At 41.2% G+C, this 72,089-nt stretch overlaps 1 protein-coding gene and 1 long non-coding RNA gene across 3 annotated transcripts; one reads left to right on the top strand and one right to left on the bottom strand.

The window, feature by feature from the left end:
* Positions 1–38,397: 38,397 nt before the first annotated feature.
* On the bottom strand, positions 38,398–42,697 carry LOC310761413 (uncharacterized protein). 2 transcript variants are annotated; one of them, XM_083611208.1, is made up of 2 exons: positions 42,578–42,697; positions 38,398–39,345 (listed from the first exon to the last, which is right to left on the bottom strand). In XM_083611208.1, the coding sequence occupies exon 2, from the start codon at positions 39,287–39,289 to the stop codon at positions 38,591–38,593; it is 699 nt and encodes a 232-aa protein (XP_083467334.1). In that variant the 5' UTR covers positions 39,290–39,345; positions 42,578–42,697; the 3' UTR covers positions 38,398–38,590. The 2 variants fall into 2 exon arrangements, with proteins under 2 accessions (XP_083467334.1, XP_083467333.1); XM_083611207.1 differs by having other exon boundaries at positions 38,398–39,377; positions 42,578–42,667.
* Positions 42,698–44,404: 1,707 nt separating this feature from the next.
* On the top strand, positions 44,405–60,839 carry LOC310761264. The gene is made up of 3 exons (XR_014547280.1): positions 44,405–44,529; positions 47,666–47,740; positions 60,618–60,839. It is a non-coding gene; the product is annotated as an uncharacterized lncRNA (long non-coding RNA).
* The last annotated feature ends 11,250 nt before the right edge of the window (positions 60,840–72,089 follow it).

Here is a 72,089-nt window from a genome sequence, read left to right as displayed (position 1 = left end):
ATATATAAAAACATAATAAAACATTAAAAAAACACCAATACCTATATAGGATTGACTTCAGACGGCTTGGGGGTTGGATAACTCCATACCCTTCAACATTTCTCCAATGAAAATAGAGACATCCTAAGGAAAAGTGGGACATTCTGGGATCAAATCAGAAACTGGGATGGCTTCTCTAAATCAGGAATGTCCCTGGAGAATAGGGACACTTGGAGGGTCTGCCCCCTCCAGAGGTGCGCTTGAGAAAAGGCCTTCTCAGCAGCAATAGCCATGCTGTGGAACCTCCTGAAACAAGTTTGGTTTGCAGTGGGGAATTCTCCCTGCCCCCCTAAAAGCAAATGCTACCTTCAGAAGGGGGATTTCTGGTCCTCAACCACCCTTCCCTCCCTCAAGCCATTCTCGTTGGGAATATTTTCCATGGAAGATGCAAGTGGGCTTGTGGCTGAAATTCCCAGCTATGTGTTAAAAAGAAAACTCAGAGCTCGAATGTGACCCCTAACAAGTCCTATAAAGCATCTGAAGAACAGCTGGGAACTGAAAGGGAGATAATATAGCAAAGTGACAAGAGTACTTTGATGGAGCCAACAAGGAATAGCAGAGATATAAGGGAGAACCAGAGAAACATAATGTAAGCCATGTTTGAAAGGAAGTGTCTGACATAATACCACTTGAGACAATTGAAGGAATTTGAGAAGAGCAATCCCATTTAAGTTCTTCTCCTTTAGTGCCTGTACAGTGAGACAAAAATAGATGAGTCTGTGTGACATTTGGGTTTCTTTAGTTCAAAGTCCTATGTGCAGCTAATCTAAATAGAATGAAACAAAAGGCAATTAGTGCAAGAGCCTCTTAGAAGAAGATGAAACAAATGAGATTAAAAGAGATGTTCTCTCTTCCTTCCTCCCACCCATCCTCTCCCCCACAAATCCCACCATGTGGGTGTTTTTTAAAAATATTTCTGTTGCAGAAGTATTTGTTCTCTGTACTACCAAAATCCTTTTTAGACTGTATTCCTACAGAGCTGAAAAAGTTGTCATGTCAGTTCGTCTACGGAGGTGGCACTGGCTGCAGCAGAACTGAAAGGACACTTTCAGGCTGCATGGAACGTTCCTTCTGAAGCAAGCATGTCACTCTTGTAATAAAACACCCAAAGACAAGGCCGGTTCACACATCCATTTTGGAGATGGCAAGGGAAATCACCGTAAGTTTGTTGCCTCACGGTGAAGGCAGTTTTGTGAAAGTGTCCCTGCGTAGTGTGAATTTCATACTTCAATTGGTGCAGGCAGAAATATTTTAAAGGCCAGAGACAAGATTTTCAGCAAGGTGTAAAGACCTGCTGCATAAGGAACACAGGAGGCTGCCTTTCCTGGTGTCCCAGGTATGCTTTAACCACTATACCACACTGCCTCTCAATTACATATAACTGTACTATACTGCTCACACTAGCCCTTCCTACAAGAGACGTAAAAGTGACAAGCTTATTCCCTGTAAACGTGCAGCTGTAGGAAAGCTAGGGTTGTGTTCTGACTGGTGACTCCCAGGGCCAAATTATATGTTGCATCAATTGGTGCAAAGGGATGCATTGCTTGAAATGCAAAATAGAAGCTTCAGAAAGGGGATTTTTGTTGTTGTTGGAACTGGAGTGGGTTTGGGGTGGGCAAGGGAGAAAGGATTACAGTTCTTCCTCCCACATGGCATCATTTTGAACCTGTTCAGGCTTTCCTTTGGTTGCTGTTTAGGTAGCAAACACCATGCATGTCAAATGCATCCACACAATTAATGCTGCATCCGGTTTGGACTTCAGTTCAAACAGGGTAATGGTGAAACCTAGTCTTCTTGCATCAGTGCTTCACGTGGACTGGATGTGCAGCTTAGAACATGCCTCAGAATCCTAAATGGAGCCTCTAGTAACAATGCGCTGAAAATTAGCAGAACCAAGTGAAAATATGGTACATCTGAAACACCCTACTCATTTTTAGCTGTGTCTATATATGGAGTGTATTGTGGAAGGACCGTCTCACTTCATAGGCTCTTCACACTACCAAATGATTCAAATTACGGGGCCTTTCATGCTTGAAGAATATTTCTGTCAGAGTGATTCACAGAAAGCATTTTTGAGTATTTGATTTGAAGATAGCTTTAGAAAACGTGCAGGTGGTCTATCATTTCTAGGTGAATTGCCACACTCTGGATTTTTGCTTTGTGCCTAGACTTACTTCCCCAGCTTTTGTGACTCCAATATTCTCCTTTCCAGGGATTCTTACAAGGGGTGTTGGCGAAGATAATAAAAGCAGATCTTTAACAAAGCCTAACATATTATCAACAAGCAGAAATATACTCCTTTGATGGAACCACCGCAAGCTAAATCACAAAAAGAAAATGAGCATGCCCTTATTTTGCTAAAATGTTTGCTAAAAACCTAGATGAATAAAATACCTTCTGTTGGCATGGTTCTGTGAAAAACCACTGATAAGCAGGAAAGCCTTCATGTAGCAGCCATAACATGACAGACATCCATTTTGTGTATCCTTCTACCTCCATAAGTGATCTTTAGAATGACCCATCTTTGACCCTCTTTCTCCAACTCCAACTTTACTGGTTACATCCAAGAAGAAAGTAGCTTTTCTATTCTTTCTCTGCTCAACTTGCATATTCATAAATATTACAGAGACAGTATAGGAAGTTGTTACAAGGTGTCTGCTCTTAGGTTCTGCACAAGGGAACTAATCTGATTACTGCAATGGTATCTATCAAACTTATATCTCTCTCATCTAATTCTATACTCAGAGTTATCAAGGGAACATTCTCATGGGTGATAGTTAAAGTGTTACTCAAAAGACACCAGCTGAAATTAATGAACACGACTAAGGGGGCAATCCTATGGCAAGATCCACCAGGTTGAGCAGCTTAGGATGCAATGGCTCCCCAAGCTCAGCTGGTGTTAAGTCCACAACTCTGGCTCAGGTGAAGACATGCTCATGTAACTTGCTCATTCTCGTTCAGATGGCTGAGCCAAGGCCAGTGTAAGTCCCCCACAAGGAGTATTCCATGAGTGTGGCAGGGACATGACCAGGGCCAGGATGTGGGTGTGGGTGCAGATCCTATGTCCATTCAGCTTTGTCCTGACAACCTGGCATAGAACACTATTTTAATGGCTTGTTTTCTCTCTGTATGCTTTAGGCAGATCAGCAACAGTTGCCCCACTTCCCAATGGGGTTTCGATCTGGTGTAACTTTATGCTGGCTTAGTTTACACCAATGTGCTTTATATCAGCTTCTTGTGCATAGGACTGCTCCCTAAGTTATATCCACAAATTTCTATAGGTCTGCTCTCAGTAAAACATACTTGAATACCCCGCCCTCCCCATGTCTTGGCTTACTGCCAGACATTTCCTGATGTGTTAAGGAATACATATCAACTAATTATCTTATTCATTTATTTATTATTAAAATATTTGTACCTCATCTTTCTGTATCAAAATTTGGTCATGATGATGATTTCATGTGCTTAACTTAGGAAGTGCAGTTAATGTTTAAATAATATAACATGGGATGTCACCCTCAGTTTCCGGTGTGTAAAAGTGCTATGCATAGAACTAATATCACACTGCTAGAAGCCACCATCTTGTCTAATAACAACAAAACAGCCCACCGCTGTTATCAGTACTTAAACCCATGTCAGTATTTAATTATGTTATTTATTTATTGAATTTATATACCGTCCTATACCCGAAGTTCTCAGCAAAGATTATTAGGCAGAGATGGCTCTTCATCATCATCATCATCATCATCATCATCATCATCATCAGGCTTTTAAAAGTGCAACATTCTTGCTTTGGGGATTCATATGCAACCATCTCACAGGTGTTTCAGTTTTCTGCATGGTAATGAAGGACAAGGCTTTAACATGGAATTTGACTTACCCTTTTTGCCAGTGTCATTTCTGCTAGGTTGCTACAGTAGGTCACATGGCAGAGCTGAACTGAGACTGCAGTGGGGTGAATTTCCCCCTGCCCCATCCGACACTGCTCCCCATCACTCCCTTAGAATGTCTCTCTGAGCTGAGGCCTGGCTAGGTTGGGATGGATGACTCATGCCTATGTATCTCCCACTGAGCCAGGGTGAGGGCCTTCAGTCAGTGTAGCCCCCACTGAGCCAAGTCTCAGCTGGAGATCTGCCTGTCCAAACTTGACTCATCCTAGTGGGTTGGGTCTGGCTTGCTTCTGCAATCCACTTGTCCAAGTTGCTATTCAGACAAGATTGATGATTATAAACTGTGTGTTCAAGTGTAGAAAGGGCTGTAAGATCTTTATACCACTGGTAAATATTGCATCCTATGTGTTTTTAATCAAGCTAATAATGTTTCAATCAATTTTATCCATGTTTTAATGCACAAATGCATTAGAATGCTTATCCTAAAATGTCTTCAATGGTTGTCTCTGTTAAAGACTCTATTCCAGGATAGCTTCTATTGTATTTGCATAAATCTCACCTAGAACAGTCATTTTGGAGACATATTCTCTAAATGTGTTCAGGTTTCTCCTTTGAGACACTCACACAGCTTATTATACCATTTCACCTTTATACTCTGCATAGTTAAGTGAACAGAAAATCTTGGTTCCTCTATTTCTCTCTTTCCCCCCACCTCACCCCCCAATACTGCCAATGCCATACAGGATGAAAGGAAAGTTTTTAAAGAACAATTTTAAAAATCTATAACAAAAAGTAAAAATCAATGGCTCCCTCCATAAAAGCCATGAAGAGAAACAGAATGCTAAAATACTTGGCTTGAGCAGATCATATAAATCAATGACTCTTCATAGAAGGTGTATCCTTAGGGATAGAACGATATGAGGCAGGAATAGAATATTAGCTTCAGAAACTGGCAGCTCCAGAGTTGATAATATAGGTTCGAATTCCTGTCCCAGCACAGTAAACAGCTGAGTTTCTGACAATTTTAATGGTACAGGATGAATATATTATACTCTTTCTCCTGCTGAGCTGTTAGAGACTTTCCATATATGAGGGATAGGTTGAAAGTGTGATCAACTACATCTCATATTATGCTGTGCGATTTATAGCACAATCCTTTGCATGTCTACTCAGTCCAACAGAATTTAACAAGGATGCACAAGAACATAGAAAGCAGCCTGGTAAGACCAATGGGACACATGATTTGGGTGGGATTGGAACCCAGAAGATGGTGTCCAGAATTTGGGCTACGTCATGTTGGAAGGTTTGCTTGCCTTCTCATTTTTAAGAGGTACCAACTCTTCAGTATTGTGTGACTGCCCTAGGTTTCCCAAATGGAATTGGCAGACTGAAGCTCTAGAGCAGTGATGGCCACACTTGGCCTTCCAGCTGTTTTGGGACTCCAACTCCCATCATCCCTAGCTAACAGGACCAGTGGCCATGGATGATGGGAATTGTAGTCCCAAAACAGCTGGAGGGCCAAGTTTGGTCATCACTGCTCTAGAACAACACTGTTTCCGATGTTGCTATTCTTATTGGGAAATAATAGGGAATAATAGAGGATGTGTGCATGTGTGTGATTTGCACACTTTGCTTGAACAAGCAAACTGAAACAATCACATTTAATGCACTTATGGATCTTAGCCAAAAGGCTGAGAAGCAGCTTAATATACACAGAGAAAACAATAAACTGGAGATGAATAGAAGTACAGTTCTACTCCAAAGAAGAACTTCCTCACTGATTGTTTAAATCTCCACATATTTGTGGAGCATAAGTACAAGTATACTTTTGCTTTTAAATGAAGCATGCACACATTAAGGCAGTACCTAACTTAGAAGAGGTATTCTCTCCTGTATGAGAATGAAGGGGACATGCATCTTCTATAATGCTGTACACCAACCATGGTTTCGCCCCCTTAAAAATAAAATAAAAATTATTGTAGTTAAAATAGTAGTTTTTCAAAAAAAAAGAATCTGCTGCTCATGGGCACCATTTTTTATCAATCAAAAGATGTTTAACTACTTAAAATAAAGAAACTAATTGATTAAATGCTGTAGTCTTGCTGAAATGAATATGCTTTGTGCAGCAGAGATGGGTAAATTGTAATAGTAAAATAGACAGGGAGGGGAGTGAGAATCATCCCACAGCTGGATTTCATAGGCAGAACACAAGTCATTGGAACATTAGTGGCATGTCTTGGTGTCTGATTTTATTGCCAGACGTTGCCATTGAAAAGCTAAATTTTATACCCTAATACTGCTTGCATATTCAGTGTTCACACCTGTGCTGGTTCTCTGATCAGTAGCAATTCACACTTCACAGTGTTCTTTGTTCCTTATTTCAAAGGCATTGTGGATGAGCTGTCTCATTTGGTCCCACCAGGAAACCAACTCAGTGCAACAAAGGAACAGAGTTGTGTCTGGTAATGCAGGCCAAATATCCTTCTGGATAGTCATCTGACATTATTTCACCTGCAATCTCTGAAAAAGTCAGCAAGGAATTAAATTTGCAAAAATAAAGGTGAAACACTGGTGCTCGATGCCAAAAGCAATGAGATTCCGCTCTATGAGCTATATAGCCTTAACAGCAGTCCTGCCACTTTTCTGCCATAAACACACTTTTTCCAGAAACATGCATATACAGTGCTTAGGTACACCAGTGGTGTCACGTGTTGAATGTCACTTCACAATGCTATGTATGTATTTATTAAAAATGGTTGCCTTTTCATCTATACAAACTGTAATCAACCCTAGATTTTTATTCATTTTTTAAAGTAAAAAGGGGGGAAACCCCAAACATTGTGTGGAGTGCATAATCACCTTAAATTAAACAACAATATGGAATATGGAGCCAATTTCCCCTCCCACTTTTTATTGCTAATTATTCAGATAAGTGTTAAAGGCCCCTCCCAAAAGAAATCCACCAAAATGATCCCACTTTCCCCCAATTTTTTTTGGGGTGTGTGTGGATTCTTTTCACCCCTTCTACACAAATGGGGGGGGGAATAAGCTGGAAAAAGCAGTCCAGCTTTTTTAATGCCGATTTTAATGCAAATAGCATCAGGTGGTGTGTGAGAGTGTGAAAATGATCACAAGCATAGGGTAATTTAACCCTTTCCTCCCCTGCTGTGGTTCTGAGGAAAATTCCTCCTCTGCATATAATACTTATTTTGGGTTGAAATCCCCAATTGGTTCAAAGTTTGTCCCTGATTCCTAATGAAAGGGAGGAACTAGAGATGACTGAAAATTCAGGGAAGGCTGGTGGCGAGAAGTTCATAGGACATGGACAAAATTTATGATGATTGGAAAGCAGAAGCTGATATATTGGTTGTACCTCATTGATCTTCAGTGCTGAGGAAGGCAACCCAGAGACTGAAAGAGAATAACTGAATAGCTGTCTCCCTCCCTGCCACTCCCATTTCTTAGAGAGGAAACCTCTTTTTTACACACTGAGGTGAAAACAAGCTGAGGCAAGCTGTATCTATCATAGTTTTCTTACAGTCCAGTCCTATGCCATTCTGGGAATCACTCCCTAGTTAAGTTGTGCTTTAGAATGTAAGCATTGATCACTTCCCTGACCTACTGAAGGCAATGTGTCTCTGCTGGGATCTCTGCATTAATGAATATGCTCTCACTTGTACCCCATAGTCTTTTGATTGCATTGGTAATCCGGGGGGGGGGGAGGGATGGCTTATCTAAATATGCTTCCAGGATGGTTTAGCTAATGTGCCAAAACCAAACCAACAAACAAAAACTGGTGTTTTCTGACCAGTCTCCATCATTTAATGTGAAAACAAATAGTTCTTTCAAAATTATTGAGCGTGTTTGTGAAAATCTCATAGGGTGAAATATCAGAGTCAAACTTTTAGAGTGGAATTCAACACCACTCTCTTCCAGTCTCCCCTCACATGTTTGTGGCCGAGCTAGGTGTTAAGTACATTAATGCTTGAGAAACGTGAATATCAGCACAAAAGTAGATTATGCTAACCACAAGTTAGAAGAACCAACAAAGTTAGGGAAGGCTTAGCAAGCACAAATAGGTTTAGCGGAAAGTCCCAGCAATGGTTGCTTATAACTACTACATCAAGGTGGGACAACTGGGGATGCTTGGAACTGGGTGACACATGGGGGCTGTTAGAATCAATGATGCATGTATCAAGCTGTTTGTGGAAAACTATAAAAAAAGTGTGTAAGCTGTAGGTGGGGGTCTTTTGTCTGCACCGTGAGGTGGATGAGACACCATTCTTGTTATTTTTATGTTATTTTTGAGTTTTTCTGTTGTGAACCACCCTGAGATCTATGGGTGAAGCATTGCATACTAAATACATACATACATACATAAATTTTGTACACGAAAATGCTTCAATCTTTTCCCCTTAGGAAGGTGCTTGATTTTGTCTTGATCAGTTGCAGTTGGTGTGTTTTTCCTTTTTTTAAAAAATGGTACAATAATTCATATACTCTTTCCCAGGGAGGAGTACTTATACACTGATCTGAGAATAAAAAGTATACAGAGCAGTTTGGCTTGTTTGATCTCAGGCGCGTACATGTAAAAGAGTTACCGGTAGATTGGTTTGGCTCACTATTGTCTGTATTGGATTTGCTGATCCATACTATGGATCAGTTTGTGACTACAAGTTTGCAAAGTCTTATAAGTAATTTGGAATGCAATTATTTGCAAGTAAAACTTTTGCTGTAGTTAAGAAGGTCCAAAGAGACCGCGATGCTCCTTTTTCTTCCTTTTGCTGAAGTGTTGAGATCTAAGAGTTATGTTGAACAAAGCTTGTTTTAATGGAGAAAGGTCAAGATGGGGAGGGGTGTGGTTAAGGGAGGAAGGGACCAGGCCCTATTCCGTATCACCAGCTCAGAAAAACTTAAGAGTCAGTCAGAGCCAATTAAAGAAAAGATAGTAAAGATTCAGTCAAATGACAGAGAACCTGTGTTATAGATATGCATCTAGACACCTAAAAGTAAAGTGCATTATCTTTAGATCTGTCAATTTAAAGCGCAGTAATCTTTTTATCTTAAGAGAACAGAAAAACAAACAAGGCATGTTCAAATCAACCTTCACTGTTTCGTGTCTGTCTAGAATCCTTATTCAAAATTCACCCGGTATTGTTGCAATCGCTGCAGCTGTTTGAGCAACTGCAGGGTGTGTTGAGTGCTTGTTATCCGTGAGGAAGAAGCTTTCATACATTTTCCTTCCTCACCCCCTACTGGTGAAAATAATGATGGTATTTTGCCAAATGACAGTAACAAGGGTGAATGTTTCTTTGAACTTCTTTATGGCTGTTGTCTAAGCAAATTGGGGAGCAAAGCAAGATGTGATTATTCCAATAAATGGTACAATACAGTTTATAGTGGACTCAGTGGCCTAAATGTGACAGACATACTCATAGCATACGAGGCAAAAAGATCATAACCATGAGATTCCAGACATGGACTTGCCGTCAAAAGAAGCCCCCCTTTCTCATGTTCTCCCTGCACTACTTGTGACACTTGTGTACTCAGAGGTCCAGATTATTGCCTTTGTTGCCTTTTTTACAATGCTACTGCTTATATCCTGAATTCTAACATTCTTTTTATGATGTGTTACCTGTTGAGTGGACATTATCAGGTAAAGAAACGTCATGGAATGAAATGCTGTCTGAATGCAGCCTAAGTCAAACTTACACATGCTGTTTCTACTCCATGTCATCCCATAGGGCAATGTCATGTTTAATCTGGACAAAACATTACAGAACAAAGAGGTGAAAGTGGAAAATGGAAGTCCCATATCAAAAGACATGCATATGTCCAACATATGCATATGTTCATGCATATGTCCAATACCTTTAAAGCCCTATACGGCCTAGGACCCTCGTACCTACGGGACCGCCTCTCCTGGTATGTCCCACAGAGGAACTTATGGTCTTCAAACAAAAACATCCTGAAGGTCCCAGGCCATAGAGAGGTTAGGCTGGCCTCAACCAGAGCCAGGGCTTTTTCGGCTGTGGCTCCGATCTGGTGGAATGCTCTGTCACAAGAGACTAGGGCCCTGCGGGACTTGAGATCTTTCTGCAGGGCCTGCAAGACAGAGCTGTTCCACCAGGCCTTTGGTCAGGGCACAGCCTGACTCCCTCCTTTGGGAGGACTCCCTCCCTCTTCACAGAACTTTAGCCTAATGGTTGCCATCAATTTGAGTTGAATTAATTTTAATGAAATGATTTTAGAATGTTGTATTATTTTATTGTTGTTAGCCGCCCTGAGCCTGGCTTCGGCTGGGGAGGGCGGGATATAAATAAAGTTGTTGTTGTTGTTGTTGTTGTTGTTGTTGTTGTTGTTGTTGTTGTTGTTGTTATTATTATTATTGGCTTCCAGGTGGAAAAATCTAAATTAGAAACAGAAGTGCTAGAACCTAAAACTAAGATTATGTCAAAAATGTATAACTTGCTGCTGAAATGGAATACACAGGATGAAACGGTTAAGTCAGCTATGATTAAATGGGCACAAGATGTTGGACATAACATTATGTTTGCTGACTGGGAACAGTTATGGACCACCGGTATGAAATTTACGGCATGTAATGCCTTAAGAGAGAATATTATGAAAATGATATACAGGTGGTACATGACCCCAGTCAAGCTTGCAAAAATATATCATTTGCCTGATAATAAATGTTGGAAATGTAAGGAGGTTGAAGGTACATTCTTTCACCTTTGGTGGACGTGCCCAAAGATTAAGGCTTTCTGGGAAATGATTTATAATGAAATGAAAAAGGTATTTAAGTATACCTTCCTGAAGAAACCAGAGGCTTTTCTCTTGGGCATAGTCGGCCATTTGGTGCCAAAGAAGGACAGAACCATTTTTATGTATGCTACAACGGCAGCAAGAATACTTATAGCAAAGCACTGGAAGACGCAAGATCTATCCACTCTGGAAGAATGGCAGATGAAGTTGATTGACTGTATGGGACTGGCAGAAATGACCGGCAGAATCCGTGACCAGGGAGAAGAGTCGGCAGAAGAAGATTGGAAGAAATTTAAGGACTATTTACAGAAATATTACAAAATTAATGAACTCTGAAAGATACTGGATTGAACTTTTGTGGTCTCTAGCTGTTATGATAAAGATAACTGGGATTAAAATTGTTTAAGTCATAAAATTTAAAAAGATGATTGGAAAATAAGGTGTTAGTTAAAAGGAATGTTAAGAGATTAGGATTTGCTGGATTAACAATTTGAACTAGAAAACAAGAAGGGGAGGTATGAGGAAGTCAAAGAAACATGTTATTGAAAAATTGTTATTTGAAATTGATTTGATTTTTAATATTTTTCTTTTTCTTTTTCTTTTTGTGTTTGCATAAAATTGGAAAACTTAATAAATATTTATATAAAAAATATTATTATTATTATTATTATTATTATTATTATTATTATTATTATATAGGTAGCTCATGGATGAAAATTATGGTTAGAAAAGCCACTTCAGTTGGCATGCCACCTTCTCTCCTGTACCATCTGGGCTATGATACGCCCTTGAATCTCTGAGGCAAAGGCTCTGGGACATATCACATAGTGATCTCCGATCTCAATCTCATGTTATCTGTGCCCCATTAGCAGTAGGAATTCACTATGGGTTCAATTTTCAGACATCCGCATATCTTAGAAATTTGTCTGTACCAACATATCGGCGTCTTTTCACCAAAACCAGATTAAATGTATTCCCATCAGAAGTGTTAAATGGCAGACTGAGAGGTATCCCTTATCAAAATAGGATCTGTGTATGCTCTCAGGACATCGACTGCATGAGGCATATTTTATTGCATTGCAGACAATATGATCAAGCTAGGGAACTATTGATTAAACCAATATTGGCAAATCGGCCAGGTCAATCTGAAGCCTACTATACCAAATATCTTCTGGACGACAAGTCCAATGATATCACAGTGGCCGTGGCAAAGTTTCTTTCAGTAGTCATACGAATCAAAGATCAACATACCCATGACTAAACAAATAACGCTTCCGTCTCCCTTCCCTGGGGGGTTGTCTGTATGAATCTGTATTTTATTCTGAATCCATGTTATGGGTTGCTGGACCACAATAAAGATTATTATTATTATATAGGTAGACTATGGGGAAAATATTATGGGAGTTTCTGCAAAATATGTAACCCCTTTTCATCTCTGGAAGCAGTTATCAGAATGCTGAAAAAAGGTGGGCTGCTAAAATCGCACTGGCTTCAACGGGATGTGAAAGCTTTTCAGTTTTGTGGTTTGCTTGAAAGCAGGCACTCCAATATCTTGACATTAAACGTGAAGCATTCTGGCAAGGAGAGGATCCATGAAGATTGGAACAGCATGGTCCACTGGAGAACTATGTTTAAGGGCTTTGTTTCCTAAAGGAAGGGGCTACTGGGTAACAGGGTGAGACAGAGAGACCACGAAAGCTCAAGAAAGTCAGAGATGTTTATGTTTCTCACCCCAGGGCACTTACCAAGCTGGCTGGACACATGTCTCCAGTGATTGCTGCTGGGTGAATGGCAAATGTGGACAATATGTGCAAAACTGAATAGAAAAAAACTAGATTCAGAGGAGTGCTTTGTGCAAAAGGGGTTCAGTGCGTATATGTGGGCATCTGTAACTTTGCTTGGCCTGCTGTAAATGATTGCTGGTAAATTTGCAGGTAGAGAGTGTGTGGGGGTTTTTTTTTGGGGGGGTGGGCTTTTGTTCTTGTCTAGGCCAAACTGAAGTGTATATTTGTGGTGGCAGTGGGCAAAAGGAACTGGGTGTAGATCAAAGCATCTGCACAAATCCGGAGTCCTTATACTTTTTGAGCAGTGGGGATAAGCTCATTTCCAAAAGGAGAGGGCAGTTTGGGTATATCCCACTGCTCACATCCCCCAATGAGCTCACACAAACCTCTTGCTGTCCATGCCCATCTATAGAGGGAAGCTGTATGAGTCAAAGTATCCTCAAAATGGGCACAAAGTTAAACTCTTTAGTAACCATGTTTGCAGCATTTCAAATTTTGCTTCTCTTTGTTTCTAACCCCCATCCCAAATGTAAGGAAAGGTGACAGATTAACATTTGAGTACTGGCTTGCTTAAAATATTTATAGGCTGCCTTTCATGGTCAAACCCACTATTAAAAATGCAAGCAGTGTTTTGAGAAATAGTTCTAGAAATGATGGACAGTCTGCCAAAAGATAATGAGAGGAGAAAGCCTAGAAGCTCTATCAGTGGTGGAAATATCTGTAGTGGAAATGCTAGCATGTGTGTGTGTGTCAGGGTCTTTGCATTAGCTCTTGAAGCCAGGCTTGAGGAAAACTGTCTGCAACACCTCCCCCCCCCCACCCGTGTATATTTGCATGCATCCTACATTAATCATAAATTGCCTGTGGGGAAACTTTGCAAAATTAATAGGTGTGAAACTAAAAAGGTGCTAGAGGAATGTAATCCAGCTCTCTAGAGAATGCTCCAGAACTCTGGTATCGAAGGAAACTGAATAACCTTTTAAGAGTGGTATGATTTTCTAAACAATCCCATATGGCCCTTAATGAAGTGCAGAAGAATTTTAGTTTCCCATTACAGTTTTTTTTAATAAAAACTTTTCTAGAAGGAAATGTTTCAGTGGCATCTCTCTCCAAACATAGTTGGAGCCAGAGTAGACCCATTGAAATTAATGGGTGTGACCAATTTAGGGTGGGGCTGGGTGGGGAGGAGTTCGTTTTTGTGCAGGCAGGAGTTGCAAGGACCTGGTCCAGAGAGTTTTTGCACGGGCAGGGAGGCAGAAGTGGGTCAAACTCGGAGAGTGAGTGATAGGGGAAGAGAATTTTTGTGAGGACGGTATTATTTACTCCTGTCATAGAACAATTTCAAATTAAATAAGATTCAGTGTCACTATTTACCTTAGGATGGAGCCCTTAATTGCCACCCCAACCTTTTCGTCTTTTTGAAAACATCCCTCTCTTACATACATCATTTCAGTGGAATATACAGTGGTACTTCGGGTTACAGAAGAAGAAGAAGAGTTTGGATTTGATATCCCGCTTTATCACTACCCGAAGGAGTCTCAAAGCGGCTAACATTCTCCTTTCCCTTCCTCCCCCACAACAAACACTCTGTGAGGTGAGTGAGGCTGAGAGACTTCAGAGAAGTGTGACTGGCCCAAGGTCACCCAGCAGCTGCATGTGGAGGAGCGGAGACGCGAACCCGGTTCCCCAGATTACGAGACTACCACTCTTAACCACTACACCACATTGGCTCTCAGGTTACATACACCACAGACGCTTCAGGTTACATACGCTTCAGGTTACAGACTCCGCTAACCCAAAAATATTACCTCGGGTTAAGAACTTTGCTTCAGGATGAGAACAGAAATCGTGCAGCGGTGGCGCAGCGGCAGCAGGAACCCCCTTAGATAAAGTGGTGCTTCAGGTTAAGAACAGTTTCAGGTTAAGAACAGACCTCCAGAACGAATTAAATTCTTAATCTGAGGTACCACTGTATTCTAAGCCGAGGTGGCATGTCCCATTTTGCCACTCTGTCCTGCCCTGCCCCTACCAGCACTAGCACACCTTGCCACCACATGCTCTGCCCACTCTACCACTACTGCCTGCACCGCAGGCCCTCCTGCAATTACCACTTGTGGAGAAACACCATCAGCACCAATTTCAGGTGAGATCTCACCCAAAATGGATGCAATCTAACCTGAAATTGGCTCCAATGCCAGCACTACTTCTCTGCTGCTGGTGGAGGCGGTAGGGCAGGCCGGGTGCCCATGGGGACAATGGACTGGCAGTTTCTGTTGCCTGAGGCAGCAGCGTCACCCAGCCTAATAGCTGGGCCAGCCCTGAATCTGAGTATTTCCCACTTATTTCAGTTGTGTGTTGATATCGTAAAGAAAGTTATTCCTAAGTAAATCCTACCGAACTCACAGGACTTGCCTCCAAGTAAGTAAGTTTAGGATTAGACTATATTTCCCAAAGGCAAACCAGTATTTCAAGGGATGTTTCTGCAGTTCTGTCTTGTCTTACACAGTAAGAGGAATTTGTCTTACATAGTACAGCCTCAGGAGAATAGAAAAAAAAAGATTATTAAGCTGTCAAAACCATGATTCATTTCTTCAGGAATGAACAAATATAGGTCTTTTGGATGTTAATAGCCCTTTGTGTATGTACTATTAGCATCAAAGGTATAGGAGATCTTTGACATAAAAACCCACTAATGTATACAATTTAAGGAAATGATTTCAATCATTTTTAATGAATTGCACGTATCACATATATATATTTGGTTCAAGGTATTAATCCCCATTTAGGCCTACATACATTTCAGAATTGTTTCTGACAAAAAGGAGTGTTATGTGTCTTAAAGAAAGGTAGAAGTGTTTTAGAGATCTTTGATGTTTTTACATTTCTGTAAGTTCATAGGGGTTTTTAAATGCATTCTAGAGAGCTATCCTTTTACCCTACTACTATCTATAATGCATTCGCTCGGGTAAACACTTCCAGTCTTGGATGCTGGCTTGTGTGAGAAGCCCGTTAATCTTGCTACATTAATACTAGTCTCGAAGGTTCCATCTTCATCTCAGACTCTGAGAGGACACATGCAGCCCACTCCTTAAGGTCTCAAGTGAATAGTATTTAGGGGTGGGTGGCTCTGTCAATTTCCAGCCTCTACCACTTTAAATGCGGGAGGCAGTGGAAGACAGGAGTGCCTGGCGTGCTCTGGTCCATGGGGTCACGAAAGTCGGACACGACTAAACGACTAAACAACAACAACAACCACTTTAAAATATTTCCCCATAATTCTGTTCATTATTCTGTTGTTTAAAAACACCTCTCAAAATTCAGATTTTATAACTAAATGCAAGCTGTATGTGTGTATACAGTGGTACCTCGGGTTACATACGCTTCAGGTTACATACGCTTCAGGTTACACACTCCGCTATCCCAGAAATAGTGCTTCAGGTTAAGAACTTTGCTTCAGGATGAGAACAGAAATTGTGCTCCGGCGGCGTGGCAGCAGCAGGAGGCCCCATTAGCTAAAGTGGTGCTTCAGGTTAAGAACAGTTTCAGGTTAAGAACGGACCTCCGGAACAAATTAAGTACTTAACCTGAGGTACCACTGTATATGTATATATCAACATTTGGAACTGTATTACTAAGGCCTTATCTTCTGCAACAGCAAACTATTTTGACCTGAAGCTACCTCTGGGCAGCAACTTCCTGAGATTCCCAACAGTTTTTTGTCCACATCTATTTCATATGGATATATTAAATATGATTAACTGGGGGAAAATCTGCTAGAACTGAGGAATGAATCTTAAAAGTGATAGTATGAGGCAGAGTTCGGTTTCAGTTCCTTGACTACTGTTGGGATAATATATTGGATCTTTGGGCTGAACCAGCCATGTGGGGAAATTTTATATATTCCTTGTTCACATATAAAACAAGAGTGAGGGAGTTTTACTTCTCACACAAAAATGAGACGGAGAGTTCATTCTGGTAGTTGAGCCGGGCAGGGGGGAAACTGCTAAAAGAAGTTGGGAGAGGGCTTGAGTTTTGCTCCCCTCTGATGCATGTCCTTTCATGTGAGAATCATAGAATTCTGGAGTTGGAAGGGATCCTGAGGATCATCTAGCCCAACCGCCTGTAATGCAGGAATATGTAGTTATCCCATATGGGACTCGAACCTGCAACTTTGGGGTTATCAGAACCAAGTTATAACCAACCGAGAAGTACACCCTTGCTTTATATGCAGACATGTACTTATACACTTTGCTTTATTACAAAACAAAACAAAAACAAACATAACTTCAGTGTATAGATTTTATGAAATAAATAACATAAACAAACATACATAAGGTAAGCTCATTACACTCAGCGCAGGCACCATAACACAATGACAAGAGTGCATTCTTTGCACGCAAAAGGTCTCAAGTTCAGTCCTTCACACCTCCAGTTAGAAGAAGCATGTGACTGTAGCCTCTCCCTGAGGTTTTGGAGAGAGAGACACTGCCAGTCAGAATAGACATTCAACATGCATGCTCCTCCCTTCATGCATAAGTTTGCTCAGTGCTATTTTTCTACTAAAAAGAGGTGCCGGAACTCACAATGAATGCCTCCCTTGTTCTCTTATAATGGCAATAGCACCTACCTGAGAGGTGCTGGAACTGAGTTCTTGGTGAGTTCCGACTGAAAAAAAGCCCCAAGTTTGCTAAATATAGTTAAATAAGCCCTTATATTCAATTGCACATTCCCCTCCTCTGTAACAGGGAGATGTTACTCATCAAACTTACAGGGTTGTTAATACCAAAAGAGTGCATCTGAATCACTTTGCATATTGTAAAATATATTTGGCATCATCATATTCCATGGAATATTTTTTCTACCCTTTGTTGATGTTAAAACTCTCCTTGCTGATGCTATGCTATTGTGAAGTTTTACACTGAATTTTACTAATTATGAGTTGGTATTGCTTTTATATACCGATTGTACAATTGATTTTGTTTGTATTTTATTGATTTGAATTGTGAACCATTTTGAGGACACAGTTTATTGGAAAGTACAGAAATGCATAAGTACTACTACTACTACTACTACTAAATATTTGTCATCAGAAAAGAGCATGGCCAGAGACTTAAGCGCATATTTAATTCCAGTCTAAACAAATGCTTACAGGGTCGCTTCTAGAATATCAATTTTTAGGCAAGAAAAAATTGTGTCTTTGCATTGACCCAGAAACATAGGGAAATTTGTACCTATGTGCAGTAGGCCACTATACAAATCTAATCGATTCAGCACATAAGAGACTGGCTTGTGGCTCTGAAGTCTGCCAGAAAGAAAGCTGCACACTTGACAGACACTCCGATTCTCTTTCGCTTGCTGCAAACTAATAAACGTTTTTGGCATCAAAACCGTAACCCAAAGACTGTCTCACAAATAATACAACATCCACTGCATGGGGAACAAAAGAGCGTGATCGCCTGGTGGGGTTGCCTGGGGGCACCTTGTTAGTGGTGAAATCAAGGTTGCCTGTTCAGATACATTTTGAGACAGTCAACCTGTTAGAAGGAGTATTTTGAAACACAAGGGAAAGAAGAAACGGCCCTGCTGCAAACAAGCTCCTATGTCAATGATGCATTTAAAGAAGGCTGAGCAGCCAAATCATTGACAAAAAGCAAGAGCTAACAACAGGAGAAAATGTTGTCATTGACAAATGTGGGGGGAATGGCATAATTTGCTGCAGCTTAGCTGGGAATTTAAAACAGTGCAAATTGGGCTTCTGCGTTCTTTCCAGTTATTGTCCACAATATATTTAATTAGGCCTCAACCAGGTTTCTAAAAGGGAAAAACATTCATTCACTCCCTTCTGAGGGAGATTCGGGGCCAAACGAGAAGTGACTTCAATTGAGTGAAATCAACATGTTGTTCTTGAAATGGAACAACCTCATGTCTGTGTGGGGTGCAGAGGGAAAAATTAAATCTCCTTGTTCCACAATCCCAACAAAAATCACCTCATTTAAGCCACTACTGAAGGGGAGCTCCTCTTCACACAAGTAATGCCAAGGCCTTCAATCCTGCTTGTCTTTGGGTCTTTTCACCAACAATTGAAAACTCCAAGCACCTTCAGGTTTTCACTGGTGACTTCTGAGTAGGGTTGACATATTTTTTAAGGGGGGGAAGAGAGGACACATTTCCCAGGACACATTTACAGGTGGGCCGGGGGGGTGTCGAGGGGGGAGGAAGAGAAATAGTAGTAATAGTGTGTGTGCAGTAAAAGATGAAAGGTGTATTCAAATATTTAATAATGGCAATTAAAAATGAAAATGACAGACCCTCCAACATTTTGTGAGGAAAAAACGGGGAAACCCCCTACCATCCCACATGACCATTGCTCGCCCCCTGCCTGCCACTGACCCCTTCCTCGTCCGCCCCTCCTTCCCTCCCCTCTCTTACCTTTGTTTTATTTGGCCTCCTGCTACTTCTCCAGAAGGTGCGAGGCTGAGCGGCCCCAGGAAGGCCACCCCAGTCTGTGGCTGCATCACTCATTCCAGCGGCTGCCAGCTGCCGGTGCCACAAGCTGGATCCTCCTATCAGAGGGTCCATGTTGTGCTCGGTCCTGGAACTCTTCCCCAACGGGTTTGTGGGCGGGGCTTGCCCCGCTCCAAGCCGGTGGTGCCACAGTTATTCCAATGGCCTTTAGCCAATCAGCAGCATGGCAAGGTTGGGGATATTTATTTGGCAACGTGACGTAGGGACCTTCTTTTGCTTCGCACTGCTGAACACCCGCCCACCCACTCATTAATTAGGTCATGTTTGACCTTGCTTAGGACTTCAGTTGGTTGCCTGTTTTGGAACGGGGGCCGGGTAGTATCAAAATCAAATCAAATATCTTTAATACGGTCAGTGACCAGGAAGCAATTTATAAAAAAAAAATATGACATTAAAAGTAGTATTGTGCTACAAATAACAGTAGAAATATGGCCAATTCACAGAATTGGTGCTTATATTTATAACCAGGTTTTGACTTTTAAAGCTTTAAAAATTCAATTCAGGTGTCGCTACTGTTTATTATCGTTCCTTCGATGTTTACAATTTGAACTCCGTTGTTGACATCATTGCTCGTCTTATTCTTGTTGCAATGTAACAGTAGTAATTTTTCCCCCAATGTGGCAGATTGGCTGTGGCCACTTGGTTTTTGCCTACCTCTTAGCAATCGTCACAACTTTGTAATGTTTGGCGGTTAGGCATTGGTTTAGGGGAATGTGAGGAGGAGAGGTGCGGCCATCACCTGCCCCTCCAATGAATAGGGTATTCCGTTAAAGGAATCTGGGGGTCTGGATCTCGTCCGAAGCCCGGAGAGGGTCTAGGGCCATGCCAGGACCCCCAGGAACCCCCGGGGTGAGCATCAGTCAATATACACTGAGGGAGCTCCCCCTGCTGGTTGTTTACCCTTCCAGGCTTCCCGCAGGGTGGGGCAGGAGCCAGTTATAGTTTTGATACCAATGCCTAAGTCAATACCAGTCACACTTGTGTATTTAATAAAGTTGTGGCCAAAAATTGCCCATTAACATTTAAACTAAATTCTGTCTCCACTGTGTCTTTATTTCCATGGGGGATGGGTTTTGGGGCTCGAAGCACAAACAAACGGTACAGAAATAAAAAAATAAAAACCCAAACATTTTTGCAGTTTTTTGTTTTAAATCCACCCGGATGGTGATTTTACCTCTGAAAAAGAAAACATGTCTGGGGAAATCCGGCAACCCTAATTCTGAGTTACTTCTTTGAGCCTGGAATCTAGGTTGGCTCTCTGCCTTCACCTGATCCTTATTGCCCGCATGATTTTCATTGCAGCTGTGGATATAGTTGGTTTATTGGACTGTACCATTGTTTTCCTCACAGCCAGTTTTATGTTGAAATGCAGGGAACTGACTGTGATTGGGTTTTAAAGCCTATTCCCTATTGAAATATGAAATGGAACAAACCCTCAAAATATGCTTCAGTAGTGACTCTTTCAGTGTTTTATGCCCTCTTAACAAATGCTTATTGTTACCTATTCTGCTTGATATTTAACAGTAGTCAAGTATACAAGATTAGAGTGTTCAGTTTATTTTGTTTTCTCCAGCTCTAAAATGTGCTCAACAATTTCTTCTGAGAACCTATTTAGGAGCTTGTTCTGAATGTACTTCTGTGTGTTTCTAATTCATCACATATTTTGGTCATGATAGGTTCTTAGAGAGAAAATATGTACAGTTATTTACTTATTGTTATCCCAAAGGCTGAGGGCATCTTAAAATATGAAAACAAAACCCCGGTAGGGGGGAAATGCAGCAATTCCAATTCTTTACATTTCTACTCCCCTCAGAAGGAATCCAATATGAACTTTCCCTTCTATTTTATCTCCACTTCCCTTCCCTTCCTCTCTGACTACTACTACTACTATTACTACTACTACTACTGCAGAACATAGTATTTCACTATTTTATAATCCCACCCATCCCTCTTTGCAACTTTGTTTTTGGTCAATGTTTCACAAACAAGTGCAATCTTTAGGCAATTTCCTGTGTAAAGTTTTTTCACCATTGCCTCTAAAAGCCAGACAATTCTGACTGAGAATTGATCTACAGCTACAAGCCATTTAAAACCATTTTGTTCCTATTGTTTTAAAGCGGGTAACATTTTCTGAAGTGCCACATCAAATGTTGTTTGACAATCAAGCTGTGTTGACAACTTAGCCCCCATTTTGATATGTTTTCAGGCAGTTCTGAGAATTTCTTGCTGTGCAAAGGTGCTGCAAAACATTTTCTAGTTCCAGTTTGTCATGTGATAGAAAGTTTGAAATCCTTCAGATGTTTAGTTAGAGAAGAAACCTACACATTTGCCTTAAAGTTTTCTGTGGGACAAATTCAGTGGACCTTCAGTCTCAGACTTCACAGACCCAGTCAGGTTTCTTGTATTACCCACAATGGATCCTATAGGCAAGCCACCATAAAAAGTAGCTGTTAGTGTAAGTATGGGTGTAGGAGGTTGCCTTGGTGATAAATAAATGTGTTCTCTGGACATGGGGTGAGTGTCTTAACTCTGCAAGAAAAGTCTTAGCCCTCTTTTATTAACAAGGCTAATCTTATGTAAAAAAATTCCGCCCACAGTGAACTCTTCATTCCTTAAGGATTATCACCTTGACAACCATATTGATTTTTGTGTGTGTGTGAGCAGCAAGTGCATTAAAGCAAATTAAGGGTGCTTATAAGTGCTACGTAAGTGCTATGTGGACACTGATAATGTAGGCACAAGACTACACTCTCTTATTCTGGACTCATTAACATGGAGTGACTTTCTCTTCTCATTCTGTTCACACGATCAGTAGAACTAAATAGCATCAGCGCTCCATGGATACAAAAGCCTTTAGAGTAGGGCTGTCATCCAGTTAATGTAGTAGTAGTAGTAGTAGTAGTAGTAGTAGTTGTTGTTGTTGTTGTTGTTGTTGTTGTTGTTGTTGATGATGTTGATTAATTATATGGAGACCATGCAAAGGATTTGCTTGTCGACCTTTTGTTGCCTTTTGTAATTTTCCATGACAACATGGATTCCCATGGATAACATGCTCAATGACAGCCATGGATGACCTCACAGTTATAGCAGAAGCATGGGAGAGACCACCAATAGGCTAAGAGTCAACATATAAGTTTGTTGGTGATCTCCTGAGTGATATGAGTCACTCTACAGTGGGGGCTGGGTTCCTGCTCACTAAACCCTGCTACCTCTTCAGCTTCTGACGCATCCTCTTTTCATTCATCTCCGTCTGAACTCTCACCATCATCCCACCACCAATCCCCTGGTTCTGAGGCTTCTTCCCTTGGAGGTTTCTTGGGGGGTTCTCCAGCTGGTGCCTCCCGCCACTCCTTAGCATCCAGCCAGTCCATGACAGGAGGCTGGTTAAGCTACTCTTGAGCTCCCAAGCAGAAATGAGTAAGTGGAGTAAATAAATTAATTTGAAAACAATATTAGAAAACTGTTTTCGGGAGCAGAGAACACTTAAACAACCTACCAAATTCCATATCTTCATCCCTAAACATGTATTTCTAATCATTCATATTATAATTCTAGCTGTACTGCTAGGAATAAATGGGCTGTCTTTCACAGGACAGCTCAGCTGCTGATCTCTCTGTAATTAAAATAACCTTTCCAATCTGGGTTGTTTTCCATAGCTTTCCAGTCTGGGTTATTGCTGTTACACTGGCTCTCAACAGGCTAATTTCATTGCTGCTTCCTTCTCCATAAGATTTGCTCTTTTTCCAGATTCCCTAAACTTCTGACTTGTTTTGACTGCATCAGCACTCTTTTTCAGTGTTCTGTCTCTCCATTTTCTCTGTTATTATTTTCTTGAGACGATGAAATCTGGCAACAATTCACCACTATTTTGCAAAAACAGCTGTATTTGCTTTTTCTTATATAGAAGTTCCTTTCCCCAGCTATGGCCACCTGTGAACTGTAATATAGAGCACAAAGATAGCTTGACTTTTCATTGAAAGGTTAACAACAAGCTGAAATCCTACAGGGTGTGTTACGGTTTCTTTCTTCCAGTGGGCATTTCCCACCGTGCATTAGCACCAGTTCCTTACATTTTGTGCACTTCCAATTCTTATGATTTTGCTATGAAGGCTGCTCTGCAACATAACATGGATTGCATTTATAAAACGGGGCATTTTGCTATACATGTTGGTTGCAGAATACAGTTTGCTTCTGGGTTTTTCATTATTTCTTTTCCTTGATCCTCAGCACTGTTGTTGAGGGCACCTGCCTGACAATGGAGTGTACCTCTGGGGATGAAGTCAAACCGCTGCATTAGAAGCACCAAAATGACCTACTTGGGGCGCAAGCCTGGGCCATGTGTATGGAGGTCCTGGGCTGGCCAGATGATAAGACCCCTCTCTCAGCCTCACTGATGGGGTCCAAAGGAAAGCAGAAGAATATGTTCAGCACCAGCTTGGTTGCAGGAGTTGCACATAAACACACACTCTCCCCACCCCATGACTCATAAACTTTCACTCTATTCAGTTCATTAAAATACCCATGCATATAATGCCTGTGACAGCAACTCCCTTCTGAAGGTTCCTAGGGCTGGAGGTGGGGCAGCACAGGTGAAACCAACTACCCCCTGATGGCAGAGTCTCCCAGTTCTTCTTCTGGAAGCAGCTCCTTTCTGAAGGCTCCTAGGGCCATTATTTTAACTGGTCGCTATCTATGCACACTCCTGCCCCATCAATGGACCAGGAAAGAACACCCATCTTTCTGTCGCCTCCCAACTACTTTTCCATGACTTCCTTGCTTCCTATTTTGGCAGCAGTGGCCTTTGCCTAATGGAGGACAGCTGTGCAGCCCTGCTTTCCACCACAGACCTCAAAGGATGCCCTAGCCAGGGCCATGATGGTGACTGCTTGTATTGATACATTATTATTGACATGATTTCCCCCTCTGCATGGGTAGAATCATTGTCTCTTCATAGCAGGCTTCCTCAACCTGGGCCCTCCAGATGTTTTTGGCCTACAACTCCCATGATCCCTAGCTAGCAGGACCAGTGGCCAGGGATGATGGGAATTGTAGTCTCAAAACATCTGGAGGGCCGAGGTTGAGGAAGCCTGGTTCATACGTTCTTAGCAGGGGAGGTAAAGTATTGAGGGCAACTACCTCTGCTTCTAAGAAATGGACCCAAATTTACTCTTCCCCACCTGCTACAGTTTACTTCTTTTGACCACTCCCAACTCTCCTTTTCCCCTCCATAGAATAGGGAGCCAGCCTCTCTCTCTCTCTCTCCTTGAACCTCCTGCCTTCCTAGCACATGCTCCTTTCCATAGTGTTACGTACTGAGGTTCTCACCCTGTGCCAGCAGGGGGATACTGTAGATAGTTATGCAAATGAAGGATCCAAAGTGACGTTCAGTGATTGGATAGTTTTAGAAAGTTGCAACAGTTACATTGTTCTGGAGCTCTATATAAGCAGGCTGACTGAGCTCCTCAGTTCAGTTCTGTTCTAGCTTACAAATAAAGAGCTGCTTTGGAAGAATCGCTGTGTCGTCTGATATGTTCGCCCACAACTTAACACATAGCAAGGCTTCACTACCACAAGCACAATACAGTATTTGCTGGCCCAGCAAATCTTAGGACAGGACAGCTAGTTGCAGGTGGCCTCAGTGAACTGACATGTCAGACGACTGGCTTCAATTGCTGGTTGCTTTTGCTGGTTGCATGTCTCTTTTCTCACCTTCACAAGCATTTGAATGCAAAATATTGAGTATGCCCTTAGAAGAGAGAGGAAGATTCATACAGCTAAGGCTGGGTTGGCAGCCTTTATGTTGGATTTCTAAGTGTTTGATTGCCTGTCTGAATCTTTTAGTGGAGTAGGTGACTGAGGTTTATACAATAATGAAAGGGAAATAAGACCACATTGTTATGTGGCAGTATACTCTTGGCAACTGCAGAAAAAGACTAAATTGAAGGCACAGACAGGTGGCGTTGAAAAACATTTCAAATATACTTGTATCTCCCACACATAAAGAGCAGGAACATTGGGAATTGTTTATGCAGGTACATGACAATGGCAAATGGGCTGAAGCTCAGATTATGTGGCCTGCAGTTGTCCTGATCTGGAATTTTTGTCAGCTGGGAATAAAGGCACTTTCTTTTTCTTTTTTGTAAGCAGCACAAACAATAACAAAAGCCAAGTTTGTTAATGGAAGCATTTCCACAAGCCATCAAACTTGCTTCATTTTGGCCTGAATAGATAGGGAAATTGAAGGGATGTTTCAGTACATGTTTCTGCAAAACTATAAAAGGCTTAATTGCAACTTAAAAGAAAGCTAATGTAGACATTTCTATGTCTGATTTTTCTGGTAAGATTGCAGCCATCTGCTTAACACTAAAATACTCTATCTAACCAACATTTAGACTGGACCAATAGGCGACTGATTTATTTATATGTCTACAAACCCCACCATTGAACAATGTTCCACCTTTCTGCTTTTTAAAAAAAGACTTCAAAGCAACTTGCAATAGAATCAAAACATAAAAATTAAACACAGGTAAACATTATATAACACCCTGATTAAGATAGGGAACACTGACAAAAAAAAAATAGATTTTCAGGAAGATAAAAGTGCTTTCATCCCGTGCTTGCATGTACAGTAGTACCTTGGTTTAAGAACAGCTTAGTTTATGAACAACTTGGATTAAGAACTGTGCAACCCTGGAAGTAAGTGTTTAGGTTTGTGAACTTTGCCTTGGAAGCAGAACATGTTCCACTTCCTGTTGAGTGTGTTCCATTTCTAAATTGAGTCCCCCACTGCTAGGGGAAAGCACGCCTTGGTTTAAGAACGCTTTGGTTTAAAACTCTATCAAAGTTTTGATAGCTCAAGGATGGAAACATCAAGATCTGCCGACTATTGAGGAATGGCAAACAAAGATGGTAGAGTACGCAGACTTAGCCAGGTTGATGGGATGAATTCGTGAGCCGGACGACCAGATGTTCCAAAAAGACTGGAAGAAATTTATAACTTACCTTGAGAAACAGTGTTTACATATAAGAACACTGGCAGGTCTGAGATAAACCTTACAATGTATAATTGATGGAGCATTCTATATGAGATTATAGAAAGAACCATGTATAGATATGAACAGTATGCTGATATAAATCAATGTGTAAATATCATAGTGTGGAAACAAGAAAACCAGAAGAGGGGTAGAGGGAAGTGGTAATCATGAGAGTTTTAGGTTATTAATATTGTAAGAATGTATAAATATATAATATGAAAATCAATAAAAACAGTGGCAAAAAAAAGAACGCTTTGGTTTAAGAATGGACTCCCGGAACAGATTAAGTTCATAAACCAAGGTACCACTGTAGTTAACACTGGTGCCAAAAGATTGTCTGTATGGAAGGTATTCCACAAAATGTGTTCTTCCTCACAGAGAGCACGTGTTGCGGTGGGGGCCAGTAGCCCCCCCCCCCACTATTGCTGGGCAGAGCCGTTTGGATGTTCTCAGGCAGTGATTGGGTAATTGCGTCTCCGGGTAGATTCGAATGTTGCCAATTTGGGGGTGGGGACAAAGGTTTTAAATACATTTTTTGGACACTACTATAAAAATACAGGATGGACGCATAGACACCACCTTATACCGTAAACCAACTGACCGACAAACATATCTACATGCCTCTAGCTACCATCCCAAACATACCAAACAGTCCATTGTATATAGCCAGGCACTACGTTACAGCCGTATCTGTTCCAATTCTACAGACAGAGACTCTCACCTAAGAGATCTACAGCAAACCTTTTTAGAACTAAAATACCCAGCAGATGAAGTTAGACAACAGATCAACAGAGCCAGACAGATACCCAGAGAGAACTTGCTGCAAGACAGACCCAAAAAAGAAAATAACAGAACACCTCTAGTCATCACATACAGCTCCCAAGTTAAAACAGTACAACGCATCATCAGAGATCTACAACCTCTCCTGGACAATGACAGTTCTCTTTCTCAAGCTCTGGGAGGAAGACCTTTCATTGCCTACAGACAGCCACCCAATCTTAAACAACTCCTAACCCACAATAATACAACAACCAGACGTAACACGGACACTGGCACCAGAGCCTGCAATAAACCCAGATGCCAACTTTGCTGCCACATACACCCGGACAACACCATTACTGGCCCCAACAACATCACACATACCATCTCGGGACTATTTAATTGCTCATCGTCTAACATTGTATATGCCATCAAATGCCAACAGTGTCCCTCAGCTCTCTATATTGGACAAACAGGCCAAACCTTACGCCAAAGAATAAACGGACATAAATCGGACATCAAGAATCACAAGACAGAGAAACCAGTAGGAGAACACTTCAATCTCCCAGGACATTCTATACAAGATCTCAAAGTAGCTGTTTTACTACAAAGGAATTTCAGAAATAGACTGGAAAGAGAAGCTGCTGAATTGCAACTCATTACCAAACTTAAAACCATGGAGAGACCTGGTCTGAACAAAGACATTGGATTCTTATCTCATTATACATGACAAAGCCATTTTTCACCTTCTCACCCCTTGCTTTTTCCTGTAAGACCTATTGCAGTCGTTAAGAGTCGTCAACAGGCTCATCTCAGCTATCTGCCAACCACCCATTCCCACCACCCTTCTGAGTAATACCCCTCCCCACCTTCTCACTATATAGAAGGATCTGGCAACTTCTGTTTCAGTGTATCTGAAGAAGTGTGCATGCACACGAAAGCTCATACCAAGAACTAACTTAGTTGGTCTTTAAGGTGCTACTGGAAGGAAAAAAATTTTTTTTTGTTTTGACTATGGCAGACCAACACGGCTACCTATCTGTAACTGTATTTAAATAAAGTTGTGGATAAAGTGGACCAGGAAGGTCCTAGTACATATCTTGCCCCAGTCACAAATGCAATGGGTCGCATTTGTCAGAGCCACCCTCTCAGCTTCCTACCCGTCATCCAGTAATAGAAGGAGAATAATATTTCTCTATGTTGTAAGCAGAGTTGGGAGACATCTGGCTGCCTCCAGGGAGTCCAGTTTTATCTGAAAGGCCATTTCCCCATAACCATATTCATCTGCCAGCCATCAGATGTCACTGCGTGGTATCAGGTGATGGGTTGGGTGGGGGGCGTTGCTGCAGGGAACATGCTGGCAAAGCAGACACCTCCCTCACCCCATGGGTAAACTTTGGCAGGTTGGTAACTACCCACCTGACATCACTACGGCATCAGATGAATGACAGATGGAGGTGGAGCTACCCACCTGTCAATGTTGGCCCTTGGGGTAGGGTGGGGAGATAAATATCTGGACAACAGACGCTTTATAAAGCACTTCACACACATTATCAGATTGCAGGGATAAAGGCTGTGAATCACTTTATAAATATTCTATTCACTGATAGTTATAATGCCACTGGGACATACTGATGCACACCTGGGCTCCTTTTGAATTTGTTCTCGTCAGTTTCACCTTTCTTAATGTTGTTATCAATTAAGAGAAGTGGGCCTGGGAACAAATGCCCCCTGTGTGAAACTTTGAGGCGATACCATCCTCATGTGAGGTCCTCATCATACATTTGAATCTTACCACAGTATATTTATTCCAGTAGCAGAAATATAGTGCTGTATGTCCCAGTCTGAATGCTGTGGCACTATGGGAGAGATATTGCTTTTGCAAGCTTCGACTGCCATCTGGTGGGTCTTCTTTTACTAGCAAGCATAGTTATAGAAATAACCAGAAAAGTATGGCCTCTACACCTCTGCATCTTTAATTCCTCCGGTATGTTGTTGATTCTGTTTGCTTCTCCCTTCTTTCTCCTTCCTTTGGTGGCAAAGACAGAATGTGGCTCTCAGGCAGAAATGTTTCCCCACCCTGCTGTAAAATCCTGGAGTAACCCTCTTACTGACAGCTTTGTGCTGCACACCTCTGACTGAGTAGTCCGAAGTGTGCTTATCTGTGGTCCTGTGGCAAGGGTTGCTCTGATCATCTCTTGTGCCATTATGTTTTCCTTCAAAATTTAGATGGCAAGCTTCTTGATTCTGTCTTTGCTTCTTAAGTTACACAGTGATATAAATCTTTTTTAAAAAACAAAACAAAACACAAATAGCAGTAAAACCTTTCTTCCACCATTCCCAAGACTCAGGGGGACTCATAACTTCCTCATCTGCTACTATAGGGTGTTCCTGGAAGTAGGTCTTAAGTTTTAAACGTTTTTTAATACAAAAAAAAAATCACTTGCCACTCTTGGGGGCTTCCAAGCAGCCTCTTAGATGATTGCACTTCCTAAAATGTCTATGGGAGAGCAGCCATTCTACTTAAAAATGCTAATATAAACCTGAAAAGTATTTTTGACAGTGAGAAAGGAACATACGTAATGCTGAATGTACAACTGTTTCAATATAAATTTTCTTTTGTGTGTGTTCCACACAAGTTCTTCCACCTTCAGTTTGGGGACCTCGGATGTTGGGAAAGACCTCTCTCTGCCTCAGACCCTGGAGAGCAGATGTCACTTGGAATAGCTAACACTATGCCAGTCAATAGGCTGACTTTATAAGGTGCTTTCTTGCATTCCTGTGTTTTTCATGCTTTACTCCAAATGAATATTTGCTCTCCTCCACTCCTTTAAAATATTGTATTCTGCCTTTTCAAACTAAGACTTCCCTATAAATCCATCAAGAAAGGTAATAGAGGACAGGGAATGGCAGTGCATGAGAGTGAGAGAGGGAGGGAAAAGTTTTTGATATTACACTTTTAATTGAAAGGCATAGCCAAATGAATGGCTGGTGGATTTGACACTCTACCCAAGATGTGAGTCAGATCTTCCCTTGCACTACATATCAATACAAAGTCTATTCATGGTTTAAACACTAAATAAAATTTACTGTCTCTTATAGTGTTAAATTAAACTGATGCCTGCTTCAAGTGTGCCAAGGCATAATGTTGGAATACATCTATCAATAGCACATGTAAATCAGATACCTGCTGCAGCACTAAGTCAGGCATCCACTAGGGAGAGCTATTGTAGAAATATATAGAACAGATGCCAAAATTAAACACAATTTATATACAGATAATAGAAAGGTGTCAATGGTTAACCCCAGATATATTTTTCAAAGTTCTGTGTAGAAATGATAGTTATTTTCTCCCATGTTGTTTTATTCGGGGTTTTTGTGTGGGAGAGAATAAAGAATAAATTGTATATGCTTCAAGGATCAAGGTTTTGAGCTCATATGCAATCATAGCCTCACAAAGCAGCTTCTTTGAAACTTCCTTCTATGCTGCACAGGTGATAAATCACGCCAAGTGGCATAAAAAGATTTGGAGGCTTCATAACATAGTTAGAAGATTGGGAGAGGTTATGGAATAAAGGTATTAATTTTACAGCATGTAGTACGCTTAAAGAAAATGTTATGAAAATGATGTATAGGTGGTATTTAACACCAGTTAAATTGGCCAAAATGTATAGAACAAAAAAAAAAAAGAATGTTGGAAATGAAAGGAAAAGGAAGGTACTTTTTACCATATGTGGTGGACGTGTAAAGAGGTAAAAGCTTTCTGGGAAATGATATATAATGAGTTAAAGAAAATGTTTAAAAACACTTTTGTTAAAAAAATAAGCTTTTTTATTGGGTATAGTGGGTAGAGAGATACCGAGACAAGATGGAACCAACAGGAGCTACCAACAAAAGAAGAGTGGCCGATGAAGGTGATGGACTTTGCAGAACTGGTGAAACTGAAGGGTAGAATCTGGAACCAGTGAGACCAAGCATTCAAATATTATATTTGAAAGACAACTGTAAGCAATTAAGATCATTAGCAGGGTTATCTGAAAATCTGTAAGGTGAAATTGCTACCTATTCAGGTTGAGTAATATAATATTTTAGGTAATGATGTAACAAGGATAGGAAAAGAAGCAAAATGTAAAGATGTAAAGTTTAACTTTGTAAACCATCAGACGGGAGGGAGGGAGGTCATTAGGCTCAGTCGAGCCAAAGAGATAAAATAAGAGGGTATAATATTACGTAATGTGATTACATGAAAAACCAATAAAAATCATTTATACAAAAAAATAAAAAGACTTGGAGGCTTGTCCATTGATATCAGGCCCTGTAACTGAGAAATCCATGCTTCATGAAGGTCTTCTTCCAGTGTCTTCCAGTATCAGGCAATAGTCAGTTTTGCCACTGACAAAGAATGTGTTCTAAGACTTTTACATGAAAAATATTTGGCCTCCTTTCCATAATAAGACAATGGTACAATTTTAAGAGTCCAAAGGAACAGTTTGCTTTGTGCTTGTGCTTGTTTCATTTAATATATTTCTCCAAAAAACTTGCACTTGGGGACATGGAGAGAGAGTCAGGGTTGTTGCAGCTGTTCCAGCAAAGCAATGAGATTGTGCTATCAATTTTATTTTCCTTAAGCGCTGCATTACTTTCAAGACATTTTATTATTATTTTTGCCAGTATCAATATGGATGAGGCCTTTCTCCAAATCTTGTCCCATTTCTGCATTGTCAAAAGACTCTCCCAGGTCTTTCCCCCATTGAATCTTCAATGCCATTAGAGGAGTCAATGTTGCCCTTGTAAATCTGAAGCAGTCCTCATCCCACCTCAAAAGTAATACTTTTGTTGGTGATGAACAAGATGGGATGGAGCTGGCTTTGAGGGAAGAAAAAGCAGGCATGGGACAGAACTGTGGTGAGCTGCCTATTCCTACTCATGAACAATGTGATTTTTGCAGGGACGCGGGTGGCGCTGTGGGTTAAACCACAGAGCCTAGGACTTGCCGATCAGAAGGTCAGTGGTTCGAATCCCTGCGACGGGGTGAGCTCCCGTTGCTCGGTCCCTGCTCCTGCCAACCTAGCAGTTCAAAAGCACGTCAAAGTGCAAGTAGATAAATAGGTACCGCTGTGGCGGGAAGGTAAACGGCATTTTGTGCGCTGCTCTGGTTCGCCAGAAGCAGCTTAGTCATGCTGGCCACATGACCCGGAAGCTGTCTGCGGGCAAACGCTGGCTCCCTCGGCCAATAAAGCGAGATGAGCGCCGCAACCCCAGAGTCAGCCACGACTGGACCTAATGGTCAGGGGTCCCTTTACCTTACAACATTCTTGGCTCTCAGCCTGGTTAGGAAGAACACAGGAAGTTGCCTTATTCCAAGTTCAACCATTGGGCCATCAGCTCAATATTGCCTGCAATAACAGGCAATAGCTCTCCAGGATTTCGGAGAGAGTTCTTCCTAATTTCCCCCCAACAATTTGTCTATTTATTTATTTTTAATCCAGACTTCACAGCTTCTTTCCCAGGCCTATCTGGAGATACCAGATATTGAAGCTGGGACCTTCTATCCAAATCAAGTGTTCTCCCACTGAGCTATGGCTCTTCCACATAGGGATGGAAGGATAGATCAGTTTTGATTCTCTCAGTTTCCCATTTTTTCAGTCTTAGATTCAGTTCTCTGCATTTCACTTTAAAAAAACCAAATGAAAATTAAGCAGAATTTTAGTGGAAATTTCTCACAATACATACATTTTATATACCGTTTTGACTAATGTACACATATTGGCAAGCAATGTTCTCTCATATAATGTATTATTGCATGGTAAGTTCACTAATCATCTTTTCATTTCGATCTATAGTTTCCCCAAATATATGCATTCTTGTAAACACTTTTGGTTGGAGAGCAGCATAGCAAAAGGTGTGTTTCGCTTCGTGTGTGTGTGTGAACTTGATAGAATCAGCTTTAAGTATGTACTGAGTCAAATTTCTCCCCTACTTCCTACTTTCACACGTACATGAGCACTCTTGTACACATAAAAGATTGCAGGATCAAGCAACAACACACAGTTAAGTTGAACAGACAGATGAAAGGGGAAGTTTTCTTTTGAATATTGTTTCTTATGCACAACATCTCTAACTATTTGAAGTATCCACGTTCTTTATACATAGTCTTCATAAGTCTACATTAAGTTCTCCTTGAACAATGGCCTCTATAATATGTTTCCCCACCTCAAAAGGCTACATTTTAAAGTTTCTATTGAACTGTGATAAACATTGAATTAGAATACCCACTTTTAACAGATACCCAGCAGCTCACTACTTATTGTCTCCTTATTTACATCTCACTCTTCCTCTGAATTAAACAGCTTTCTGACTTTGGGCTCCAGAGCTTAAAATGTGAGTCATTAAATGTGTGTGTGTGTATTCCTCAGGGATGGTCTGAAAGAATTCCAAATTTGTACTGGCTTCATATTTATTCTTCTTTAGGCATTCTCTTAAGCCACTGACAGACTAAGAATAAATATGAAGCCAGTACAAATTTGGAATTCTTTAATAGCTAGGTATTACTGCACTCATAGTGATATGTAATCCACATATGTATGAGATCTAAAGACACAATGGATAGGTATCAATTTTGTATTTAGGAATAAAAATTACATACTTTCAGCTACAGATAAGTATAGATTTTTGAGATAAATTATGTGAAGCAGTTTGAGTCCTTAGGAGCCCCGGTCGATCAGAACACTGGTTCATCTTTTTCAGGATGCTTTAGCTGAGGTTCCTGCATTGCAGGGGGCTGGACTAGATAACCACTGGGTCCACAATTCTTTGATTCTATGAGTATCCTGTTTTCCATTGTGGTTACAAAGGTGCTTCTGAGGGGCCTATAAAGACAACATGAATGGAAAGTTCTCTTACCCACTTCTACTGTATGCACTTGGGAAACTGGTATTGAAAACCGGGTAACCAATATGGTGCCCTTGAAATGTTATTTGATTCCAACTCCCATTAGTCCAATCAACATAGGCAATGGTCATGGGAGGTAGGAGTTGTAGTCCAATAACATCTGGAAACCACCATATTGGCTATCCCTGTTCGAAATCTTCCATTTGGCAATTGATAACCTTTACCTTCCAATAACTTGTCTAACCCCCCTTTAAAGTCACCTAAGCCAGTGTCTGTCAGTACAGCTCAGAGCAGTGAATTCCTTATAAGAGAATTGTGTATTGTGTGAAGGAAAAGCAGTCCATAAGTTCTGACATCACAATCCATCCAAAATGAATCCCTCTGAAATGGTCATTGATTTCACTGGGAGACACTGAAGCTGAGCTTAACTTTCCCCATTCGCAACAAAGGGCTTAGGTTTGGCCACATTGTGCCCTGTGCTGATGCTGATACAGAGCCTGTGGCCAATAATGCTGGATACACACACACAGTCTGCAATATCAGGATGCTGGACGAAATGAACGATTGGTCTGACACTGCAGAGCTATTTTCCAGGTACAAAATATTGGAATTTATTGCTAGGAGAATGCCATCTCTCTCTCTCTCTCTCTCTCTCTCTCTCCCTCTCTCTCTCTCACACACACACACACACACACACACCAGTCCCACATCACATCACAGACAGAGGTGTAGCAAGCCCAGGTGGTACCCAGTGCGGAAATGTTTTTGTCACATCGACAGCTCAGGGTAGGCTTGGGAGTCGCGGGTGGGCGCTGAATGTCCGCCCCTCTTCCTACGCCTCTGCGCCCCCACCCCTGTGACTCCCAAGTACCCCGAGCCATCGGGGAAGGGGGGAGCTATGCCGCTTTGCTGGAGTGCTGGCAAAGCTGCACAGCTCGTCCTCTCGGGAGCCATGGCTCCCGTCCATTCCCCTCCCTCCCTGGCTCGCTGTACAATGGCAAAGCGGAAGCCCCCCCCCCGGCTCGCCGTAAGTGGCTGCTGCTTGCGGCAGAGGGATCCCACCACTGTCCATACGGCGCTCCAGTGGCGCCGGTGGCAAACCATTATGTACAGCACATGTGCGGCGTCGCTACACGCAGCACATGCATGTGACACCGCGCATGTGTTGTACTTAGTGGTTTGCTGATGGCGCCACCCGAGAGCCATACGGACGATGGCGGGCTCCTCTGCTCGCGACTGCAGCCGCGGAGGATTCTCCACATGCAGCTGCGCCGCTGCGATGACTGCTCACACCGCTGTGCCTGGCCTGGGCAGCAGGGCAAACACCCCGTGGGGTGCCTTCTTGTCACCCCCCAAGACATGGAACACGGGGCACACAGCCCCCCCACCCCCACCTTGCGGCACCACTGATCACAGATACCTCACCTAAGAAAAAAGCATTTGATTCCTTGAACAAAATCTTACAGAATTGCAGTATTGGCTTTGGTCCTTCTTTCTCAGACAATTGTGCAAGCCGAAAGCCTGATCTTGTTTTCCTAATGAAAAATTAACAGCGAAAGGATTGCCAAACTAAACAAGAGATTGCTGCTCAACTGCTGAAGGGTACGGCATTACTCAGAAGGTATCACTAGCAAGGCTGACAGGAGGCATCCGCTTGACTTTAACACTGGGTACAATTGCATTGGAGGGATCTGCAACTGAAGCAGCATTGCCGTACAGAATTGCTGTTAAGTGCCTGGATTCCAATTAAAGTGCTTATTTCTGGATCTATGCCCAGATTCCCCACCAGCAAGGTTAGATTTGAGTAAGCAGCCTGGGCTGAAAGCCAAGGATAATTTCCTAAATCCCCTTGTCAAGCTCATATTCATAGAAGCTTCAAGGAAAACAGAAGCGAAGAAAGTGATGGGTGCTTAAGACTTAGGTGTGGAATGGCCTCTAATGTAAGGAAACTCATCTGAGCTGGGCAATATCACCCTAGTTCTCTAACGCCACCATAAGATTAATTTCATTCCTTTTCCAGCTAGGTTTCTAGTCTACCAGAAACAAAATAAACATGTACGTATCTATTTTATTTTAAATGTTTATATGATGCTATATTATAATAATACCAAACAGGTTTACAATAATATCTATATATAATAACCAAAACATAAAAATTAAAATCAGAGGCCATCAACTAACCATGATGGAAATATGTATCTATTAATTGCTGGTGTAAGCCTGGGAGAAAAGTTTTCAGCAGGTGTTTAAAGGTATATATATATATGATTCCAACTGCAGAAGTCAAAACCCCTTGAAGGACAACAGATTCTCTGCAGGACAAGAGAGAGTCAATTGAACAGGGCTGCTTTGATATGGCCTTGTACATCACTAAGAAGGCTTTGGACCTGGTAACTTCTTACTGAATATCAGAGTTCAGGGTGTGTGTGGGTTTTTTAGCCACGAGAAGAGACACAGAGGGGGACACACTCCTTCAGATACTAGGGACACAGACTGTTTTAGCTTTTGAATTCAAAGCCAGCACTCTGAATGGAGCCTAGAAACTAATTGTCCCAGTAGGGCCATAGCTGGTGTACAAAGAAAGCAGGAAAAAGATACTCCTGGCCACAGATGTTACCTGATCATCAAGCAGTAATGCTGGGTGGATGACAAACACCTAATAGTTCAACTCAGTGCTCTTGTAAATGTTGCTCAGGATTTTTCTTATTAAATTATGAATCAATTATTATGTTGTTTGACTCAGATAATTATTCTATTTGTGAGGAGCAGATAAATACATTTTGCCTTACATAACCCTTGCAATCCTCATATCAGATGCCATGTCTGTGTCCAGTCATACAGCAGAGGTGAATGGAAAGGCCATTGTGTAAATTCATTATGATTCAATTGTCATTTGACCTTATAGGAAACCCATTTGGGTGAAGCAGGTCAAATTCTCTAATACAGCTGATTCTCTCTTGACAGCATTTTCCCTCTGCCTTGGGTCTTGTTCAAATATTCCAATTGCATCATAACAAAAAGAGGAGTAAAACAATAAAAAGCACAATAAACATCCCATTCCAAGCACACATAATCTATGCAATAATTCAATATATGTAGCAGCAGCAGCAGCAGAAATCACATAGACTCCAGAGCCCCTCAAGTTATGTCTCCAAGTCAAATGCTTATCTCTGTGGCACTTCTGATATGGATGGATTCCAACTCCTACTATCTCTTACTATTGCCTGATGGGAGATTTATGTCCAGCAGTACCTGAAGGGCCACAGTTCCTCCATCCCTAAACATAAAGGTTTTAATTGGAAAGATGAGCTCTTGGGGCTGCAAATTCTACAAGCATGGGGGGACACTTTGTAGAAAGATAGCAGAGGACAACCATGTCTATGATGGTAATGGAACTCACAACAATGTTTTAGCAGGTGTGCTCAAATGAGCAATGTAGGCAGCTAAAATCTGTGCTTTCTTTATGTTTGCCAAAACATTTGCTCAATTATGGATAACATCTTTGCATATTTCTAAAAGTATGAGATTGTTATTTTATCGGGCAAACTTTATCAAACTGCTAAATGAATACACTTGTGTATATTGTCCCTGTAAATATATTGAGAACAAAGTTTTAGCTTAATTATTCACAGGAAATAAGCAGATCATTTTTAAGTGCCGTTAATCACATTTAAATTTCCCAATAATGCATGATAAGTTACTAATGTATTTATGGAAAGTAATTAATTTCCCTATGTGAAAGTAAATTTCATCATATTAATTCATGAAGTCTAATTAGAATACAGTGCTTCTTCATTATTTAAAAGCTTGGTAGCTGGAAAATATTTTCTATAGAATCAAATTTTATAGAAGTCTAAATAGTGCTGTAGAAACTGCCTTTGTTAGATCACACAACAGGTCCAGATATTCCAGCATTTCATTTCTGAAGGTGCCTCTGAGAAGCTTAGAAGCAGAATATGAAGGCAACAAAATTATAATGGCCAGGTTATTAATATCAGCTTCACAACAATCTTATATGTATTTTCCAAGGGATAAGCTGCACTGAACTCCACAATGCTTATTTCTGACATAATTCATAAGGCTACTTGTAATGCACACTGAGGTTTAATGTCACATCTTCATAACCTTTTCATAACATCACCAAATGGAGTGCTATCTTAGGCAGGTTTTTGGCGCATTGGAAAGTGATCATTTCATATATTATTGTTTTAGAGTTCCATATTTTTTTCCTGAAATCCAGTACACATCTATTTAGGATGATGCCTCAATGGGCACCATTGAAATTACTTTGAGGTAAGTAACATTAGGGCTTGACCGGTCTTTAAATTATGTTGGAATCAACTATTGTATCAGAAGGGCAACAAGCTGGAAGAGGAGGACTAAGACCAGATTAAGAACTTTGGTGAGTTTATTTACATGGATGTTGCAACCCACCTGCCCATATTCTCTGGGATGGGGCTGGGAAAAAAACATTCAAATGAATATATCAACAAGATTTTCTATAAACCAAGCCATGCCTAAGAAATATGTTGGAGCATTCACTTAAGGGTTGGTGTTTTGCTGAAGAGTCAAAAAGTAGAAAAGGAAAGGAAATAAACACATGGATGCTAGCAAGGGGCAATTATATGATGGAGGGATGGAATGTGGCAATCGGGGAGGATTTTTGCTGGTCTTGAAATCAAATGAAGCACAATTAGAAAAGAAATCTTACAAATAAATGATCTCCATGACATTTATTAACACCCTTTGGAATTAAGGCTGAAGACATCAAGTTGTTTTAGTGCATATTAATGCTTAATTCTTGGTAAATACCTGTAGCACAATTATTTTAGCTTGTTGGGGTCACTCTCTCCCTTTTAACCAGTATGCCAGAAGAAGCACATTTTTCTTGGCTGAATATTCAGATTAGGGCTCCCTGCCCTTCTATCTGTACACTGAGGCTTCCTTGGAGGAGCGTCTTCCACTGCTGCAGAACTTCATTCTCTTCCTTCAGGGCTTTATCCTCCTCTTCAAGAGCTTTCCTTTCTTCTCTAAGAGCTTTGTTCTCTTCCTGAAGGGCAGCTTCTTCTTCTTGGAGGGCTCGCCTCTCTTGATGGAGACATTTTCCCTCTTCTAGGAGAGCAGCACTATTCTCCCTGAGAGACTTGATCTGTTCTTGGAAGGCCTTGTTCTCCGCCCACAAAGCAGTGAGCTCCTCTTGAAGAGCCTTCTCTTCCATTTTGAAGGCCACATCCTGCTCCTGGAGGGATTTGATCTCTTCTCGTAGAGCCTTATTCTGCTTTCGGAGAGCCTTTTCCTGTTCCTCAAGTGATTTTCCCTCATCCAAAGTGTCCAGTTTGTTCTCCTTGAGGACACTGCCCTCCTCCCAGTCAATATTGTTTGCGTCTCGGAGAGTATGATTCTGTTCACGAAGAGCCTTGTTTTCCATACGGAAAGTCTTGTTCTCTTCGCGAATAGTCCTGTTCTTTTCCCAAAGGATTTGGTTCTCACCCCGGAGTGATTGGTTTAGCTGTCTCTGGTAGGACAGGTAGGTAGAGGAGCATGTCAAAGGATGAGAGCTACTCTTGCTTAAATATTTTCCATCCTTGGATTCTAGCATTTCATCCCCCAGGGCAGGGGCTTCATTCAGTCTGCTGAATCCACTAGTTCATCAGACTGAAAGTAATGTGAAGTGTCAATGAAAACAACTACAGGAAGAAGCCAAGTAATCCAAAATTAGGCAAATTACATTCGTTTTGGAAACTTTATACAGAACAGAAACAAACCTAATTCACAATCACACTTGCTCTTTCCACAAGTCTATTGATTCACTGAAACTAACAGGCTGAACATAAAATGTTTTCTTGGAAGCCCATGCCAGGGCCCATATATCGGGAGCAGAGCTCGTGGTCTGCTCATACAATGTCCTCAGGTTCAATCCCTGTTAAAAGACTCTCAAGTAGTGGGACTGGGGAAGACTTTTGCTTGAAACCTGGGAGAGCTGTCTCAAGTCAGAAGAGGTAACACTTGACTAGACCAAGTGTCTGACAGTTAAAACCTCTGTGGGTGTCCAGACTCCAGGACTCCCAATTTGTGAAACATTATCCATTAAAATTGTGTGAACACCTCCTTCTGTTTCTAGAAATGTTACTACAAGATTAACACAGCCTAACTAACTTTAAAGGAGCTTCATATGTTCAGCGTCTCGTGGAACTTGCTACTTCATTAGTCACAGTCTTAAACAGCTTTAAAATGGGAGACAAATTGAAATTGCAGAGTTTTGAGAAATTAAAAGATAAAGTGCGAGACTGGCTACATTATTATCAAATAAGAGAGGCCTACAATTTGGATAAAAAAATTGGCTTCCAAGTGGAAAAATCAAAATTGGAAACAGAACTGTTAGATCCCAAAACTAAGATGCTTTCAAGAATGTATAACTTGCTGTTAAAATGGAATACGCAGGATGAAACGGTTAAATCTGCTATGATTAAATGGGCACATAACCTAACCCGGAAGATCTGAATGACTTTCGTCCAGTAGCACTCACACCTATAATCATGAAGTGCTTTGAAAAGCGGGTACGAAATCATGTCATTGCCTGCCTACCAGAGGGACTGGACACATTCCAATTTGCTTATAAAACAAAAAGATCGACAGAGGACGCTGTGGCGATTGCCCTCCATGCCATCCTTGCACATTTGGAGCAGCGGGGGGGTTATGCCAGACTGCTTTTTTTAGATTTCAGCTCGGCATTTAATACCATTCTACCACAACGTCTGATGTCTAAACTGGAAGATCTGGGGCTTCCGTTATGACTTTGTGGGTGGATACTGGACTTTTTGTCAGACCGCCCCCAGAGGGTTCGGTTGGGCCCTTATACCTCTAATATGCTTAAGACTAACATAGGAACACCACAGGGATGCGTACTCAGTCCACTCCTTTATATTCTCTACACGTACGATTGTGTCGCTGCTCACCCTAGTAATAGGGTTGTCAAATTTGCAGATGACACAACCATGATTGGGCTCATCCCTGAAAGGGAGGGTGAAACGGATTATAGAGATGAGGTGGAGCGGCTGACAGAGTAGTGCAGAGCTAACAACTTGCTCATAAATACAAGGAAGACAAAGGAGCTTGTGGTGGACTTCAGGAGACAGAAGAGCAATATCCAGCCACTTTTGATTGATGGGGTCTGTGTGGAGAGGGTAACAACGTTCAGATTTTTGGGCATTGAATTACAAGAGGATCTGTCCTGGAGTGTCAACACAAGGGGGCTTGTGAAGAAGGCGCAGCAGAGACTGTACTTTTTGAGAATTCTAAGGAAAAACCATCTTCCGCAGAAACTGCTGCTTGCCTTCTATCACTGTGCCATTGAGAGCATGCTCACTTATGGCTTATGTGTGTGGTACGGAAGCTGTACTACCCAGGACAGGATGGGGTTGTGCAGAGTTGTTAAGGCAGCAGAGAGCATTGTTGGCTGCCCACTCTCCACCTTAGAGCAGATTTATGCCACAAGGTGCCGTAGGAAGGCACTGGACATAGTAAAAGATCCATCACATCCTGGTCACTGTCTCTTCGAGCTCCTGCCGTCGGGACGGAGATACAGGACGATGAAGACAAGAACGAGCCGTCTTAAGAACAGCTTCTTCTCCAGAGCGATCTCGGCCCTGAATGGGAAGCCTGGACTTTGAAAGTCATCTAATCTTCCTTGCTGTACTATACTGTATTGTTTTAATTAGTGTTTTTATGGAGCAGTCAAGTAATTTCGTTGTCCCTGAGAGGGGGCAATGACAATAAAGATATTATTATTGTTGTTGTTGTTATTATTATTATTATTATTATTATTATTATTATTATTATTATTATAACATTATGTTTGCTGACTGGGAACGGTTGTGGACCACCAGTATGAAATTTACGGCATGTAATGCCTTAAGAGAGAATATTATGAAAATGATATACAGGTGGTACATGACACCAGTCAAGCTTGCAAAAATATATCATCTGCCCGATAATAAATGTTGGAAATGTAAAGAAAATGAAGGCACATTCTTTCACCTTTGGTGGACGTGCCCAAAGATTAAGGCTTTCTGGGAGATGATCTATAATGAAATGAAAAAGGTATTTAAATATACCTTCTTGGAGAAACCAGAGGCCTTTCTCCTGGGCATAGTCGGCCAATTGGTGCCAAAGAAGGACAGAACTTTCTTTATGTACGCAACAACAGCAGCAAGAATACTTATTGCAAAGTATTGGAAGACACAAGATTTACCCACCCTGGAAGAGTGGCAGATGAAGGTGATGGACTATATGGAATTGGCGGAAATGACTGGCAGAATCCGAGACCTGGGAGAAGAGTTGGTGGAAGAAGACTGGAAGAAATTTAAAGACTATCTGCAGAAACACTGTAAAATTAATGAATGTTAAAATGATGTTGGATTGAAAATAAGTGGCATTAGCAACAAAGTTAACAAGAGTATGCAAAATTGAACTGATAATGGATGAAAATATAGAGTTATAATATGTTAAGATATAGAGTTAAGATAAACGAAAGAGGGTAAGGATTTGCTGATTTGATTATTTAAATGGGGATACAAAAAGGGGAGGTGTGAGGAGGCCAAGGAAATAAGATAATGAGTTAGGGTTACAAAAATGGATTTGTTTTTACTCTTCTTTTTCTTCTTTTATGTATTTTTCTATGTTTCTTTTATTGTATTTCTTTCTTTTTATATGATTTTTTAAATTTATGTTTTTGTAAAACTTCAATAAATATCTTTTAAAAAAATAAAATAAACAGCTTTAAAATGGAGAATGGGTAATATGATCTGTTGGGAATCCTTTGGGGCTTTTCCACTTTATCAGATTCCATGCCCCCAAGTATATATTTTCATGATCAGATAGCACTTACCTATATACTAGTCTCAAGTCAATTTGTCGCCTAATAACCTTTTGCGACTGGAGCTGAAAGTGTGGTGTTGGGTGGCCCAAAGTGATGTCATTTCACACTGGCAACCTCCATGAGGCAATAATTAGGGGTCTTCATAATGGTATCCAAGGGGAACTTTTCAGTGGAGACAAATTTGCATATGACATAAGAGCTTAAGGCAGGTCTATCCTTTGGCAGTTTAAGAGACATGTTCATCAGCCAGTTGATGTCTTGATGGGCTGACGGAACCACTGCAGATCAACTACCACAGATGTGGTGTCCCCTCATCTCACTTCAAATGTACCATTTCTCCATGGCACCAGTTCACCCATTTAGTTTGAAATGCTAATCACATGAAGCAAGGTTGCCTTCAGATGACCTGTTTATTGAGCAGCCATCCCCCATTGGTTTGCACAAAATTTGCAGAGGGGCTAAATGATGTCAGTTATTTATTGAGAATTCATTCTGATCTGTTCGTGTGGAGGTTCAAGGCTACTGCACTGAGCAAACATCACCCTACATTTCCCAGCGCATTCTCCTCTCTCTTTCCTTTTTGCAAAAAGTAGGATACTTGTTTTGATAGTAGGCTTGTTGTACAAGAGCTCCAAATCATCTTTAATTGCACCACCTGAATTTGCCAGTATGTGACTGAATCCCACTGAAAAACAGCAACGGTCTGGAAATGCCCTAAATCTACTAAGAAGCTTTGTGTGTTAATAATAAGTCCTAACAATTGTGTAGGATCTGTGATGGCCTTCTCATAAACGGAAGTTATCTTGGAATGCTGCAATCATTTCATAGTGATTGTGTAGATGTGAACTAGACGCATGTGCAGACATATCAGTGAAGTGCATGTGTACACGATCCAAATGTCAGTGATGGACATATGTGTGGGAACATGCTGAAATAATTCTAATTAATCTTTATATCTCTGTCTGTGGAAGCACAGACATATGTCACAGAACAGGTATCACAGAACAGAATTTAAGCCCATATTTAAAATGTGTGCTAAATGTTGGTTATGACAAACCATACAAAGCATTTTTAATAGAATAAAGGTAAAGGTAAAGGAGGGACGCGGGTGGCGCTGTGGTCTAAACCACAGAGCCTAGGGCTTGCCGATCAGAAGGTCAGCGGTTCGAATCCCCGTGATGGGGTGAGCTCCCATTGCTCGGTCTCTGCTCCTGCCCACCTAGCAGCTCAAAAGCATGTCAAATGCAAGTAGATAAATAGGTACCACTCTGGCGGGAAGCTAAATAGCATTTCTGTGTGCTGCTCTGGTTCGCCAGAAGCGGCTTAGTCATGCTGGCCACATGACCCAGAAGCTGTCTGCGGACAAACGCCAGCTCCCTCGGCTTATAGAGCGAGATGAGCACACAACCCCAGAGTCATCTGCGACTGGACCTAATGGTCAGGGGTACCTTTACCTTTTTAAAGGTAAAGAACCCCTGACAGTTAAGTCCAGTCGCGAACGACTCTGGGGTTGCGGCGCTCATCTCGCTTTACTGGCCAAGGGAGCCAACGTTTGTCCGCAGACAGTTTTTCTGGGTCATGTGGCCTGCATGACTAAGCCTCTTCTGGTGCAACGGAACACCGAGACCAGAGCAGCACACGGAAACAGCATTTACCTTCTCCCTGGAGTGGTATCTATTTATCTACTTGCACTTTTTGGCGTGCTCTCGAAGTGCTAGGTTGGCAGGAACTGGGACCAAACAACGGGACTGTATTCTTGGTTTTCTCTGTTTGCCAGCTTCCACAGTTGCTATGTTTATATCATTGTTCCATGATTACCATGTTAGCAACATTCCAGGACAGGATAGCTCTGTTATGTTTTGTTTCCCAGAATTCTTCTCTGAGAGAAGGTGAAACATCTCTACATTGTTATACAAAATTCTGATTGTATCCCTATACTGCATGGTGGCCAAGAAGCACAGGTGGGAAGCTCTGTGGTGCGCCTACATAAGCCACTACCAGACTTTTACATTGGGGGTGGGGTGTAATTCAATGTCTGTCAGGGACTGGGCAGAGGAGGAATGTTGGAGACTGCCTCCCCAGCCCGACCCTTCCAGAGAAGAGGAAGACAGTTCAGAATTACAACAGGGGTTTGAGGGAGGTCACAGCTCAGATGCAGAGGAGGTGAAAAGTTGGGAAACAATGGGAGAGGAGGAGGAGGTAGAGGAATCACCATGGGGGTGACAGCTGATGGACATAGTGTCTTTAGAAAGCATTCCAGACCCCCCCTCCCAGAACATGGCAGGCCTTGAAAGTAGAAGAGCAACGAGCTCAAAGACAGAGGGCACTTGTCAGTAACCATAGAGGTGATGATGAATGAGGAAGTGGGAGAGCCGTGTGTGTGTGTGGAGATTCACTCGGGGCAATGCCATTATCCAAGAGGCTGGGTACTAAAGCCTCTCTCTGTAAATACTGAATAAAAAGCAGACGGTAAGAACATTCCTTGTCTTTGTACATTCCTGGGCAACCGGCCCTGGGAGTTGCTGGCAGCTGCCTGACAATGTCAGGGGAGATTTCAGCCTTAGAAGGCATGTTATGGAAGTTAGGATAGAAATGGAAGGGATGAGGCAAAAGAGAGTATCATGGATCCATGGACCAATGTGTTGCTCAGTCACTCTATATGTCACTCTGACATTCCGTATCTCTCAGTATATCTCTGGTAACTTCAACAACATGCATGATTTGCTTCTAGCTTGCACTCTCTAGCAAGAGCTTCTTCTCATTGTGTTTCTTTCATGAACTCCAAGCAGGAATAAATTGTATATTCAGTGGACAAGAAAATTGGCTTCCAGGTGGAAAAATCAAAATTGGAAACAGAACTGTTAGATCCCAAAACTAAGATATTATCAAGAATGTATAACTTGCTGTTGAAATGGAATATTCAGGATGAAACGGTGAAATCTGCTGTGATAAAATGGGCACAAGATGTTGGACATAACATTATGTTTGCTGACTGGGAACAGTTATGGACCACAGGTATGAAATTTACGGCATGTAATGCCTTAAGAGAGAATATTATGAAAATGATATACAGGTGGTACATGACACCAGTCAAGCTTGCAAAAATCTATCATTTGCCTGATAATAAATGTTGGAAATGTAAAGAAAATGAAGGTACATTCTTTCACCTCTGGTGGATGTGCCCAAAGATTAAGGCTTTCTGGGAGATGATTTATAATGAAATGAAAAAGGTATTTAAATATACCTTCCTGAAGAAACCAGAGGCCTTTCTCCTGGGCATGGTGTTAAAGAAGGACAGAACTTTTTTTATGTATGCTACAACAGCAGCAAGAATACTTATTGCAAAGTATTGGAAGACACAAGATTTACCCACCCTGGAAGAATGGCAGATGAAGGTCATGGACTATATGGAATTGGCGGAAATGACTGGCAGAATCCGAGACCTGGGAGAAGAGTCGGTGGAAGAAGATTGGAAGAAATTTAAAGACTACTTATATAAATATTGCAAAATTAATGAATGTTAGAATGGTGTCGGAATGAAGTTAAGTGGTTTTAGCGATAATGCCATAAGGAGTATGTAAAAATGGTCTGTTATTAAGTGAGAATGCGAAGTTATAATACATTAAGGTAAAGGATTAAGATAAAAACAAGGAGGGAAAGGATTTGCTGAATTAACCAATTGAACTGGAAGACAAAAAAGGGAGGTGTGAGGAGGTCAGGGAAGCAAGCAAATGAAATACAAGACATGAAAAGATTGATATGTTTTTAACTGTTTTTTTTCCTTTATTTTTCTGTACTTTGTATTTTTTCTTTTCTTTTTTCTTTTTATTACATTGTAACTCTTTTTGAAACTAATAAATATCTTTTTTTAAAAAATGTATATTCAGGACACCTGGATACCCTGCTGGACAGATGAATATCCTGAACAGAGGTATCTTACATATGCAATACATAATCATTAGGAATACCAGTTACTTGACATGTTTCAGCCTCAGCTGTGCATATAATATTCATGTGTGTAGGAAATTCTTAAATAAATGAAAACTATTTTAATAAATGCAATGTCTGACACATCCTAATAATTCTGCACTAACACACCAACCCTAGGAAGCCCGGCAGCCAGATTCTCAATACACTTTCTTTTGCTTTAACACTTACTTCTTCAAACAAGCATAACACCATCAGTGTAGTCTGCCCCCCTCCTGGAATGATTGCAGAACCCAGTTTCTGCGTTCTTGAGTGCTACTTGAGTGTGTTTCCCCCCTGAAGTGTCTCATTTGTGGAGAGATATTTAATGCAAAAATACCATTGTGGAAATTTTCTAACAATCAAGAAGAAGCATCCTGGTATTCCGAACATCTCCTGTTCCTCATAGCTTGCTACAGTTTTCCTACCAATACAAGTTTTTGGTATTCTGTTCCTTCTAGTTTTTTCCAAGAACCCACCAACCAAGCACATGCCAGTTTCCCTGGAACATTAAACTGCCTAAGATATTCAACCACGTTCATTTTCACAGGAGTCAAATTTTGACTCAAATCTGTAGGGCATCTTAAAGGTAAAGGTAATGGGACTCCTGACAATTAAGTCCAGTCGCGAACGACTCTGGGGTTGCGGCGTTCATCTCCCTTTACAGGCCGAAGGAGCCGGCGTTTGTCCACAGTTTTTCCAGGTCATGTGGCCAGCATGACTAAGCCGCTTCTGGCACAACGGAACACTGAAACCAGATCAGTGCACGGAAACACTTTACCTTCCCGCCGGAGTGGTACCTATTTATCTACTTGCATTTTGGCGTGCTTTCGAACAGTTAGGTTGGCAGGAGCTGGGACTGAACAATGGAAGCTCACCCAGTCGCGGGGATTCAAACCACCGATCTTTCGATCGGCAAGCCCAAGCGGCACAGTGGTTTAACCCACAGTGCCATCCGCGTCCCTTGTAGGGCATCTTAGCTAGACTTTAAAAAGAACAACAGGCTATCATTCATAATTAGGGTCTTATAGCTGTTTTGACGTAATAATAATAAGAAGGAGGAGGAGGAGGAGGAGGAGGAGGAGGAGGAGGAGGAGGAGAAAACAAAACAAAACTATTTGTCCCATACAGACTAATGAATTCTCATTGCAAAATCTTGACAATGAGCTTTTTCCAAGAACATTAAGGAACTAAGTGGACACTTCTGTGAGTACAATATTGATATGTGTGCACAAATTTGTTATTCCATAAGCGAGAGCATATAAAAAGTGAAACGCTATCCCTCATCCATGTTGGAAGAAAGAGTGACCTTTCAGATTATGGAAAATAACTTGAACCAATCAATCCAAGTTACAAGAAGGGAGATTCTGGCTAAACACCAGGAAGAACTTTCTGACAGTAAGCTATTTGACAGTGGAACAGGCTTCCTCGAAAGGTGATGGACTCTGCTTCATGGGAGGTTATTAAGCAGAGATTGGGTGGCCATCTGTCTTAAATGCTTTAGCTGTGATTGCTGCATTGCAGGGGTTGGACTAGATGACCCTTGGGGTCCCTTCAAATGCTACAATTCTATGATTTTTATGATTTGGCAGTGAAGCAGCAGAAAGTAAGCTACACCATCAGTGTGCTTTGACCCACTTACCCCAAAACCAGGATACCTTTTATGCAATTAAAACTTGCTGCCTAGACAAAGTGATTTTTATCTTCATAGCATAATTTCATGCACAACATTTGTTTGCAAGAGCACACACAAACACAACATGCAACTGATGTGCAATATAAAGAGCATTTTAAAATGTTCCTCAGTTTTATTTTTACATACAGACATACGGTAATTTCATATTAACATTTGACTTCTTTGGTGCTTTTCCAACCCTAATAATGTTGCGCTGACATGGCTTAGTATATTTCGGGGGGGGGGGGTGTTTGGTTTTAAAGGCTTTCAACCCCAGTGATTTCTTTCCCCAGTGGCTTCTGAAATTTATGTTGTTGATTTCAACAAGCTGAGTACCTGGATGAAGATGGACTGTTTGCTTGATCTGCAATAGATTAGCTGGGTACCACGGAGAGCAAGGGCTGATGGTCTGGCCCATCTGCGCCTCCAACACTGTGGCTTGAAGCCACTGCTCTCTTTTTCTGCATGACCAACTGACTAATTACTATTCTTGGCCTCTTCCAATCTCTTCAATTAATGCAGTGCACAATTGCACATAGCTACAGAGTCACCCATCATGCGGTAGAATCTGGGCCAAGAATTAGGCTCAAAGTCCCAGAAGCACCTGTTAAGAATCCCAAACATCCAGATGGCACGGTCTTTTTGGGAAGCGTCAAAGATTGACTTATTTGTCTATCTTTTTTTGGTTTAAGGTTATAGACACAATTGTCTAGAAGCCACAAGCCAAAGTGCTTCACACAGAACAAAAGATAAACAATCCCTCCCTCCCGATCTATGGATTACAGCAAGAAACCTTCAATTTGTATATCTAAATCTTTATACACTGGTGGGGTTCATTGGTTTTTGGGTTGTTGTTTTTTTGCTTTTTAACCCCAGAAGCATATAAATGGGATTAGTCTGTGATTACAAGGAAAGCTCTGGAATAATTAGAAGGATTTACTCACAGCTGTAAGTCACACACACAAAAAGGGAATTATTTCATGATTCTACAGTATAACTTCTAATTTAAGAGTTTGTTCATTAGAAAACATCATTCAGGTTGGCCCTGTTCTCACTTGGTTGCAGTTACAACAGCATCATGTTATTGGATATCACATACCCTCCACAAATAGTTGTGCAAGTTTTTAGTTACAGAATATCAGAAATTAAGATATTACTATCAGATCTTCTTAGGACACGGGTGGCGCTGTGGGTTAAACCACAGAGCCTAAGGCTTGCCGATCAGAAGGTTGGTGGTTCAAATCCCCGTGACAGGGTGAGCTTCCATGGCTCGGTCCCTGCTCCTGCCAACCTAGCAGTTCGAAAGCACGTCAAAGTGCAAGTAGATAAATACTGTATTTTTTGCTCCATAAGATGCACTCTTTTCCTCCTAAAAAGTAAGGGGAAATGTCTGTGCGTCTTATGGAGCGAATGTGTGGTTGATCACTGGCTCCCTTTCCGGCCCCACCCCGTTGCCCAGGCCTCCATTGTTGAATGTTCTGCAGACAGAGGCTGTTTCCCCAGCAACATGTGACTGGCTGATTAGATTATCTGTCTAGAAACTGTAGAAACGGCTCCCTTTACTTTCCTAAAGAAGCTGCAGAACTGTGAGTTGAACCCCATAAAAACAGGATTTTTCCCCTTTTCAAAAGAAGTTGCACAACTGTGAGCTGATCCCCCAAAAAACAGGGTTTTCCCCCTTTCCTCCTCTAAAAACTAGGTGCGTCTTATAGTCAGGTGTGTCTTATGCAGTGAAAAATATGGTAGGTACGGCTCCGGCAGGAAGGTAAACAGTGTTCTGGTTCGCCAGAAGCGGCTTAGTCTTGCTGGCCACATGACCTGGAGGCTGTATGCCAGCTCCCTCGGCCAGTAAAGCGAGATGAGCACTGCAACCCCAGAGTCGTCCTAACGGTCAGGGGTCCCTTTACCTTTATCAGATCTTCTAGGGTGTCGCAGGATGCATTTGTTTTTCATGGACCCCCCCTCTAAATTTAAAAAGTAAACAAGAACTTCTGAAATAAACACTGTAAGTACGCAGAATATTTGGAACTGAAGCAAAGGAAGCAGCCAAGAAGATAATAGGACATGTGTTCAACATTAAATTTGTGGCATACACCAGGGTTCTAATTTCTTTGGACTCCTTCTTTACCACAGGTTCCCTTGAATGCTCCAACACATTCATTATGGTCTGCCCATGTAATCTTATTTGTTCAAAACAGAGTTAATGGAATCTGTAGATGGGATATTTTATCGCTGTGGCCCAATTCTTCTAGAAGATATTTTGTGGGCTTTCCACAGGAGCCACTCATGGAGGAAGAGGTGTCAACAATACTCCCCTAATGTGTTTCAGACCATGTCACCAATGCCCAAACATCTGACAACTGAAGGAAAGGTGTGGGTTGTTGTTGTTGTTTTAACTTTTACCCCTGAAAATAATTTAATAGATATTATCTTAATTGACTGAAAGATTGGAACAGGCATTCCCCAACACACAGTCAGAGCACCAGTTACAGATCTTGTGTAATTCTGTTAAATTAGAATTGCAGAGGTGGGATTTGTTTGTTTGTTTGTTTTACAATGGAACAAACAAACAGCAGCTTAATCTCGTAAACCAATTGGGGAGGAGGGTTTGAGAGGATGGACTAAAACAAAAAGAAGCATGCATGGATATTTTTCGTCAAATTCCGCTCACTGGTTTGGATGGCAAGGGGCAGAATGGAAAAGAATAAGATGACTGGGGTGAAAAGCAGGAGTGTGCGGCAGGGATGAGAGAATTTGTAAGTTTTGATTTCCTTCAGTTTCTCATTTTAACAAGCTTAAATTCAGTTCTCCACATTTCCATATCAGTTTTTGATTTCCCCCCAAAGTCCTCATGAAAATTCATTTGCGCATGTTCACATGCATTTTTGTGTATTACAGTGGTACCTCGGGTTAAGTACTTAATTCGTTCCAGAGGTCCATTCTTAACCTGAAACTGTTCTTAACCTGAAGCACCACTTTAGCTAATAGGGCCTCCCACTGCTGCTGCTGCACCGCCGGAGCACGATTTCTGTTCTCATCCTGAAGCAAAGTTCTTAACCCGAGGTACTATTTCTGGGTTAGAGGAGTCTGTAACCTGAAGCGTATGTAACCCGAGGTACCACTGTATACACTTCATTGTAAATCAATTTCCATTAATATAATGCATTTGTCTGTGTTATTTTCACAAATATGTGCATTCCTGTGCACCCTTTATTTGCCTATGTGGCTACACACTAACAGGAACTGAATTAAGGGCCTTTAAAAAAATGTATGACCTGGAGCTACGTTTTTGTGTTGTGGTGATGGGTCTTCTGAGGAGATTAAGAGAGTGCATATTTTACTGTACAGAAAGCATTCCTCTATTTGTTAACTAGCTGGCATGGTGCTACCTTCATCATAATTGGTATTTGTCTTCCTAACCCAATGTAAATAAATAAGAATAATTACTCCTGTTCGGTGCACCATTTGTCATTTCTTTGGAGCGCTGCCTTAATTACACAGTGGATGCAAATAAGTGCCAAGATACCCGGACTTGTAATAAAATGCTTAACCGATGAGCAGTTTTAGAAGTGTAAATTAAAATGTAACATGTTGTTTCTAGCTATTGTGATTACACTACACATGTATTTAATTTCATGTAGAATGCTTCTTCACATTTGCTTTTGTTTTCAGATATCAGCATGAGTGAATAAATGCTTCATATTGGAAACAATAGTACATTAAGTTAATCGGCTTCTGAATGTGCATTTCTTTAAATAGACCAATAAGACCAGCTTCCTGTTTGAGCAACAGACTGTTTTGCCTATTGAGGTCCATGGAAGGCAGTATTTCACTCATCAACTGTATTATTATTATTATTATTATTATTATTATTATTATTATTCTAGGCACACTCCACCACCATCCCATCTCATGCTGTCCTTGAGGTACCTCAAGCGGTAGATGCTGGGAGCAGCCCCTCCATTTCCCCAGATACTCTGAAGCTTGCCTGCCCTGTGCTCCCTAAGCTAGCCTGAAGACGCCAGTGGGGTACACACTCTCATTGGCAATATTGAACTAAGGATTCGATGCATAGAATGGGTGGGTGCCATCTTGTCTTTTTTTCCCACAGCAAGATGGCTTGTATCTAGATTTTCAGCTAAAACCTGCAAAGGATCTTGCACAATAAAATGCAAGGGATACATTTAAAACCATGCACTTGGAAACGTTCTTTCCCCTCCTGCGTTCCTTCCCACAAATAAGTTAGGTGGTCCTGAGGCATGGAGGCAGACATTTCAGCTAGACCAGGAGCATGAGTTGGATGTTTGCCATCACATGCCTTCCTCTTGCTGCTTTTTGCAGGTGGCTAACACAACACTCCTGCCTTTATTCACCCCTCCATCCCTCTCCCAGGGATCTTAATGCCCAGAGAAAATTCCACAAGAAAAGTATATTTTGGAAAGATGGATCTAAATTCCAAAATCCATAAAGTGTATATATATTTGGGTTGGCTAGGGCTCTGGGGAAGAGAGGACTAAGGGGTGGATATTTAGGAGTGGACACATCTGTCTGGCCCAAAATACTGACCAGGCCTTTGTCATGCAAAGGAGAGACAAGAGCTCCACTGAGATCTGTGCAACGTCCGTACTACAGGCATAGTTGCATTCATGAAGGGTAAATAAGTGCAGATTTATATTCCTACCAGATTCTGGGATATGTTTAATGGTTCCAAGCACTGTACATCTCATTGTTGGCCTGACTGAACTGAGGTGATGGCCTTGTCGTTGTTGTTTAGTCGTGTCCGACTCTTCGTTACCCCATGGACCAGAGCACGCCAGGCATTTCTGTCTTCCACTGCCTCCGGCAGTTTGGTCAAACTCATGCGGGTAACTTCGAGAACACTATCCAACCATCTTGTCCTCTGTCGTCCCCTTCTCCTTGTGCCCTCCATCTTTCCCAACATCAGGGTCTTTTCCAGGGAGTCCTCTCTTCTCATGAGGTGGCCAAAGTATTGGAGCCTCAGCTTCATGATCTGTCCTTCCAGTGAGCACTCAGGGCTGATTTTCTTCAGAATGGAGAGGTTTGATCTTCTTGCAGTCCATGGGACTCTCAAGAGTCTCCTCCAGCACCATAATTCAAAAGCATCAATTCTTTGGTGATCAGCCTTCTTTATGGTCCAGCTCTCACTTCCATACATCACTACTGGGAAAACCATAGCTTAGTGATGGCCTTAAGGACACCCAACTCTTTCCTGCAGTTGCATTTGCAGGGGAGGATGGGGGCAGAAAAATCAGCATATTGTTCACCATTACTAAATCTCTTCATTAAGTAACTGCTGATAAGCTTCTGATGCACCCCCAGGATTTGCTGATACACAGTTTGAAGAACCCAGGGGACATTTTATGGAAGGTTTACTTGTTAGATATGCAGGGAAACATACCTTTCGAAGGAAGCATCCTTATTCAGGAACCTTTGGGGTTTTCAGTTTCTATCTATTTCTCTATCTGTTCTGAACCCTCTAAATACATCATCATCAGCATAATCACCTTGATCAGCAACCATTTTCTTTTCTCACAAGGACGGCTGGAAACTCTTTGGCATGGCATTAATAGCTGGCAGAGAAGCGGCTGTATCTGATTATCAAGATTGATTGATGACATTATCTGGATACCTTAAAATGCTCAGGCCCGAAATAGATCTATTAGTTTTTGAAAAGGCAATACATTTTGTTGTTGACAAAATTTTCCAGGATGTATATTTATCACCAAGATGGTATCAAAATGAGCTAATTAGTTATTTTTGTGGTATATTTTTGCCTCCACAATGGAAAACACACATTCCTGACATGCACATCTAAGGCTGTCAGCTATAATCTAACATATCTTTGTACTTGCCAAAGTAATACAATGCAGTGCACACAATTTGGCAAAATTCTGTCTTAACGGTTGACAACCTGTTAAGAAGCAAAAGTTTTATACAGTGGTACCTCGGGTTACAAACACCTCAGGTTACAAACACTTCGGGTTACAGACTCCGCTAACCCAGAAGTAGTACCTTGGGTTAAGAACTTTACCTCAGGATGAGAACAGAAATCGTGTGGCAGCATTGGGAGGCCCCATTAGCTAAAGTGGTACCTCAGGTTAAGAATGGTTTCAGGTTAAGAACAGACCTCCGGAACGAATTAAGTTCGTAACCAGAGGTACCACTGTATTTGAATTAGTCTCTCCATACTTCATGAAGTAGATAGGAGCCTCTTTCATTTTTAACTGTACCTATACCATACTTTATGTGGGGCTACCCTTCCAGTCGATTCAGAAGCTGCAACTAGGTTGCTCCCTAACATACACATATAGCATGCGTTGGCTGCCCATACCAGCTTTAAGGTATTGAGTTTTAGTCACAAAGCACTAAACATCTTGCAACCAGCTTATTTCCAAGACTGTCTTTCCACATATAGTCCGCCTAGGCACTCCTGACAATGCCATGGCCTACTGAAATTTACTTAGCCAAGGTTCAGAGGAGGGCATTTCTGTTGTGGAATGAGCTCCGTACAGAGATCACGTATACATTGACTATGGGGTGCTTTCACAGACAGTTAAAAGACCTTTCTGTTTACCTTTCTGCTTACCTTGGTAATTCCTGACTGTTGATATCGAGTTCTCTTTCTCTCTCTCTCTCTGGTTCTGGCTGCTGTAGTTGCTGATATTATGTGTTATGAGTATTTAGATGTGTTGTTGTTCTTTATCAATTTTGATTATTTATATGTATGCTGCGAACTACTTTGGGATTTATAAATAAGAAGTAACAGGTAAGTTTTTAAAACCAACCCACCAACCTAGGGCAATGTCCCAATGGATCCAAAATATATTTTGCACCCCTTCGCTAAAGGTAAGATCAGAACCCAACTGTAGCAGTACTAATTTGTAGTGGCTAAATATTTATGATTTGGGTCCGCACAGCCTAGAAGTCATGTCACTTTATATGAGTTATGCATAGTGAAGTTCAACCCTACCTGGACATAGTCTTCAAGCCTTGGGTGCCTGCTGTCACCTCGGTGTGTTTTTTTGTTCTGGTTCGTAAATCTCATCTTACAGCTTTGGGCCATTCTCAGGCAACCCTAGAACACGATTTGCCTCCCTTTTTCTTCTCATCATCTCCCACTCCCTTTATCAATAAGATGTCTGAGCAAGCTGCTGGGAGAAGTATTGCAAAAGAGGATAAGCCGGTACATTCTCTTGCCTTGCTCTGATAAGTTTCCAAGGCCACATGACACTGCCTGAATAGCTGGTTACCTTCCTCGTTCCATGATATCTGATTTTTAGCCACACACCATCATCTGTGTGAAAACCCTGTATTTAAAGATGGTTATCATAGCACCTCTTAATCACCCCCCCAGGCTAAATATGCTCAGCACCTTTAACCTTCCTTTATAGCTAAGGCCCTTCTCTTTGTGGTCCTTCTCTGACACGATCCAGTTTCCTTCTTAAAAATGCAGCCCAGAAATGGACACAGTACTCCAGGTGAGGTCTGACTAAAGCAAGAAAGAGCAGTACCACTATGTCTCATGATCTGAACGCTATACTTCTGTTCTTGGTTATAACCTTTAAATCCCTAAACGGCTTAGATCAGGGCAATTTAAGGACCATCTCCCATGATACGATTTTGTTCATCCTCTGTGATCAGCTGTGCTGACCCTTCTAGTTCTATCAGCTGCTGAGGCAGAGATGGTGAAAATTCTGAAAGCGCCCAGATTATGGCACCCGTTGCGCCATAAGATTCACTGTACTTTGTTTCTTATTGTGTCCCATCTCTAAAGAAAATTTTGGTTTTAGTCTCCTGGTTTTATTGGTTTTAACCAGCTGTGCTTCTCACCTTTAATAAAGTATTATCATTTTAATATAACTCCTTAGTGTGGAGACACACACATTGAACTTGCTCGCAGGAGCAACAGCCTAAAATGTCCTGAAATTGACACTCTTCCCCCCCCCCCCCATCACTAATGTGTGCTCTATTTGATTGTGTTCGGTCTAGATTTATTTTCCCTTTTCAGAAGAGGGCAACCAAAATGATCAAGTGGCTGGAACAACTCCACCATGAGGAAAGGTTACAACATTTGGATTTAAATATTTTTAATTAAGAAAAAGAGAAAGAGAGAGAGAGTAAGAGAGACATGATACAAGTGTATAAAAATATTCATGTCACTGAGGAAAAGGATAGGGAAGAAATCTTCTCATAATACCAGAAACCTGCTGTCCAATGAAGCTGAACCTTGGAAGATTCAGGATAAACAAAAGGAAATAACTTGTTCACACAGTATATAGTTAAAATATGGAATTTCCTCCTAAAAATGTGAAGGCCATTAACTTGGATAACTTTAAAATAGGATTAGACAAGTTCATGAGGGAGGAGATGGCTGATACCCCTTCGGGAGATATCAGAACAACAATTAAGGCAAGCATAAATTGGATTATTTCTCCCCCTACCATCCCCCGAATTGTTTCTTCAAATTGCAAAGATATTCTACCACATCTCTAACATTAACTGCATTTGGAGACGACAGGCTACAGTTCCCACAAGAAGCTTGTACCTATGATGCATTTTCTCATGAGATGTATCATGGATCTTTGTTGCATTCTAATAAGAAGAGTAATCAGATAAGAATTGGGAAAGGGAATTGTCAGATTTTGGTCTTTGTTTTAGGGATGGAGAATCTGCAGCCTTCAAATGTTGTTGGATTCCAAATCTCCTCAGCCTCAGCCAGCATGGTCAATGGTTAGGGATTATGCGAACTGTAGTCCAAAATATCTGGAAGGCCACAGACTCCTCTTGCCCATTTCAGTTGTATTTTGAAAACGAGGACTGGGCAGAACGGCACATAAAATAAAATAACAGAAAGTAAAAAAAAGAAATCACGACACTAAAACAGTTGATAATATAATTTGCAGGCACAATCATTTCTTAAACAAGGAAAGCAAGGACATAAAAATAAACTATTATATCAGTATGAAGTCTCTAAAGCATAATGGAATGGAAAGCCAAACTGCACGTGCAGCAATTTTGTATGTGCCACTGAGCTGGCTTTAAAAGGTCCTCTGGCAACTGCCTGCTAAATTAGGCATACTGTGTTGCACAAAACAAATTCACTGTATGGAATGCCTACTTGTTCTAGCAGCTCAAATTGATCCCTGGAACAGCATTTCCATTTATTTCCATTTAGGCAATTGCACCTTGGTGCATGATTAAAAAGCATTCTCTGGAATTTAGCACAGTTTTATTTCAAAGGCAGGTTTGAATTATGATGAAAAGCCTGCCGATATTTCCAGAGAGTAGCCTGAGCCCAGAGATTCTCATGAACACATAAAACTGCCATTTCTTCATCTAGCCCAGTGGTTCTCCAAGGTCTTAGGCAGGGACCTTTCCCAGTTATGCAATCTGAGATCCTTTGGGAATGCTGATGATTAAATACTCATTTAAAAAGTCATACACCTTAATGAAATAGAACTCTCTAAGGGGATTACACAAAGCTATAAAAAGGCAAACAATTTTCTCAATGCTAGATAAAAACAAAATGCAACTATGTGCCACAGTTGAAATATGTTCTGTACCTCTGAGATTTGATCCCTCCATTTAGAGGGAAAGATGGGGCTATTCAGTCTGGGAAGGTAGTCTACCTAGAAGGAAAACTCTGATCCAAAACCTCTGCTGCTTTGAAGGATGTCTTTGGGAAGAGAAAAGGCTAAGCAGTAAACCCTACACAAATCTAGAGTAGAGTCCCTAAGACAGTAGGATGTTGTCTTCTATGCCTTTTTCTGGCAACTCCTGCAGCCAAGCCAGTGCCAAATGTGTTGCTCTGCTTTCCTTTGGACCACATCAGTGAGGCTGATGTTGTCTGGGCAGACCAGCACCCTGGAGAGGTCACTTTGGCGCTGCTAATGCAGCAGTTTGACTTCATTCCCAGAGGCTCACTCCATTGTCTCTAGAGATAGGCTGATACCAATAATGTTACCTAGAAGACCACACTGAAACTGCTGTGGGTGACAGTTTCCCTTGCAGATAGATGCCTTGTACTGGAATCAGCTCCCCACTCCCATGACTGACTCCCCCAAAACCTGAGTTCACGCCCAGGTCAAAAATGGGAGCTCAATCATGAGTGAAGCATCAGAAGTGTTCACATACTAAGCAGCAACAAACCCAGGGTTTTCATCTGTGATGACGCAGGTCGTAGTCTGTACCACGAATGGGATGGGAAGCAAGCGAACCATGCCTCTCTTACTGCAAGCCTCAGTGCTGCCCCCAAGTATATACCATTTTCTTTCTCTGCCTGGCTCTACTAAACAGCCATAGAACTTTCCAACCTACTCCTAATACGGCAATTAAATGTGGGGTGAATATTAAGGCTTTAGTCCATGTTTTTCCAAAACAAAACATGATTTTACTTTAGGTTTTAGTAAAGTAACATTTGAACAATTTTGTGGGGGGGGGGGAATAAAGAAAACAACCTAATTGTACAGTTTGACTAGTTACTATAAGAACAAATAATTTTATTTTTTAAAATAAAATGAACAGAGATAAACAGATCCAGCCATGCCTGTTTTGGCTGTTTCCCTAACTAAGCCAATGTTTATCAATCTTTATCCCTCAATTCTGTTTCTGCTGTAGTTCCCCCTTGAAGTGCTTCAAGCTCTGCCTCTCTGACTCCACAATCACAGTTTCCTACCAAATTTTCTAGTTTGATTTACACACAATATTTTCACACACCATTCCCAATGTTTCAACCAATCAGAAGGATAAGTCTAGTTTCCCCTTAGTTGCCAGTTTCCTGAGCTAAATCCTCCTGTGCGGAACATTCCGAGGTAAAATCAGTGTTTTTAAAATATACTTGTTTTAGTCACACTTTGTGTTTTCAACTGAACAAAAGCCTTAGGAATACACATAATGTATGAAGAAGACCAGAGTGTCAGCAAATCTAGATTTGCTCCTCAATTCATCAATCTGCTGATGAGCTTAAGCTAGTCTTCACTGGTATATTGTATCCTTTCCCCAAGTATAAAAAAACCATGCGGGAATTCTTTTATGTAGCGATGTTAAATAGCTTAAAGGATCACTTCTTATACAGAGAACTAAAGGGTCCATTTATATATAATATTATGTTCATTGCAGCTTTCAGTTTGTGAATTTGAACAGATGTTACATATAATTCATTTTTGGGCTAGAGTCTCCATGTCTCTATAGCATGATTATTATAATTGTGAATGATATTTCCAATGGCTGGATAAAAACTCAACTAACTGTGTAGGTCGGATTATTTCAAACAGGTGCTCCCATTGTTATACTACTAAATATGCCAATTAGGGATATTTATAGACTCCACACAATTTAAATTAGATGTAACTAATCTTTTTTGGCGTCTCTGAAATACAGCAAAGGGGGGAAAACATTTAGATTTATTTAGAGCAATTTAAAAATATGCAATCTGTATTTCAAGGGGCAGAAGAAACATTTTTAAACATGTGTAGTTTTGTTTGAGTGTGCCCTACTGTAGACATTTAGCTTTCAGACAAGGTCTATGTCTTGGGATGTTGTGAATTTCCATGTTTCTTCTGCCCCAGGTGTGGAAACTGTGCACTGTTGCAAGGATGCTCACTGTCACAGATAAATGTCCTGGGTGGCAGCAGGTTTGAGAATGCTACCACTAGGATCTAGAAAAAGATGTGTGGATGCACACTGAACTGGGTGTTGAGCAGCAATTCATCAGATGTGCCTTGTGCCAGGCACCATATGATGAATTGTCAACAACAGGAATACACATATGAATTGGATCCCCATGGAAATCTTAGAGAACAATCCTATGCTCAAGAAGCTGGTGGAAAGCAAGCCAGTGTACAGACGCACTGAATCCAAACTCCATTCAGCAGTGGGGCTACTGCTGGCTGAGGGAAGACAAGCCACCCCTTTTGGCCATCTTAATTTATGTTGGGTTGCCAGCTCATGTGCAAGACTAATTGGATTTATTTTTTTAAGCTAAGGTTCAGCTTCAACTGGGATTGAGATTATACATTTGTGTTCAACTGCAATGTTTAGATTAGAATTCACATGGAAGGAGCTGGCATCACATCTACTTCTCATGCCAGTGTCACCAACCTTGAATCAATGCTAAAGATGAAAAAAGTCATGTTGGGGACACCTTTCATGTGACCTTGAGTTTTTGAGGGAGCAGAGTAGTGTGGGAAAGTGTCAGGGTTTTGCCGTGGGTAGAAGCCCAGAGTCAGGAAACCCAAGTCAGAAAGATAATGATAACAACAACAGCAACAATAGTTGTTGCAGGACCAGAGAATGACCAAAAACCAAGTTTGCAAACGCAAGAGACACCCAAGTAAGACCTTGTTGCTCAGAATTTTACTGGAACTATTTTTACTTTTTCCTTCCCAGGAGGAGACCGTGGTTTGCCTGGGTAGAGTCAGTCTGGACGGTTCTACCCTGAGCAGTTGTGGTGATGGAGCTCACCACATGGAGGGAACATGCAGCAGCTGCCATACTGCTGAGGTGATGTCAGAAGGAACCCCTAATTGTTATAAAGAGAGCTACAAAATGCCAAGAGCTTCATTTTGTTGTTGTGAAAAAGCTTTTTAACATATAAATGGCTAACTCAGAGTTTCCACTTCATTGCTATCATTTTCTTTCCCCTTCATCTTTTCACAATGACATGCCCTGCATCATCCACTAGTGTGAAAATTTGAACAAATAGCCTCAAATAGCAGAGGCATAGCGTAAGTGAAAGTTTTTATAATCTTTTAGGCTATTCTTCACAAATTGCATTTCTGTCATGGCAGCTACATTTGAACCTTATGCTTTTTCTGACAAAATGGAAACAGGTCATCTTTATTTTTTAAATGGCATGACAACTTAAATGCATTTCCTAACTACAAAATCATATTTTCAAGGAGAAAAAGAAATAGAAAGAGATATCAGGCACAGGTATAAAAAAAGTTGGAGATGTCATTTCAATTGTAAAAATGAAAAATTGCATACAAAGAACTCTTAAGCCACCAATAATTACTTGAAACTCACTTTTCCCCATTGGCAATTTCTCTCAATATGCAGGTTTTTAATTTTAAAATGGCATTGTTAAAATTATTTTTTACTCCTGCAAATGAGAAAAGATATAGAGATAATAATATACCATAAAATATACATATAGGAATGATGGAAAATACAGGGAAAAATTGAATTCTTGCTTACTATCTGTATTAATGAGTTTCACAGTGTAGCTGGGATGCTTAATCTGCCATGCTTGGAGTCATATGAATAGTATAATTTCCCAGACAGAAAGGAGGGGGGGAATGCAAGTTGGTTTCTTGTAATTTAACTTTATAGAACTGCTGCAAATTAAGTATAAAATATTGCTGGCAAATTAGAGTTGCAGATTTAAATAGGTTTGCTGCTGCTCAACAGCATAAGATATTCCATCTCTGGTGTTTCATTAGTAGGTGGAAATTCAGTGCTGCATTAGAAAACAGGGGAGTAAGTGCCCATATAATAGGAACTCTGCATGATTCACAGTTGAAAGTTGTATCCTATTCCCATTCCCACCAAAAATAAGCATGTTAATGATCATGATCTCTGTAGCACATAATGGCATGGAACTGAGAGCAAGTTTTAGACCTTTTATTGCAATGTGGAAACCTCTTCTTCCCTCCCCCACAGCCACCCCATTTGTTTGTCTTTTTTACTCTGAAATTATGCATTGGATCAGGTATAGCTAGAGCGCCTATTATATGAAAACATGATGTTTATATGCAAGTCATGTTTCACACATGCATCACCTACTCAGTTGAGAGCATGTAACCGATGGCATTGCAGTGAATGTAGACTGCAGAGACCAGGTTCTAATCTCTGCTTGGCCATGAAGTTCACTGAATGACCTGTATGAGCTACTCCCTGTCTCTTAGCCCAGGCACGTCCAACTTTGAGTAAGGTGTGATCTACAATCCAATATCAAAAACTGGCAGTGATCTACCACCCTCCGAAGTCATTTGAGTTAAGTAAATAAATAAATAAATAAATAAATGGATCTTCATTTCACAGATACAGTAGTTATGTTTGGATATCATCGTGACAGATGCACATGCCATATTTTTTGCTCCATAAGAAGCACTTTTTCCCTCCTAAAAAACAAGGAAAAATGTGTGTGCGTCTTATGGAGCGAATGCAGGGGGGAGGCAGGCAGGAAAAGCCCCCAAGAACCACACACAAGCTCCGTGCGGCTCTTGCGGGCTTTTCCCCAGGAGGGAGAAGGGACTGACTGGCCGCATCAGTCCCTTCTCCCACCTCGTAGAAAAGCCCACAGGAGCCACGCACCCTTTAAAGAGTGTGTGGCTCCTGCAGGCTTTTCTACGAGGTGGGAGAAGGGACTGACTGGCCGCATCAGTCCCTTCTCCCTCCTCAGGGAAAAGCCCCCAAGAGCCGCGCACCCTCTAAAGAGCGCACAGCTTTTGTCACTGACGGGCTGCCCTTCTTCCTCCTCGGGGAAAAGCTGCCAAGAGCCACACACACACTCCACGCGGCTTGTGAAAGGGAGCGCTGAGCAGATCCTGGTATGCATACAGGTTCTGCTCAGCGCTCCCTTTAAATAATATTTTTTTCCTTGAATTCCCCCTCTAGAAACTAGGTGTGCCTTATGATCAGGTGTGCCTTGTGGAGCAAAAAATACAGTAGTTGTTAGATGGGCAAGTAACTAAACAAGTGAGAAAAGTCAAACTATATTTTTATATTAGTTTACACAGATCTGAGGAGCCAGTCTTTCCCCTACTGTTGCTTTAAATCACAGCTGACTTCGTGTCGGCATCCCCATGACTTTCTTCCACCTCTCTTCTTCCTACTGTTGCGTTAAAGCCTTTTCCTCCCTCAAATTCATGGAGTGCTAAGGGGGTTTTCCCCCATGTGTTTTGTTCTTTGCCTTCCTCGCTGTTTTTTTTTTGGGGGGGGCTCATTTCTTATTCCTTTCATTGCATTTGAACTAGTGGGTGAGCAGGCACAGAGAGTTTCATTTCCTGCCCCCCCTCCCCCCCCGTCCTCCTCACCCCAACACTGAAGCTCTAACCCCCAAGAAGGCAAGCCGGCTTCAGAAGGAGGAAGGAGGAAGGAGGAGGAGGAGCCTGCGATTGACCGGAATCAGTCCCTGGATCTCTGAGTCGATCTCGACTTAGCCTAACCAACCTCTCAGGATTTTTGTAGAAGTAAAAGGCGTCAAGCCTTTGCCATTGCCCTGAGCTCACACAAGGAAGGGTGGGTTACAAATTTGATTTTGTAAACAAATAATTAAAAACCCAGTTCTCTGGACGGCAAACATAGGATTCACCCCAAGGCGAAACAGAGCCTTCCTCAATGGAACCCTTCCTCTTGTTTGGCATGCATTTCTGTTTCCTCATTCAGTACTGCATCTCTAACCCAGAGATTCAGCTAGGCACTGACTAAATCAGAAAACATGCAGAAAATTACCTGCTAGGCAGTGTGCTGTCCTTCTGTTGCCGTATTGGCTGGTATGATGTGTGTCCCATAATGTGCACTAAGAAAGGAGGTGGGTGGGCACATGCTGGGTCCCAACATGGTTCTGCCCATTGGGATGGATCATGCCCATAGTTTCCAACACTAGATTGGATGTTTTGCATCAGACAGATGGCCACCAATGTATAATTTGCCAGTGACAATCACCTGTTACGATGGGAGTGAACAACTAAATTGATGCCCACCTTGCTCCAATGAAAAAAGATTCTTCCATTAGTCCCCAAGTTAGTTTCTTTTGTGAGCTAGCTTTGGCAATCACACAATCTGAAAATCACACATTCATAATAGTGGGAAGGGGAGGGAATCCAATCAGTGGTTGACAGTCCCAGATGCCGAAATCCAATATATCTTTCTTAACTACTTTCCAATGAGGCAAGGGCCAGAATATTTTACTTTAAATTCATTAATAATTGCTTTCACTTTAATGCAGCCCACAAGAATTATTTGCTACTAAATGTAATGAATGCACTAAAACATAGAGGGTTGGGGTTTTTTTTTTCCAAATTAGCAAATTGTGAGCAGAGTCTGTGGCTAAACCAGTGTATTAGTATGTTGATCTGTAACTTGTAAAACTATACAGTTCTGCAAATAAATTAATAAGTGATCTCACATTTATAATGTCCCCTCTTTTCGTTTCTGGATTCAGACAATATAAACTACCAGGTGTATTTCATTCCTTGTTTCTTTGGGCTCATGGGAAATATATATCAGAGGAACAATTTTCCATTAGTTGCTCCATTATTCCTCAGTTAGTCTTCAAATTAATCAGCATATCAGCCATTATTACCACACACAGACACTAAATACAGAGTCAAGGCTATGATTAGTGCTTGCATTTTCCCCCAGTATAGATTTCAATTTTAAAACCACCGATCACCATATGTTATTAGAAAGAAGGGGCTCATTTAAAGCCACAAATAGCAAATAGTTCAGAATTTGGGAAGAAATGTGTAGTTTATAAAGTACTTCACAGTCTACATTAGTACGAATCAGTGCCCTTCCATTTACATGCCTATTACAAGACTGTTCCTTGAAGTCTTGAGGCTGAAAAGAAAATCATGCTTGGTTTGATCTTATCATATTCCTGTGAATCAAACCATTATAGCTGTTCTCATATTTCTAGTCTTCCTTTTCCCCACTCATAAGCAGATTTTCTCCAGAAGATGATATCCTAGCCATAATAACCTATTCTTAAAGGGCATTTGTGAAACTTAGATTGCATATTTAAGGATGCATGGAACATTGTTGAGAAACTTTGCTTGCCTTATCTACATGGTAACACAGCCACTGTTACTGTATTATTGCCACCCCCAGGGGCACTCTTGAAGTACAGCACAACAAAAGTGTGTGTGGGGGGGGAGAGAATAGTGCTACAGGATTGGAGATTGATTTGGTTTACGTATGGATCCCAACCAAGCCTGTGGTTTTGTATCTGTAAAATGGGGGTTTATAGTAGAAGGGACTGCTGGAGTGATCAAACCAGATTCTTTGTTAAGTTAAAGGCCCTAGCCATGCTTGCAAGCACTCTATTTACATGTCTAAAGAGATGGTCAAGAACAGATACCTGGTGGTGCTTCCAGAGGAGAACAATAGACCAGGAATTACCCTTTATCTGCCTCTGCTGGAGGTGGGAGACACAGAAGCATGCTCTCTGTGCTGAATCCAAAGCTATGGCTTTGGGGACCCCCACCCCCATAAAAATAAAGGGGAATAAGATTTGTTGGATGTTAATGTTGCAAGCCCTACCATCATATGCTCATTATGTTGTTGTTTAGTCATTTAGTCATGTCTGACTCTTCGTGACCCCATGGACCATCGCATGCCAGGCACTCCTGTCTTCCACTGCCTCCCGCAGTTTGGTCAAACTCATGTTAGTAGCTTCGAGAACACAGTCCAACCATCTCATCCTCTGTTGTCCCCTTCTCCTTGTGCACTCAATCTTTCCCAACATCAGGGTCTTTTCCAGGGAGTCTTCTCTTCTCATGAGGTGGCCAAAGTATTGGAGCCTCAGCTTCACGATCTGTCCTCCCAGTGAGCACTCAGGGCTGATTTCCTTCAGAATGGATAGGTTTGATCTTCTTGCAGTCCATAGGACTCTCAAGAGTCTCCTCTAGCACCATAATTCAAAAGCTCATTATGTATCTATGTGTAAATAAAACCATATATCCTAAAGACACCAGAGTCTCCAGCGACCTTCATTCCAAAGAAACCAAACCCTGGATAAGTACTGGAACCCCTGAATTCTTGAACATTTCTGATAGGAAAAGGTTACAGGATTTCAGGAGGACGTTACAGGACATGCACAGATTGGCAATGAAGCAGTATGACTGCATCACAGCTTTGGCAGGCACAAACAGTACTGAAAGAAGAATCACTTTATATTGCCCTGATACCATCACAAGCACAAATAAACATGAATTCACAATAAAAAATATGTCTGAAGGGACCCTTCTTCTTTGTCTCTCCGATAAATGGAAAGAGAAATGAAAAGATGTTGAGGAAAATGTAGACTAAAAGGTTGTAAAATGGAAGAAGTACAATATTCTTTTTACATTTTCTAATAGACGAACTGGCTACCCCTCTGAATTTATATTTTGAAGATTAGCTATTTGACTGTAATCAGACAAATAGATTTTAGGAGTCATAATTTCAAACAAAAAACCATTTCTTTCTAATTACCAGTGTGCAATTTTCTTATTGTAAGAACTTTGAAATCTTGCCACACTTTGATTCCATATATTAAGTTTTTTCTTAGAGAAGGCACATCTTAAATCTCATCTACCATCTGCCCTATATTATAAATTTAGTTTAATTTAACACTGTATATTTAAAATTCTAAATTAAAATTACAGGATGCATTTGATCAAGCAATCTTCTTCAACAACTTTGCTGCATCTGACTTAAAATTAATACCCCAAATACGCAATAAAAAATAATTATTGCAATCTGTGCAGTACAATTGATTACTCCCATCTCCCATCCAAATGACTGAGGTAATAATATAGGCCTACACAACAGGGTTGTTTTAAAAATAACCGTGATAAAGTATATGAAACACAGCACTTTTAAGCTCAGTATTGTCACTAGTGTGAGCTACATGTGGGATTAATGGTTTTCTCATCTCAAGCCGTTTTGATGAAGATGCTTATATAAAAAAGAAGAAGCAGAAAAGGGAAGAAAGTGTCAAAGACAGGTAAATCAACACCATCAAAACAAAACATATTGAAATCAAATCAGTGGTTGTGTTTACACTGAGTTATGGTTTCAATGTTGACAGTGGAAACATTGTTGAGTTAAGAGATGGATTTAATTTAGAAACATTCTGTTTGTGTTGCAGAATTGCATGAACACATGAGGGCCACTGTTCTGCTGAGCTGAACAATTTCAAACTTCTGTTTCAACAGATAAGCAACTTGCAGTGTGGCTCTTTACATCATTGCCGTTTCTTGGTACATAGAAAGCCCTGTCCTGAGCTCCCTTTCACTTTTGATAGTGCTATTTTGGGCTGCTGGAGTTACAGGGTTTTTTGACCACCTCTCCTAGGAGTTGTATGGATGCTGCCTTTATGTGTTTCGTTTGTTGCAATACAGATGTTGCTTCCCCTGTTCTACATTTTTTTTTTTAAAAAAGACATCTTCCATGCCTAACAGACATCAGTAATAGGAAAGGAGATCATGTGTTTTTGTTTAACCTTGTTATGCCACAACTGCTCTTTTTCCTTAATCCCTTTCTCGGCAATATTCAAGAGTTGGAAGCTAAAAATTTTTTCCATAAGGCATAGTACCTCTGGTGAACTTTCTCATTTTATTTTGGCAGGTGTGGAATTTGCTAGATGAATGTGGCTTTGCAATTCCAAAAGTGTTCCCAACCTGGGAACAGGGATGGCTTCTTCCCTTGAGTAGACAATCTGCCTACCCCCAACTCATGATGGGACTTGGTTGCAGAAAGAGGTAGACTTCACACCAAAGGCAGGAGAAGGTCTCAATTAACTTTATTTGGACACCAAAAGGATGAAGCATCAACAAGAACAAAACAAGAAAGCCTATAATTTCATTTTTGTACCTGTACAGCTGTATTTTACTGTTCTTTACAACACGTTTTTTATTATATACAGATTTGATGTTTTTTAAACATTAGGTGCTCTAAATTATTATTATTTCATAAATGTAAAGGCTAGCAGCAGACTCACAGCTTACATTTTCTTGTAAGAAGTGATCCTTAAAAGATACCACAACATTATTTTGCAGATCTATCCCATCTACCACAGCACACAGCGGACTGGTTCAAGGTCACTCAGTGCAAATCATGGTCAGGTAGAGTCCAGAGATCTGAATTAAATTACATTAGTTAGTTGGTGCTAACCTTTAAAGCCCTAAATGGCCTCGGCCTAGTATACCTAAAGGAGCATCTCCACCCCCATTGTTCTGCCCAGAGACTGAGGTCCAGCGCCGAGGGCCTTCTGGCAGTTCCCTCACTGCGAGAAGCCAAGTTACAGGGAACCAGGCAGAGGGCCTTCTCGGTAGTGGCACCTGCCCTGTGGAACACCCTCCCACCAGATGTCAAAGGAAAAAACAACTACCAGACTTTTAGAAGACATCTGAAGGCAGCCCTGTTTAGGGAAGCTTTTAATATCTGAAGGACTATTGTATTTTAATATTTTGTTGGAAGCTGCCCAGAGTGGCTGGGGAAACCCAGCCAGAAGGGCGGGGTATAAATAATAAATTGTTGTTGTTGTTGTTGTTGTTGTTGTTGTTGTTGTTGTTGTTGTTGTTGTTGTTGTTGTTAGATGCACGCAGTTCAAGGCCAATGCTCTACCCATGACACTGGCTCAGTCCAACCACAGGCATACATCCAAGGCTGTGTGTGTGTTGCATTGCTGTTGTTGTTGTTGCTGCTGCTGCTGCTGCTATTTCCCCTGAAGGCTGTGTGTGTGTTGCATTGCTGTTGTTGTTGCTGCTGCTGCTGCTGCTATTTCCCCTGAAGGGACTCAACCTATTAAGAGGGAAGCAGTCAAATGAAACAGGCATGCACACAGTTGTGCTGAGCCTCTTTCTCAATCTGTGTCTTTGCTTTGTGTCACTAAGATCACATCCGCAACGTACACCACATTGAAAGCATGTTGTTTTCCACAAAGAATCCTGGATGCTGTAGTTTGTTAAGGCGGCTGGGAATCGTAACTCTGTGAGGGATAAGAGACATATCCCATGATTCTTTGGGGGGCATCATGTGCTTTAAATGCACATTACCTGTGTGTGGTGTGGACATGACCTGAATTATTTATCCTGTGTTTTTACTAACACTCTTAATTTGCTCTATGTATACAGTGTATACACTTATGAAATGAAAGTGTTTCAGAGATTTCTAATAACAAGCTTAGAATCTCCTCTAAAATATGTGCTTTTCTGTAAGGATGTATGGATTTGTCCTAAGAGGTCTTGGACAAAATAAAAAAGATACAGAAATCCATTTTCAAAAATGGTTGTGTCCCCATACCTTTAAAAGCAGGGGACATGAAGATATTAAGTACTTAATTAAACACCTGCTTAATTTCTGCATATCTGTCTACCCTTACAGGCACAAAAATAGTAAAAAAGAAAAGAAAAGGAGGCAACTCTATTTTGAAAGAGCTGAAGTTACTACATTTTATAGATTAAACTGGAAAAATGGAAAGTTAATGGAGGGATTTTTCAAGAAGAAAAGACATTCTTGACAAGAGAAAGTGGGAGAGGCAAAATATTATTACTTTGAAATTACAGATCAGCTTTCAATCCAACTCTGCAATTAAAACAATGCTCATTTAATGAATAGAAAGATTAACGGCATAAAGCCACCTATTCTTTTCAAGAAATAGGAATTAAGAAACAATGTCAATAGCTAACTATCCACTTTCTCCAATGCAATTTCCATGACAATAAGGAATGTGGCTTTTCTACATTCTTCTGTTCTTATCAAACCAGACTAGGGTGCTACTTATTATGAAATCTTACAATGGTTAATGAATTGAAAAGTGTTTGCTTGAGAATGTGCTTGGTGAATGCGACACAAATGTGGATAAGACTAGTTTTCTCAAAGTAATTCTGTTTATATAGAACAAATGGACATTTGAAGGGAGCGAGAAAAGAATGCTAATCTTGGTATGGGCCCTCATTTTTTTGCCCCGTGCAGCAATTGAAGACCTGAGGTGTGCTAGCACTACTAGCAAGGGCTGTTTTCTAATCCCTGCTCCTACCAACAGTGTTTTTAATGCTCTCTGAACTCCTGAAATTAGTATCAGTTATGCGGAGGCTCCTCCTGGGCTGTCCCTTTTCAAGATAGCATGTTAACTAAGCAATCATGGCAATCTCACATCTTCCAGTATTTCACTGATGAAAACAGGGACATGCCTGAAACAGCACGGATCATCACGGAGCCCACTTCCCACTGCTATTACTCTTTCCTAAAAGCTGTACCCCTTTTGATGCATGCTGGGTTCCTTTATTACTCAACAGGCTGCCCTTATGAATTGAAACAAGAGGCCCTCGGCTTTTCTGAGGTTATGCCAGGAAAAAACAAACAAACCTAATTGCCCACAATTGCCTTCAAAATCTACTTCAGCAGGTGGCTGTATGGTGTCTTGATGTTTGTGACTGTGCATTCGTATGAATGGGTGCAAGGAACACATGTTGTGGGTTCACCTGAGAAAAACGCATCATGCACACATCCACACAGAATATCAGCAGCAACGTCTCTCCACCCCCCTCTTTTTTTAAACAGGTAAAAAGAATGCAGGTTTGCCTCTTGTTTGTGATGGCAGCAGCAGCAGCAGCAGCAAACCTACGGTATTTTCAGCAGCTGCCACTCCCATTATCTCTGTCCATTGCCCACATTAGCTGGGGCTGATGACAGCTGGTATTCAGCAACACCTGGAGGGCAGCCCATTGAGTACCCCTGTTCTGGAAGGATGTTAACTCACTTCATTCTGCAGAGGAGAGATACCAGATGCCAGCTGGTGGTTAGAGAGAAGAGTTTCATTGCTCTTACTTTTGCAGCAGCAACTGCAGTATCAAAACGACATTTCTTCTGCCTACTTAAAAAGGTGGGGAAGGGAAGATGAAGCTGCCACAACCTGCCCCTACAGTCAGTGACTCTATCAGTAAAACAATTCAAATAATTATTCCCCAACACAATAAAAATGATCACCTTCCCTCCAAAACACGCACACATTGCCACCTATAAATGGGGTAGCAAAGCTCAGTCTAAGAAAGATCTGGAGTGTCTTCTCCATCCATAGGAAGCAGGAGGGCAATCCATTCTAACCCCCTGCTAGGTGCAAAGCTGCTGCCACATCTGGAGTCCCATCAGGCACAAAGGTCAGGGTGGAAGGTGGACAGGCAAATTGCTGTGCCAACCTGGAACTGGTGCAGCGATCAGGCCCAGAATGGGCTGAAGGCCATGAAGTGATGAGAGTAAGATCAGTTTGAGATGTGGCAGATTCCAGGCCAGCTCAGCGCCTCCCCAAAAATGGAATGCCCTATCTGGGGGCTCTTCAGTTCCCCACTGATGGGGATCCCACCAACAATATTCAACATATTCAGTGAGCCTCATGTTGGCTTGAGCAAAGGGGTGTTGAATGGGTGTGGGGAATTCAAAGATATTAAATATGTATCAATTCACATTTACCTGAAATTTTGTTTGGGTACAGGGTTTGTTTGTTTGTTTGTCTGTCTGTCTGTCTTGAATCTATTGGCAAACAATTCAGATAAAGCCTATACTGGCTTAAGTAGTAGAGCCAAGATTTCACATCAGAGCTCTAAGTACCAATGTTCCAATAACTGCTATTATAAATATACTGATAAGTACTCTAGCCCTTACACTTCTGTAAAAGAAATAACTTTGACGAAATCATAAAGCAGAAAAAACGATTAATAGTAAATTTATGTAAATACTATATTATTTTGACACAGGGTGTCCAGTGCATTGAGTACTTAACAAACTCTAAAAGACTAGCAATTTATAGGGGGGGGAAACATACAGCGGAGCCTTAATCAAAGAAAGATCCAGAAGGTGGTGTGATGCTTCTTCCTGGTGTGGTGTCAGTTCACTATTATAACCAGACCTACCTTCCCTGTAACATTTGGTGCAATACCCTGCTTTGTACCCCTTCTTCCCCTGGCCCCTTTCTAAACTATTTTCTTCCTCACTGTTTAAACCTGGGTAGGAGAAGACAGGGACTGGTTTTAAACCATAATGTAAAGGAGAAGGAGGAGAAGTACCTTGCAAAGGATTTTAAAAAAGAAAGAAAAAGAAAAAGTTATGGGCTTACCAGTGTTCTGTCAAGTCTAGAGAATAGTGTTCTGT

Source organism: Podarcis filfolensis, assembly GCF_964270895.1.
Source record: "Podarcis filfolensis genome assembly, chromosome: 4".
Lineage (NCBI taxonomy): Eukaryota > Metazoa > Chordata > Lepidosauria > Squamata > Lacertidae > Podarcis > Podarcis filfolensis.
Note: the sequence above shows the minus strand (reverse complement) of the source record. Positions and strands in the feature narration are given on the sequence as shown.

Coding starts and splice junctions, on each gene's coding strand:
- LOC310761413 (XM_083611208.1), bottom strand. CDS start 39,289: ATGCTAGAATCCAAGGATGGAAAATATTTAAGCAAGAGTAGCTCTCAT.